General features: G+C 31.1%; 5 protein-coding genes across 5 annotated transcripts; all 5 read left to right on the forward strand.

The window, feature by feature from the left end:
* Nucleotides 1-3,376: 3,376 nt before the first annotated feature.
* LOC108475537 (magnesium dechelatase SGRL, chloroplastic) lies at nt 3,377-5,933 on the forward strand. The gene is made up of 5 exons (XM_017777511.2): nt 3,377-3,745; nt 4,286-4,462; nt 4,576-4,734; nt 4,867-5,013; nt 5,470-5,933. The coding sequence occupies exons 1-5, from the start codon at nt 3,593-3,595 to the stop codon at nt 5,590-5,592; spliced, it is 759 nt and encodes a 252-aa protein (XP_017633000.1). The 5' UTR covers nt 3,377-3,592; the 3' UTR covers nt 5,593-5,933.
* Nucleotides 5,934-37,559: 31,626 nt separating this feature from the next.
* Nucleotides 37,560-39,001, forward strand: LOC108474790 (uncharacterized). Its single transcript, XM_017776806.2, has 2 exons — nt 37,560-38,576; nt 38,753-39,001. The coding sequence occupies exons 1-2, from the start codon at nt 37,645-37,647 to the stop codon at nt 38,835-38,837; spliced, it is 1,017 nt and encodes a 338-aa protein (XP_017632295.1). The 5' UTR covers nt 37,560-37,644; the 3' UTR covers nt 38,838-39,001.
* A 125-nt stretch (nt 39,002-39,126) lies between these two features.
* On the forward strand, nt 39,127-42,235 carry LOC108475579 (putative pentatricopeptide repeat-containing protein At1g77010, mitochondrial). The gene is made up of 2 exons (XM_017777559.2): nt 39,127-41,673; nt 41,772-42,235. The coding sequence occupies exon 1, from the start codon at nt 39,513-39,515 to the stop codon at nt 41,544-41,546; it is 2,034 nt and encodes a 677-aa protein (XP_017633048.1). The 5' UTR covers nt 39,127-39,512; the 3' UTR covers nt 41,547-41,673; nt 41,772-42,235.
* A 1,530-nt stretch (nt 42,236-43,765) lies between these two features.
* LOC108475535 (pentatricopeptide repeat-containing protein At1g43980, mitochondrial) lies at nt 43,766-46,359 on the forward strand. Its single transcript, XM_053026371.1, has one exon. The coding sequence runs from the start codon at nt 43,888-43,890 to the stop codon at nt 45,805-45,807; it is 1,920 nt and encodes a 639-aa protein (XP_052882331.1). The 5' UTR covers nt 43,766-43,887; the 3' UTR covers nt 45,808-46,359.
* A 904-nt stretch (nt 46,360-47,263) lies between these two features.
* Nucleotides 47,264-54,910, forward strand: LOC108475429 (2-oxoisovalerate dehydrogenase subunit alpha 1, mitochondrial-like). Its single transcript, XM_017777390.2, has 8 exons — nt 47,264-47,727; nt 53,029-53,169; nt 53,284-53,624; nt 53,721-53,820; nt 53,900-54,011; nt 54,094-54,233; nt 54,304-54,489; nt 54,566-54,910. Exons 1-8 carry the CDS (start codon nt 47,476-47,478, stop codon nt 54,734-54,736), a joined length of 1,443 nt encoding a protein of 480 aa, XP_017632879.1. The 5' UTR covers nt 47,264-47,475; the 3' UTR covers nt 54,737-54,910.
* The last annotated feature ends 6,038 nt before the right edge of the window (nt 54,911-60,948 follow it).

Consider the following 60,948-nt stretch of genomic DNA (forward strand, 5'->3'; position numbering starts at 1 on the left):
TTTTAAATAAAATAAATATAATGAATTTATCTTAAAGGATATAACTGAAAATGAAAAATAAGCTAATTACTATACATGTAACATGATATTCAATAAATAATTGATTTTATTGTAAAAATTAAACCAAAACGAAATATATTCGAGTGTAAACGTGTTTGATACTATGAGTATTACCTGGTCAAGTAGAAGAGTAATGAATTCACGTCCAACACTCAATAATCGTGTGGAAGTTGATTTGATGGTTGTAAAGTAAACGTCAACCATCAAATTCACGTCGAATGCTCAATAATCGCGTGTAGTACATCAACTTGTGGAAGTTGATTTGATGGTTGTAAAGTTTCGGCCTTGGCTTTGGGTCACCTACAATTCAATGCTTCATAAATAATGAATAGGCCTGAAGTAAACGTCAACCCTCAAATTTTCTATCCGTCAATATCTTTTTTCTGAGTTGCAACTACTTATGTTGCTTTGCTTTTTGCTTCTTCTTTTTTTCTTTTTAATATTTATATCTATTTTTAAATTTAAATATGTAATATTCATGTTTAATATTTAGTTCTAGATTGAAGTAAAACTTTGATAACTCTCTAATGTTCTCAAGGAGTATGACTCGATTATTACAAAATAATTTTGTATACAATACCTCTATTTTATTTATAATTGAATTATGTTTAAGAAAATTATATAATATATTGTCGATGGGGTTTAAGAATTTTGCAGGTAATATTAAGAAGGTGAAATGTGATTACAATATACAGTAAAAAAATTAAATATATAAATTATATATGATAAATTTTAATTTTACTCGTGAGTTAAAAAAGTTTCAGAGTTAATATTTTAAATATTAATTCTTATATTTATTTAATTAGAACTTTGATATATAAAGCCTAAAATTATTCTTATCCTTCATCAACTCCTAAATAGGATGATAAATACATTTTTTAATACTTAAAATTTTATGTAACATTTGAAGACTGTGAATTTTAAAATATCTTAATTTTTCAATTTTATTTATGCAAAATGTTTTTTCAGCTAACATTGCTTATTTACGCAATCTGCAATAGAAAGCCAAAAGGCACTAAATATGTATATATATTTGATGGAAGCACTAAATATAATTTGACAGAATCAAAGTTCGCATTTCAATTCCAAGAAATTATGGACAGTCCAAAGTCACCGCGCGTTGTTCAACAGCGAAAGCCAAAGAACAGACAACACTGATATTCCCCACTCGTCTTTTGGGTCACTTACATCCTCCCTACTGTTAGTATTTAGTAAGGTCGAGGAAGCTTCCCTAACCTTTTCTATATGCTTCCAAATTTGTAAATTGAAGCATTGGTATCCCACAGTCTATAAAAAACAGCCATGGGTTCCATCAGATCACTAGTGCTTATGCAGCTGATTATCTAAACATAAAAAATATTTTCAAAAACATAACGGAGCCGGAAGATTTTAAGTATCACTAAAATTTTACTCTAAAAGCATAAAATTATTATTATATACTGATCCATATTTAATCTAATCTCTTACTCTAGTTAAATTATTTAAAATACAAATAATTAAAATATAAAAAAAATCAATAAACCTGTCTGTAGCCTTGGCATGAGTCCATGCTAGCTCATCCTTAACCACAATTTCCCATTATGGATTTATTTATTTTTTATATCTAACAATAATTTCGATTTTATTTTTATGAAGTACTTGGTAAACAAGTGGAACTAGATTCACAAGCAGGCCTCACCCTTAACTTTCCCAACTCAATGTTGAGTCAATTGGATCGGCTTGACCCAAACAATCTCGTTATTTATTACTCTCAATATACATTTTGTATGATTTTTCACTTTTAGATACACTACCATGGCTAATACAACTGTTATTATTATTTTATGCTTTGAACGTAGGGGTTGGCATTGGGTTTCTTGGTCTTCTCTTGGGGATAGTATTGTTGTGTTGGATGCTCAAGCAAAGGCAGATTTCTAAAATAACAGAAGTTAACTTTCAGCAAACTGGTGGCATTTTATTGCGGGAACAATTTTCAAGACGACAAGGGCACCGTGAAGATGTTAGAGTATTTACAGCTGAGGAACTCGAGAAGGCAACAAACAATTACCATGAAAGCAGAATTTTAGGAAAAGGAGGGCAAGGGACAGTGTACAAGAGAATATTGGCTGATAATCAAATAGTTGCCATTAAAAAATCAATAATTGGAGATCCTAGTCAAGTTGAACAGTTCACTAATAAAATAATGGTGCTCTACCAAATCAACCACAGGAATGTTGTCAAACTCCTAGGATGTTGTTTGAAGACACAAGTTTCACTGTTAGTTTATGATATTATTAAAATATTATTAAAAATTCAATATCTTATTAAAATATTATTTTATTAAGTTAAATTTTGAATTGAGCTTTAACTTTTATAAGTTGTATTTGGGTATTGATTTTCAATTTTTTTTTATTTTAGACTTGAGGTTTGGACTATAATGTTAATTAGTTTATTTTGAGTTTAGGTAATAATGAGTAAATTATTTGAGTTTTGGAATAAATATTTTAAAATATGAGTATTAGGTTCATAAATTTAATAAGAAAGATAAAAGTTATTCAGTTGTCAATATAATATAATAATCAAATATTTGCGTCAATTCATATAATATCATAGAATAATACATTTTACATACAATAAACACTTTAATTATTTTATATAAAAGAGCTCTATTAAATATATATATATATATATATAAAATTTATTCTTTTTACAAACAAATTTGAATTGCATTGCTATTGTATAAAAATAAAATAAATTATTATATTTAAAATTAAAATATTTATGACTTAGAATTAGAGCCCAATTCAAATCTAAAAAAATACAAATTAAAAAATTTAAACCCAAACTTATCCGAATTCAAAACATCATAATACTAAATAAACCGAATCCGAGAACCCCATTTGCAACCTCTAAAAGGTAGATACATAAAAATAAAAATGATATAATTATCTTTTATTATAATTTACTATGTAAATATATATCTGGAAAGTTTATAAGATGTTTTAAACTTAAAAGAAAGTGGGTTTTCTTAGAAATCATAAGGTGTAAATATAAATGTGTTTTACCTTTACAAAAATAGTAAAAGATTTTGTAAAATCAAACTGAAAAGTCAAAAAAAACTCTTTAGCTTTTCTCCACCAGAATTAGATTTTGAGCAGCTGAGTAGGCTATGCAAAATTGAATCAATGAACTAAGGCCACGTCATGACATTATCCAAAAGTTATCAAAATTTCTGGAAATGTTGATGACATGGCGCAATGTTCCAACTCCAACAGCCAATCACAATTCCCAGTAGGCAATGTTTTTTTAAAAAGCAATAAAACATATGTGTGGATGAAAGATAGCCTTGACAGATTTTTGACTAGTGGGGTCTTATGAATCACAAATCCACATGAACCCAAAGAACCAAATTCTCTGAACATCAATTCTCCACATTACCCCATCAATCATACCATTCATTTTCATTCTTTCTCTAAGAAACAAGCTCTCAGAGAAGACAATGGTGGGTTTTGAACAATGAAGAAGAAGAGAAAGTGTGGGTTATGCTTGTTCCATGGCCTGCCATTATGCTTACTATGCTTCCTTTTCACCTTCAGTAACATTGAGAGGCTTTGGTGCCAAGAACAGAGAATCCAGGCCTTTTCAAGTACATCTTTCTTCCATTAGCAGTCCTGCTAGAGCCTCCTACAATACCCTTGTCTCTGAGGTGTTCTTCTTTCCTTTTTCATCTAGAAACCCTTGTTTTGTAATGGCATTGCTATATAAATGTTAGATGGAGTTGTATATTTAGAATTTTGATAGTTTAGTCTAGCAACATAAGAATTATTTGGATTGTGACAACTAGTTTTTTCTTGACCTGCAATTTGCTTGTGAAAATGGCATTTTTGCAGTAGTTCTAAAATCTGCATAGAATTTGTTCATGAGCCTTTGGCTATCATTTGTTATATCAATTTGGGTTGCGGCTACTTTGCTTAGACTGTTAGTGAACAATACCCTTTCATCTCTGCCGGTATAGACATCCTTGTGAACATATAGGTTCTGTCTACAATGAGAAAACCATATCATATATTAGGCGATTCAGTGATGGCAAATATAAAATATCTGATTCAGTTCTTATGTGATTGTTCAACTTCATTGAATGTCTTCAAGAAGATGTAAACCATTCATTATGCTTACTCTGCTGCAAGTATTAGTAAAGGTCTTTAATTTCCCAAATGAGTAGCAATTTGACATTCTTAGTTTCCAGGCTGCAAGGCTTTTGGTTCCTACAGCAATTTTTGAAGCTTCAAAACTCAAAGTTGTCTTCATGGGAGAGGGGCTAAAAAGTTATTCTGCAATAATCCCAAGAACCTACATCCTCTCCCACTGTGACTTCACTGCTAACTTAACATTGACCATCTCAAATGTCATCAACCTTGATCAGGTTCGAATTCCATTTGTTTCTTAGTATGCAGTAACCTTTTTGTGAATATAAGAACTTTGATTTGGGACATCTAATCAGTGGTGCTTTTACAAATTGCATGCTTCCCATGGCAGTTGAAAGGGTGGTATAACAATGATGATGTGGTTGCTGAGTGGAAGAAAGTGAAAGAAACCATGTTTCTGAATGTGCATTGTTTTGTAAGCGGTCCAAATCTCTTGCTTGACGTTGCTGCTGAGTTTAGATACCACATTTTCTCCAAGGAATTACCTTTGGTAAGTTTTCCTCCCCATATGATTCAGGTGTCCGAACTCGGCTTCTATATTGTCAACTTTGACATCGCCTTTTCCGTCATCTAGCCATTTTGATGGTGGTAAATGGTAATGCTTGCTGAACTCTTGCTGCAGGTACTTAAAGCTGTGCTTCATGGAGATTCAGTCCTTTTCGCAGAACACCCTGAGCTAATGGATGCTTTAGTATGTGTTTACTTTCATTCCAGTTTGCCTAAGTACAATCGCATGGAATGTTGGGGACCGCTTAAGGATGCTGCTGAGGTAAAATCATATCCTTATTTTAATGGCTTCATAACTTATCACATATCCAGAAGATGTTCATCCGGCTCTCTGAGAATTACCAATATCAGTTTTCAAGTCTCATTAACTGAGCCAAGTTTTTTTCTTTTCTTTTTGACTAGAATAATTTATTTAAATCCACCATAGCAGCATTTTGTTCATGCAGCCACCCTAAAGAGGTGGTATTTAGTAGGTTTTGAGTTCGAGTACTAGCATTATTTGTTAGTTGAAACCTCTTCCCTTGTCCCGAGCTATATCTGATAATTCAACCACTAGCATCATCTATTACTACTAATATTCCTAGTTAAGTTGGTGTTACAAATTCATCCGATACTAATTAAATTGGCAAAAAAAAAAAGAAAACTAAAACCACTAGAATTCTTTTTCTTCACCTGCAATATGGGTGTCGCATGATCTAGTACTTTTTATGTTGATCAGGGGAAGCTGGGAGATCAAGTTAAAGGTTTGTTGACTGCAGATAAAGAAAGTTCATCTTCACCGTCAAAATGGGGAATAAGTCCAAAATCCATCTTTCAAGCTTTATTTACCTTCCTTCTTTGATTTGTTTACTGGTCGACATGCTGGTTTCTTGGTCTCATATAACTGCAACAAAAACCAGCCAAAGACAAGTAAAGTGGATAAACAATACAATAAAAAAAAAGGGTTCAATTTCGAGACTCAAAAAGCCAAGGAATCCATTTCATGAGAGAGGGTTTTTATTTTCTTCTGATTCTTTGCATGTGATTGAAGCATTTATTGAAAGTCTAAATTGCACAATTCTTCTGCAACTGAGGCCATTTGTTCATTCATTAACTAATGGCTATTTTCTTTGTTGCTTTGTAAATCAACATTAATGCTGTTATTACACTTTTATTATAAGCTTTTCAGATCTGACTTATTTATTTGCTATCCAGTAGGTGGACAAGGTCTGTGTATATATAGCCTAAACTTGATAAAAGTTGAGTCGAGAGATGTGCATGGCCGGGTCGTGTCCGGGCCGAGTTCAATTAAAAATTTAGGCCTGTTTGTTAGGCCCAAGTTTTGGGCCTTAGCCTGAAAAATAGGCCTAAAATTTTGCCCAAGCCCAACTCGGCCTGTTCATATTAGTTTTTATATTATTTGTTATATAATTTTAAAATATATATAATATATTAAAAATATTAAAATAAATATCTTTCAACAAATTAAAATAAATATTAAAAAATATGTATATTTAAATAACACTAAGATAGATGCAACTTAACAAGCAAATGTCTCTTCTAAAATAATAACAAAATTAACAAATGTCTTTAAAATAATAACAAAATTAACAATAAAATAAGTTTTATACAATATCCCAACAATAATAATAAAATAGTAGCAACATAATAATAAAATGGTAGAAAACTAATGAGAAAATAATATTAAAAAAAAGATTTTTTGTCATTTAGTGAATTCGGGCAAGGTCGAGCAGGGGCTCGGGCTCGGGCCAAAAATACCTTACCCGAGGCCCATTTTTTAGGTTCAAGTTCAGTTCATTTCAAAAAATGAGCCTAAAATTTTGTTCAAGTTCGGTCCAAATTAAAAATGCTAAATTCAAACTTGAATCGACACGCTCGTATTAATTTTTTTAGATTATTTTTTAAATAAAATAAATTTAGAAATATAATACATCAAATACATTTACAATATTAAAATAAATATTTTCCAACAAATTGAAAATACATTAAAAAAGTCTTTATACCTAAATAACACTATTGCAACTTAGCAAGTGAATGCTTCTAAAATAATATCAAAATTAACAATAAAACAAGAGTTATATAATATTCAAACAATAACAATAAAATAGTAGCAATATAATAGCAAAATGACAGTAATATAGCAACAAAATGATAGCGAAAGAACAAAACAAGTAATTCGGGTCAGACTCGAGCCAAAAAATCCTACCCATGGCTTGACCCGTTTAGAATACAAACTTTATCTTTTGTTCAAACCCATTTTTCGAGTCTATATATTTACCCTAACCTTTTCGCTTTTTGAATAGGCTTTCGGGCCTGAACGGGTGACCCATTCTATTATTAGTTCTAAGTACAATACAAAACACTATTATTATTTAAAATCTTTTATACTATGTTAGAAACATATTTATTTTTTTAATAATAATGTTTAAAAATTCAAAACTAAAAATAAAAATTTGAAAATGTTTTCAAAATTAAAATAGTTTAAAATAAAAAACAAAAGTTTAAATGGTAAACATTGCTAATTTTAAAACATAATAAAAAACAAATATATTTCCTATTAAATTTAAACTGTTTAACATAGAGATAGAAAGATTGTTAAACATGATTAATTTTTAATGTAATTATTTATTTTTAGATTTTATTATCAATTTTTTTAATTTCAAAATTATATTAACTATAAATCTATTCAATATTAAAAATATGGTTTTGTTAAATATATTTTCGATATTAAATACAACAAACTCACAAGATGGGATGCAAACTAGTTATAAGATATAAAATAGGGTAAATTACACCAACAGTCACTCAACTTTGAGGTAGCTGACAAAATAGTCGCATTGGTTTCATTTCAGTTATTCAACTTTAGAAAAATGACAAAACAATCACTAACGTTATCAAAAAGTGACAAAACAATAACTTATTAACATTTTTCGTTAGTGTCTTAATGAGACCGCTGATGTGGCAAGACATTGGTGAAGCAGCTGAAGTGTCAAGGTTTAGGGTGGGTTTAGGGAAAAAACTGAGGTTATGTTGGTTTAGGGCAAAAAAATAGAAACTGACTGTAATTAAGGGGAGGAGAAAAAGAAAATCGATTTGGGAAAAAAAATGATTGTGATTTGGGTTGGTTTGGGTTTGAAATTGATTCCGGAATCGATTAACAAGGTTGGTTTAGGGTTAGAATATCGATTCGATAAATCAATTAATAGGGTCTAGGGTTAGAAATTTCTTGGTTTTTTTTATTTGGGGAGAAAAGAAGACAAAACCAGAAACCTATCAGTGTTTTTGGTTCTCAACGACAGTGATCAATAAAAGAGAAGCTGCCAATGTTGTTACATCCACTGTAATGGGTAAGTTTCTATATTTAGTTTTTTTATTTTTTAGATTTAGGGTTATTTCGATTTAGGTTCATTTTGGGTTATTTTGATTTTGGTTTCATTTGTTATTAATGTGCATGACAGATTTTGATTTCATTTTTTATTCACATAGGGTTTAGGGTCTGGTTATTAAAGTGAATGGTAGATACTATGTATGGTATGTCATGTGCATAATGTTTATTGTTTGTATTTGTCATTATCTATATCCTAGCTGTTATATTGTATGCATGACAGTATCAAATTTGTTATTTACCTTATATTGTATTGGTTATTGTCTATCATTACCTAGGTTTAGGGCTAAAGTGTTTGGTTATTGTCTGTCATGTGCATGACAGAAATGGTTGTGTTTGTATTAAATTGATTTTTGTATTGGTTATTTTCTGAAAGAAATGGTTAAAGTGTTTGCCTTTGTTGTATTAAATAAATGGTTTGGTTGTTGTCTGCATTTATTATTGAGAAATTTGTTTGGCAAGTTTAATTTATGACAATTTTAATGAGAGTGAAGAAGAAGTGTCCGATTTTGACGTGTCTAGTAGTAATGTGTCTGTCAGTGATGTATCTAAAAGTGATGTGTCTAATAGGATAAAGGTTAATTTAGATGGTTTAAACATGGATGATATAGAAGTAGGTGAACTATATATAGTGATGATTATGGGAGGTTAGATAGTCCACATGAATCTGACTCAGATGGCCAAAATTGGCTTGAGTGCAACCCAGACAATGACATGAGTAATCCTAAACTTAAGGTTGGAATGTTATTTAAGTCCAAAGATAGTCTAAAAGAAGCTGCCAAGCATTATGGTAGGTTGAATTGTTATTTTATTAAGTTTCCCAAAAATGATCTAAAAAGGTTAAAGGCAGTCTGTAGTGAAAAATGTTCTTGGTTCATATAGGCCTCTAGACTAAACCTTAATGACCTTACTGACTAGACTTGGCAAATTAGGAGTTCAAACCCTAACCATACTTGCTCTAAAGTCTATAAAAATAAGAATGTAACTTCAGCTTGGATAGGTCAACATTATAAAGAAAAATTCATTGTTGATTCTGATTATTCTCTGAAATCATTGCAATAAGATGTCCAAAAAGGTTTCTATTGCCTAGTCTCATTAACCAATGTAGGAGGGCTAAACTTAGAGCATTGAAATTAATTGAAGGAGCTCATAAGGCTCAATATGAGAAGATTTATGAGTATTTGTTTGAGGTTATGAGCCAAAATAAGGGAACAACAACAATCTATTATCTAGATAACAGGTTGTTTCAAAGGATATATATCTATCTGCAGGCATGTAAAGATGGCTATAAGGTTGGTTGTAAAAGGATAATATGTTTAGATAGATGTTTCTTAAAGAGCTACTATGGTGGCTACTTACTTGCAGCTGTTGCGATAGATACAAATAATGGCAACTATCCTATTGTATATGATGCTGTCAAAAATGAAAACCAAGTATCACGGCTCTGGTTCTTGGAGCTGCTCATACTAGACTTGAAAATTATAAGCTCATAGTAGATATCTTTCATGTCTGACAAACAAAAGGTAAAACTCCATTTATTTATTTTATTTTATGTTGTTTTTATTTAGGGTTTAAGATTTGTCAAAAAATTAAACTATATTTGTTCTATTTATAGGGACTTTTAAAAGCAATATATATGTTGTTTCCTAATGTAGAAACAAGATATTGTGTTAGACACTTATATGCCAATTTTAAAAAGGTTAGTTTCCAAATAAAGGAATTGAAAGATTTGCTTTGGAAAACTGCCAAAGTAAGTACTCTAAGGGATTTTGAAGATGTCATAGCTGAACTGAAGAACATCAATCAACATGCTTATGATTGGTTGAAGGAAAAAAAACCCTACTCATCGGTCAAGGTCCCACTTCTCAATTAGGAGCCAGTCTGACATGTTGGTGAATAAAATTTCTAAATGATTTAACAAGGTAAACTCCTACATGCTGCCAATACTGCCTCCTATACTAAGAATGCCACCTGGCAAACCTACTAAGGTAAGAAGGAAAGAACCTAATGAACCACAAACAACTGGAAGGATGAGCAAGAGAGAGGTGGACATAAGGTGTAGTAAATGCAACAAAATAGGCCACAATAAGAGGAGTTGTGAAAGGGAAATTGGCCAAACCATTCCAATAAGTCACCTGCCTTTTCTTATTATATGTATTTGTTTGATGGATTTTACTTATTCTTGTAGGTCAAAAGATACAAAGTTTGTGTTCATAACCAAGTGGTTGCCCCAACTCAGCAACAGGCTACTCAAAATCAACAAGAGAGTACCCCAACTGAATAGGAGGCTGCTCCAACTCATTAACAATCTACCCCAACTCACCAAAAAGATGTTACCCCAAGAGAAAAACTCCTATTGAAGAGGAAACCAACCACTGTTAGATAGATGCCTTCTACTCAAGAGTCATATTATAATGCCCAAAAATATTTTTTTATGTTTCTGTTATTGTTTGACACAACTGTGTAACTGCTTTAGTGGTTAAGTGTTTTGGGTGTGTGTGTGTGAGGTTCCAAGTTTAAGCCTTATCTTTAGTAAATTTTGTTATTTTTGGAATTAAGCTTTATCACTATTCAGTGAGCTTATATTTAATTGCCTATAACTTCATAGCAGAATGAGCCTGCTAGTTCTAGTGGTAATGGAGTCTATGTGTTGTGTGGAGGTCATGTGTTCTAATCCCTGCACAAACATGGGTATTTATTTTTGTTCGATTCTGTGCAAGTGTCTCAGTGCAGTTGGAATTCTAAATAGTGGGTTAGTGGAGATAATAAGGGATTATGGGATATTCTCGTTATTTTATTTTATTTCTATTTTCTCTTCTAAAATCCCTTTTTCCTTTTTACGTTGTTTTCCCCATCTCCTTTAATTAAAATTTTCTTCTTTTTCCTACCTTTTTCGATTTTTCTAATTCGTTTCTTTTGTGTAATCCTAGCCGTGTTCGTTGGGTAATTTTCGTTTTGCTTAATTTTAACGATTTTCACCCAAGTATTGATAAAGGGTTGGTTTGTTATTCTCGATTAGGTGGAGAACAAAAATTTGTTGGTGCTTCTGCAGGGATTTAAGCATTAGGGATTCCTTTTCGTTACTGGTAAGTATGTGGTTGCGTTGTTAAATGCTGTGAGATTTCGTTTGAGGAATTTTTTTCCGTTAGAATTTCGAAGGTGTTACTGAAATTGAGCGTTAGTTTGTTGATTTTTAGGTTCTGGAGGGCTCGTGTTTGCATTAACATCAAAATCAAATCAGATGTGTACCTGAAACGCAGAAAAACAGGTTCAACAAAAGCTAAAAAACACCACTATCAACACCATACGGCCGTGTGGTAAGCCATGTGCGATGACACAGCTGTGTAATAGCCGGAGTGTGGCTGTGTGAGCTGCACAGACTAGGCCAAATTGGGTGTGTGGGCCTACACGGGTATGCCACACAGGCGTGTGGTATCTGGGCCAGGCCGTGTAATCCACACAGACAAGGCCAATCTAGATGTGTGGACCACAGAACGTGTGGGCCCATACGGATAACCCACATGAGCGTGTGGGCCCATTTAACTGAATTTTCCCTTAGGATTGCATGAGTCGTCCCAAACGACTGTGGGCCTACTGTAGGGTCGATAAGGGATGACAAACCTTAAACTGTATGATCTGTTTGACTGATACCCTATACTGAGCATGATAGAATTGTGCATGTGTGGTTATTGATTTGTATGACTATCTGTGATCTAATTGATAGCATGTTGAGCATGTTAAATTGCATAACTGTTTTTGTTTCTAATATTGTTATTGGGGTGGGATGATGTTTATTAGAGGAAGTGTTCTGAAAGGCAGTTTATGCCAGCATAGCTGCATTATATCCATTATGTGCCGCATTGGTATAACATGGTGTGTAGGGCTGGGTGGGTGTTTTAAACCCCACATGGTGTGTAGGGATGGTTGGAGATAGTGTGTAGAGGATGAGGGTAGGACATCTGATTTTTGATTCTGATTTGTAAATCTGTATCTGTATCTGAGATGGGCTTAGGCACGAATCTGCATCTACATCTGTAATGGGCTTATGCCCAATGTGTATCTATATGATGTTTGATAATCAGTATGTTTGCATGCCTAATTCTGCTGGGTTACACACTGAGTTTACGTAAACTCACCCATTTTCTGTTTGTTCTGTATAGGTAACCCACAGAGTTAGGCGGATCGGTGCAGCGGAAGACTCGACAGTGACCACCCGCTTTACTGTTTAATTTTGTTTTATGGTTTATTTAAGTTTTGGCATTGAGATTGGAGAGTTGTATTTTCTAGGACTCTCTGAAATTTTTTAAACTGATTGGCGTTGGTTTTAGGTTTTTGGTTTTAACTTGCTTATAACTATGATGGTTTAACCTAAAACTTAATTTTCTTGAATTACGAACTGTTTTCCTTAAACACGAGGATTTTTCCTAAGCTTCTGCTAAAATGATACGTTTTAAGGTAAGTTGACTAAATGAATACACGTTTCGAAATAAATGGAAGTAATTAAGGGTTTAAGCTTAAGGTTTTTATCGAGTTAGCTCCGTTTTCAAAATCCCTTCCTTGAGACATCGCCGGATTCGGCCATAATGTCTAGTCGGGTTTGGGGTGTTACACATATGTGACAGACCAATGATGACATTGTGAACAGGACTTTATTTTGTTAACTTTTTGAAATTGTGTAAATTTGCCTATACATGCTACTGATTTATTAACTTAAGTAGATTATTTTTTGTAAATTTTCCTATGATTGCTACTGTTATCTAAACTTAAGCATATAGTCACTGAATTTTTTTTATAAATTTTCCTACAATTTACATCTATTCAATTGTATTGAATTGTAGGCAAAGTTGGCAATAGTTTGCCCTTCTTTCCTTTTGTAAACAATTTGGCTTTGGCCTTAATATATGAGCATTAATCCATGCAATTTGGCAATAAAATCAAATGTGTGAGAATTGAGAAATACAAATGTTTCTATTTTTTTCATCTGTTTTATCTCTTCTAACATATGAGCATTGAGAAATAAAAATGAAATGAAGATTAAACATTCTTTCAAGTCTTTCAACTTAGAAATGGAATCAAATGTGTGAGAATACCAGACCATTACAATAACCACATATTCTCCCATTACAATTTGTAAGCAACAACAATATTACAAAACATGAACAACAATATTACAATTTGTAAGCAACAACCACATATTCTCCATTTCAAGTCTTTCAACTTTGAAGTTTGTAAGCAACAACACATGAGCCGGCTAACCATGTATACCAGTAGTATACCAGCAGCCATGAATGAATAACAAAACATTATATTAGCAACAATATTACAAAACATAAGCTGGTTTTCAGTGCTAACAATAACAACATAAGCTGATTTAGGGTTTAAAAAATAGCAACACAATTCAAATACAAGCACCAAAAACCATGTTTTTTCTTCCCATTTTCCTTGCATCCTCCAAGGTCCTCATTTTTTCAGAAGACCCAACAACACAATTTGTGAACAGGGCGTCAATATCGGATCAAACCAAATGAAAAACGACATGGTTTTCGAAACCCACTCCCAAATTTCTTACACCCAAAAAACCTTCTAGCTGGGTTTTCATTGCACCAAGACGTGTTTAATTTGGTTGGGTTTCCACAATAGCACACCAGAATCACTCTAGGCATCTTCAGTTTTTTCTCTTCTCCTCTTCTTCTTTTTCTCTTCTTATTCTGCTACATAAATCCTAAATGGTTGTTGATACGGTTGTTTAAATTGGTGCTAACCGGCTAGCTGGACGGTTAATGACACCAAGCAAGCCGTCATCTGCCATGTCACTTTACCGTTACGTTTGTAACTGAAAACGGCAAAAAGGACTATTTTGTCATTTTTCTAAAATTGAGTGACTAAAATGAAACCAATGTGACTGTTTTGTCAGCTACCCAAAATTGAGTGATCAGTAGGTATAATTTATCCTATAAAATATAACTTGATTAAAAATAAATAATATAATAATTAAGATTTTAAAATATATAATTACCTAATATATTTACAGAAAATACATTATATTTCATAAGTTGGAAATATATTATATATAGATATAAATTACTAGTTGGATTTGTTAACCTAATTCCTAAAACACTTTTTAAAGTTGGCAATTGGCATATATAATAAATTTTATTTAATTAAATATATGAAAAATGATGAATTTTTATCCATTATTACATTTAATAATTAATATAATGTTTTTATGGTAATATATTTAATATAATGTTATTACTATACATACAGTTTATTTATTTATTTTGGAAATAACTATACATACCATTTATTACAAGTATGTATTCAGCACTCCAAATAAGTGTCTCCTTTTAGGGTTTCCATTTGCATGTATGTTTAATCAGTGTTTGAATGATTATAGTTTCAAATATTTTTATTTTTAAGAATAAAGTAAAGTTAATTTCAAAGTTTAATATCTTAAAAGAATTCTCATGTCCACCGTCACTTGTATACGTATATTTTTATTTAGTATTAAAATATATATAATTATAAATTTAGACCTCAATAGATATAACTTTTGTTAATTTGATCATTATTTTTTTGATAAATTTGACCATTAATTTTAAAAAGAGTTAAAGCCTTTTTTTAAATAAAATATTGATTAAAACATTAATTCTTTGTAATGATGTTGGCGTGCCAATCATGTGATTGTCCACGCATATTTCATATTGACATAAAATTATTTGTCCTACACATCATATCAATTAATAATTTAAATTCTATAAAAATAAATTTAAAAATATAAGATTAATAAAAATTTAAAAAAATAGTATGAAATATGCATGGATTGTCCTGTAGACTACCATATTTAAAAATTAAACGTTTCAATTAATATTTCATTGAAAATAATAATTTTACTCATTTTAAAATAATTATGATAAAATTCGATTTTTTAAAAATTAATAACTAAATTCATAAAAGATATAGATGTTAAGAGTAAATTTATCATTTGTTAATAAAATTAATATTTTTAATGGTCTAGCCTAAAATATAAATGTTGGTGTGAGTGAGAAATTAATCTTGGTGAGAAATCATTTTTTAATACGCGTCAAAGCCAGCTAATAAATAAATAAATAAATAAATAAGATGGTTAAAATGAAATGGTCATTTTCATTGCAAGCGCCAAATAAAGTGGCAGAACCAAGATTTTGCTGCCGGCCTGGATGTCCCACCTTATTTATTTGCTTAATTAAAATATATATATTTTGGTGCCTATTGTTTAATTGAGTTAATTTGATAAAATTTATAGTTACTTAATAACTTTAGTAATTAATTTTATTGAATTAATCTTGAAACTCAATTTAAATCATATTTATCGGATTATATTTGATAAATTAAACATAAAATTAAATAATATTAAACCATAAAATTATACAAAATTATTTAATTCTTTTTAATAATATAGAAATTAAATTGATCCATTTATTGATAAATGTATTAATTTTATCTAGTCTCTATAATATAAGGACATTTCAAATACTTTAACCACCAATAATTATATTTTAACCTATCATCATTATACCAGCGAACTTTAATCAACCAAATACTCATTTCCAAATCTCAAATGGCATCCTCCTCATCTCAAACTCTAATCTTGCAATCACCACCATAATGCTTTATTATGACAAAATCTTCTGATAACAGTTTTTAATAAATTAGATAGCATACTTGACTTGATAAATTGACTTGATAAATTTTGTATACGCTACAGCTCAAAGAAACAAAACTAAAAATATCCCCACATATATATTAAAAACAAAAATAAATAAATAAAAACAATATTAAACTCTTGGTTAACCTTCTATATTAATGCATACTTATATAATATAATATAATGTGTAGATGAAATGGTCAGGAAATTACTTAAAAACTCTTATTTAATAAATAATTGAATTAATATAATTTTTTTTTTTGTATTTATATTAATTTTATATAAAGTGCTTAAATAAAACAACTAAAAATACAATATGTAAGTATTGAACCAATGCTTAGATAATACTTAAGTGCAAGTATTTTACCACTCCACCTATGTATCAATTGTTAAATATTTTTCTCAAACTATACATATAACAAAACCTAGTGTGTGAGACAAAATTTAGTCATCTACTTTACGATTTGAGTATAGTTTACGATTTGAGTATAGTTTTGGTCATCTACTTTACGATTTGAGTATAGTTTTGTTCGGGTTGAGATAATATTTAGGTAAAACTCTTTTAATAATGTTGACTTCAAAACTCGAACTTAATTTAAATATTTAGGAAACAAGTCCACTTCCACTTATGATTTAGAATGCTAAACTTCTTCAAAAAGTTAATGTATGGATTTATCTAATTGTAGCCTTCGATAGTTAACAAGGGAGTGCATTAATTCGATGTTTACAATAATACATCTATTGACTGAAATTAAAAAGAAGTTGCCTCTTCTACCTGTTTTGATGATGAGTGATTGGCATGGCTTTGACAAAGACGTTCATTCCTTATCTTATATCATATATATAAAATAAAGAATTACGTATACTTTATTCATCAAACTCTCCAACTAAATAAATATATATAACTAATTCTCTCATTTATTAATTATTATGTATATAAATAGTGAATCTCATGCAAACGTAATCAGTGGCAAAGATGGAGAAGAAATGCAATGCTCCCCCTGTAAGAGGCGACGTAAAACGTCGGATCTTCCGTAGTTTCTTTCGACTTCTCAAAGTCTCCGTTCGAAAGATCGCTCATCGTAGTCGAGAAGGTTAGCCTGCGAGCTTCATGAAGCGTTAAAGAATCATAATTCATACGTACATACATTGTGATATTCATATTTCATGCATGTTCTTACCGTACATACCTATTAAGCATACCATTCTACTGTGATGTTTGTTTTAAGCTCCGCGTAAATATATGCCTTATCATCCGATCCGATTTTGGTTAGATTGGTAGGTCTGCTACATTATCCCATTCAATTCGTGTTGATTCCAAATATTTAAATTTATATTTTATAATATAAAATCAATCACAAAGAGTACAGCCGGGAGTGAAAGATTCCAAAAGCAAAGTCCTTATCAAATAAATTCCAATATTAAATGAAAATTAAGAAATATAAGTGTCGTTTGCAAGGGAATTTTGAGAGCAATTTTCAGTTTTGTTGTCTTGGATACGGATAGTTTGCCGAAGCACAAACTACTTCAATTAGTTTTACGTGCAAACATTGATTTTGATTACCGACAAAGTTAATTAAAGTATTTGTGGAAGGTTCCTTTAATCCAAGGAAAGATTCTGATAGCTTTGTACATTGATCAAGTTTCGATTATGATTTTTAAATCAATTTAAATTTTTATTTAATTAAATTATTTAAATGCGATATTTAATGTGTTTGTATAGATAGGAATAGTAAGGAGGCTAGGTGAGAGTAAATATTATTAAATCAATGAGCGCTCCATAATAGATATGTTCTATCTTGCTATTTGTATTGTCTATAGATGTATAATATTTAAAATCATTATCACCCCTAATTTATTTTTTTAATGAAAAATAATAAACAATTTTATTGTACTACAAATACATTATTTATTATCAAAATGATGCAATTGTTCACGTAGAGCAATGCAAGAATTATTGGAACTTACTCTATACCCACTTGAAGTGAAATAATTCAAAATTATGAGAGAATTCGATTTTGGTAACTTTAAATATGATTCGAGAAAAATAAAAACTAATGTTTTTAGTACTAGCAAGTTTTTGTACCCACAAAATTTATCAAACAAAGTTTAAATAGCTAAAATGTTAAAACTTGTTAAAGTGGAGTAATTTTTTTGTATATCTCATTAAAGGAAACGTCTGGATATTTATACATATTATCACTGTTCATGGACTTGACCCTACTATTCATAAGACTGACATTCTGAGCAAGCCTCGGGCATGTTGAACACGTGTATTGTTCTGGGTTGCCTCTTAGGCCTCGCTGTCCCCTGCATGCGAATTCTTTGGGTATATGCGAGCTAATATCACAAACTCCCCTAATTGTCCCCTCACTGTATGCATCGCACATATCCATCTGGTGAGGCCTGGCTGGATCACGGGTAAAAGACTCGGATCTTATCTGAGTTTTTGGTTGGTTATCATTTATGTATAATAACTTTAATGGATTATTGTTTGGTAGGTTGAAAATAAAGATTTTACAAATAAGATTAAAAAAACTACAACATATCTTTAATTGGTATTTAAAATATTAAAACCAACATAACACAAACTGAATCGTTCTAAAATTTAAGCCCAACATGAAGAGAACCCATTGTTCTTAAGTCCTCAGGCTTTCTAAATTTATAGAGTAGGACCCTGGTCCATGTTTAGCTTGGGCCACTTGGCCTCCAAACTCAACAAAACATATAAGAAATATGACTTTGAAGTTGAAATTAAAATTAAAATAATTTAAGAGTCAAATAATAAAATATCTGGAATGATGGCTCAAACATATTGAAATTTGGTAATAATTGAACCGTGTTCCACAGATATAATTTTTAAATATCTTATAACTAAAGCTATACGTAAGACATGACAACTTGATGGTCATTATTATTGAATTGAATGATTCAACAAATCCAGTTTATGAGTGGGATTCAAGAAAGAATCCTTAAATCTGACTAAAAGAAATCTTATTTAAGAAACACATACTGTGCATTAACCCATTCATTATATGTAATGATGACAAATATGTGTATGTGATTATTGCTAATTCATACCATCAAAGCTGTGTGTCATGTCCCTTTCCTTTCTAGAAAAGTATTAGCCTTATCAAAAAGACAACACAACCATTCCCATCACACTCACACCTTAAATTCTGCATTTTTATTCTTTTTCTTTACCAATCTTATAAACAAATTCAAAATTGATGGTTAATTAAACTTTTATTCTACAAAACTTAAACTCTCACCGCCATTATTACATCTTTTATGATAGTAAATAAAAATTTTTAATTGGGTTTTAAATTTGTATTTTGTATTAATATTATTAGTTTATGTTGACGTGATATTACTAGTCAATTTAATTGTACTATGTGATAATCTCTTAAAATACCACGTGATATCGCCGGATTAACTAATTATGTCACATCAGCACAAATTAACAATATTAGTGTGGAGTATCAACCTAATTGACGTAATATAAATTTATAGACTAATTAAATACATATAAACAAATTTAAAAACTAAATTACGTATTATCCCATTTTTAAAATATAGCATAATCTAATTTCTTATATAATAAAATGTTAAGAAAATGATGTAAACTTGAATTTGATTATGTAAAAGAAAGGAAAGAAATTTTTGTTTTTAGTGTGGGACAGATGATTTGCAAGAAATATTAAATCATAAAGTGACAAAATGAAAGAGTGAATGGCTCCTTTTCCCTTCATTAAATTAACATAACATAAAAATATAATTTTTTTCTTAAAATATCTTCCTTTTTTAACTAATCGATTTGTGAGTTAGAATTGTGCGTTCGTTTTCCAGCGGGTCCGCTTAATTTAAAATTTTAGATTTAATTTTAATTTGATAAAAAAATAAGTTTAAAATTTTGTTTAGATTTAGTTTAAATAAAAAAAATATTAAATTCGAGTTTAGCTCGACTTACTAGTATTAAAAATTTTATATAAAAATAAATTTAAAAATATAATGTATCAAATACATTGAGAATATTAAAGTAAATATTTTTAATAAATTGAATATACATTTAAAAACACTAAGATAATTGTAATTTAGTAAGCAAATATCTTTAAAATAGTAGTAAAATTAACAATAAAATATGAATAATATAATAACAAAATAGTAGCAAAACAACATCAAAATGACAACAAATAATAACAAAAATAATAGTGAAAATTTTAGGTAAATTTGGGCCGGGTTAAGCCCGGGTCAAGAAAGTTTACTTGAGGCCTAGCCTATTTAGAAAACGAGTATTTTTTTTTAAGCTAATTTTTTGAGTCTATATTTTTACTCAAATCATTTCACTTTTTAAACGGGCTTGAACAATTAATCTATAAAATCGTGAAAAATTAATTTAAAATTTATTTTTCGAGTCTTATGATAATTTTGAATAGAATTGGATGTTTTTAAAAGCTTTAATCTGAAAACAAAATTAGGGAAGTTGTTGATCATAAATTAATTCAACGATATTGGAATTTCTAGAATAGGTGTGGAGGCAGAGTCTTATAAAATTATAGTGTGTGAAGCAAATTAAAGTGCCCCTCACCTCCACCCCACGTGTGTTGTGCGACAGCTTTGACACGTAAACTGTTTCAGTATTTTCTTCTTTTATCTTGTTCTCCACATTTTCCAAGTTCTCGTTTTCAACAGAGCAGTGTGAATTTGTAATGGAATGCTTTATGTTATATATATAATAGTTAAATTAATTCACACATAATTTTTATAAGATATTCAAGATCTTTAACATAATCAAAGCTTCATTAGCTTATGTCATGATAGATATATTTAATTAATGTTTACATATCCAATTTTGATTTTGATTTTATTATTAATTTTTTTAAATTTTAAATGAATTTTATTTAAAAATTTATAAATTTATTATTAAATACACTAACGGTGAATTTTTAAAGGATTAAAAATTATTCGCTATCTTTTAATATCAAGACATGTGATAACTTCTCAACACACTTTATGAAGTAAACAAACTTTATTGAATGTGTATCAAATAATTATTATATAGAATTTAAATATTATTATAATTTAAAATGTCTAAATAAATTAACACAGTTTTTAAAAATAAATATACATATTTTTATTTTAAATAATTATAATTTTTATGTACTAAGTAAGTAGCCTCAAATTATGGATACATAAGTAATGGAATTTTGTAGTATAATAAAAATTAAATCAAACTAATTTTTATATGTAGGCTTAACTTAATAATTTTATTTTTAAAATTAAGGTATCTTTCTCATTTATTTTACATATTAAATTAAAATTTTTCATCATATAATATATTAAATCAAAATCTATATATAATTTAATGAGAAAAATAAACAGATAAAAATGAAATAAAGGGAAAAAATCAAAATTAAAGATGTCTTATAGTGGTAAACTTGTTTAACGCTATGTCATATATGTCAATACTTGACAATTTCTTGTAGGGATTGCCTTTCTATAGTCTTTTGAACCACTAGTTTTTTTGTTTTATTTTTGGTCCACTAAATTCTTTTTCTTTTAAATTTTGAATTTATATTTATGGCGACGAGTTATAAAGACACATCAACCTAAAATGGCCAGCATTAATACAGCAAATTTACAAAGATGGGTCAATATAAAAAAAAAAAAGAAAAAAGCTTAATATGTTCAATAATACAAAAATAATGCGATTAATATGATAGGGTTTATTTTTGTTATAGAATATATCACAATTCAGCCTGAGATTCAATCTATCTTGGTGATTTGGAGTCCGACCCAATCAAGAAAAGATGACATCATCACCTTCCAGCTCGTTAGTCACTCTGCAGCTCGTCGTCTCCCAGCTTATTACCTTGTAACTTATTAATCATGAATGGTTAAAAAGAGGCAAAGAGTTATTCAACCTAGAGAACCTTAATTTCTTTAATATGATGTAAAACAAACTTCAATTCAAACACAAATAAAATCCTTTTATCTTTTATTTAAATGTTAAATTCTACTATTAGTCTTTATACTTTGCAAAGCTTGTAGATTTAGTCCCTATACTTTTATTTTAATTTCAAGATCTATACCTTTCACACCTTTAAACTAAGTGGTGTTGTACTTCCGTAACTTTTTAATTGGAACTTTTCGAGTTCTGGTTGAGGAAGCATATTGGGGTGCAACACGGACAACCCTTTGTAGAACATTCGTTATAGTGCGTAAGAGTGCCTCATCTCATTGACCTTTATGTCGGGGTTTCGTATTCCTAGTCACACATCTTGCCCCATTTTTATTTTCATTTCATTATGTTCATATTTGTCTCATTTATTAACTCGAGAAGCTTTCAGCTCAAGCTCATCATTTACCTCATTTTCTAAGTCATTAGGCATCTTTTAACTATATCAAAACAAACATTAACAGTTTTAGCATCCAAACTCTATTGGCAATGCAAAAGAAAAAGGGAAATAAAAGGTTTTCTTGCACAATGAAAAATTAAAAATTTGAAAATCGACCCGATTTATGATATTTATAGCAATAAACCCTAATTGAATTCATACCTGTGTTTCTGGCTTAGTGTATGTTCGTTGTTCCCAACTTTCAACTAAATGATCTTCTCCACTATTCTTATATCACGAACTACTTCGAGTGTGGGCTCGAACCAATTGAACCGAAACACAAAACTAGAAAAAATTTTCTCTCTTTTATTTGGAGAGAAAACAAAAATTTTCTCTTCTTAATAGAAATTGGTAGAATTGTTATTCTGGAAAAACATATTTGATAGTTGAGAATAAATTCTTTCTATTTTTCAGTAGAGTAACAATATATTAAAGTTGTCTTAATAGCTCTACTAGTGCCATCAATTTATAGGAAAAGACTTGTTGAGTTGCAGTGGTTTATTTCAAATAGAAAAACAACTTCCTATTTAGAGCAGGAGTGGGGTAGGGGACACATCCTAGTATTCCTAGTAGGGTTTTCACCCCTTCATGTTATATAAGGGGTTTTGGGCCTCTCTCACATCAGGTCCAATTACGAGTACTTATTGGGCCTTTTAACCTAGTACTCTGTAATGTGATCCAACATGATTCAGTTTTTATATTTTCCAAAATAAAATTTAATATTCTATATTAAACAAATTTCTAATATCTATTTGACCTCTAGTAAAATTTTAACAATTTTACCCTTTGTAAATTTTTTGACGATTTTAACTGTGGTAAAATTTTGAGAAAATATGTTCAATATTTCATAACTTAACATGTTCACTGTGACCAAATGATTTATTTTCATTTTTGGGCTTCAAAACAGCTCAAAAACATAAACTCATTCTTCTAATCATTTTTAAGTAATCCATATAGAATTGCAAATAAATCATTTCCATTTCCAATTTTGGAAACCTACATTCATTTCCAAATGATTCCATTTTTCCATTTCGGAAAAAACCATAATTATTCCTAAATGTTTTCCATTTCTCTTTTCCTATTCATTCTGTTCATTTCTATTTAAACTTACAATTAATTTATGTTTTCAACGAGCTAACAGAGGGACCGATTGGACATATGTAATTAGGGCTCAAATGATTTATAATTAAGTTCCTGATTTTCGCCTATTAATTATAAACTCATTTAGTCACGAAGTCATTCCACGACTCGTGACTAAGCTTTTCCCAATGACATATTATTACCAAAGCAACTATTCAGTGCTCGTCCAATGACCTTGTCATAAGTGTGCAACCCTATTAAGGATATCTTTGATCTCTTTGGGAAAAAAATCATTCTCCCAATATGATCCTATTTTATCTTATGGTAACTATTACATCTTCCTTCATAAAAAGTCAATTACTATCGAATAGTAATTAAGTCATTCATCACAAAGACGAAAGATCCATGGTCATGTTTACTTTTCATCAACTATGTAATGCCAATGAGAGGATATCATTTACTCATGTCTCGGGCTATGAATTCTACTGTTGTGAATGATGCTACATATTGTAAAAGTTGTACACCCAATGCACCAGTTTTCAGTTTGTTATCTATTCAAACTCAGGCTTTTATTTACATAAAAATGTACGAGTCACGCATACATAGTCCATCATCCACTCAGGATTTAGGTATGCCACAATATGAACGTCACAAGTGAATAAATTCATAAACAGATTAAGGATCTATTCTGCTTGGGTCACATCTACATCTCTATCTTCTGGGAGTCATCCGCTTTGATGCCTAAGATAATGCATCCCCTCAATTGGACTTAATAGATGACATATTAGTCTTTCAATTGGTTTGCTTACTTTCGACTAGGCTAAGGACATGTTTAGGTTCATCTACTAATACAAGCTATCTTTTTGTATTACGATCCGGCCACGTTATACCGCTTACTATTAGTTAAACATTGACAACTAATGAGCAACATTTGCTTCTATTTTGCTTTGTGTGCAAAAACTATTTGAGAACAATAATTCAATGTATATTAATTGTAATTTATAAATAGTTTTATTAACCAATCTATTAAAAAAATTACAAGTGTACTTATATGAAAATATTGCACTTAGGTCACCAGATCCAACAAATCTAACATTGGTTGGGAAAAAGCTTCTAAGAGGGTTTATATATAACCTTGCTTCTTACCCTCTTTGAGTAATTAGAGCTAAAAGCTTAACACGTGCGCCGTCGTCGTTTGGCCCTATCCGTGTCCGTGTTAACATGTACTGCGCTTGTTGTCTTTTGGATAAAACTTTTGTATTATTTTTCAAAAAATAAATTTGTTTCCTATTCGAAATCTGTTGAAAAAAATCTAATTTTTTTCTGTTGCAGAATTTTAAGAAACTGTCTCTGCTAGTTTTACCTTTTTGCACTTGCGTTTTTTAATACTTTGCCCTTCAAAAAATTGTATAAATAGGTCATTTCTCTCACTTTTTCACAACACAACAAACAAGCAAACAACTTCTCCCATTCTTGCTCTCTAAAAATTCTAGTGTTTTACTAAATTACATTAGAGTAATATTTTGTCTAGGAGATTAGGTTTTAAGCGGAACCGTCTATGGCCCCTCCAATCTTTTTTGGGAATTGAACCTAGTATGGCTGATTCAGGTTTCTTCCAGTTTATTTCCCGGTCTTATTTCTCGATTCCTTTTGAGAAGGGCAATACCAATTTTGTTCCACCTTCTTTATTCGGGTGTATAAATATAGAAGTATTGTGTTAACCTTGGGGGCGACATCCATTACTCGACTACATCAATTAGGGCAAATTCACTTTTAAGGCAGTTGTTCTTCCATGACATAGTGATTACTTCATTAGTTATTTACGCTCATTATTTGTTTACCTTCTTTATTCAGTTGTACAGATATAGAAGTATTGTGTTAACCTTGGGGGCGACGTCTATTACTCGACTACACCAATCAGGGCGAATTCACTTTTAAGGCAGTTGTTCTTCCACGACACAGTGGTTACTTCATTATTTATTTTTCCAACAAATTAGAAGCAAATTTTATACTACTAGTTAAACATGACAATGATAACAAGATGGTAAGAGGTCACATGTTAAGCTACATGGATAACAAGCTCTTAGACTTGTTTGTCAAAGATAAGTCAGCTAAGTCCATTTGGGATACCTTGGAGAAGAAGTACGAAGCTGATGATATTGAAATCAAGAAGTATGTTGTTGAAGAGTGGCTCAAATTCCAGATGGTTGATGACAAACCCATAATGGAACAAGTAAATGACTGCGAGAAATTAGTTTCTAACATCCTAACTGAAGAGATGAAGATGTGTGAAATCCTCCAAGAAAACATCCTAATTGAGAAGTTTCCAAAGTCCTATTCCGACTATCGCAATCTCTTGAGACATAAGAAGCGGGACATTTCTCTGGAGGAACTAATTTGCCACATGAAGATAGAGGAGGCCAACTGTCTTAAAGATAAGGCTCTAGTTATTTCAAATGAATTTTCCTTAAAATCTAATATTGTGGAATTTGGCTCTGGTCCCAAGTTTAACAAGTTTTAAAAATACTGAAAACTCAAAGAAGATGGCGAAACCCCTGAACAAGAAGGCTGTCAGCTTCAGGAAACCGAGAAATAATAAAAAGTCCAACAATTTGGTGAGTTTCTACGTATGTGGCATGCTATATTAGGTCATGTGAATATTTAATAAATGAATCTGCTCCCTAATCTAGATAATAGTAACTTTAATAAATGTGAAATTTGTGTTGAATCCAAGTATGTTAGACCTTCTTTAAAAGCTCTCACTGGTAGAAAGACTAAACTTTTGGAGTTTGTTCATACTAATCTAACATACTTCAAAAACACAGAAAATAAGAGTGAAAAATGCTACTATATCACCTTTGTAGATAACTACTCTAGATATACAAAGGTTTATCTCTTAAGATCGAAATATGAAACTGATAATTTTTTTCTTTTTTATAAAGCAAAATTAGAAAACCAGCTTGATAGGATAATAAAACGTCTTAGATGTGATAGAGGTGGTGAATATGACACTAATTTTCTTAAAGAGGATTGTGAGAAAGATGAAATTATACACGAATTTTCTACTCCTTATGTCCCACAATGAAATGATAGAGTTAAAGGAAAAACCTAACTCTAAAAGAAATGATGAATGTTTTACTAATAAGTTCTGGTTTACCTGACAGTATGTGGGGGGAGGTTGTACTTTCTGCAAACCATATTCTTAATAGAGTGCCTCATAAAAAATTAGATTGTACCCTATATGAATTGTGGAAAGGTTATGCCCCCAATATGCAATACTTGAAAATGTAGGGGTGTTTAGCAAAAGTATGCTTGCTTACTTTTAACAAGAGCATAATCGGGTCTAAAACTGTTGATGTTGTATTTGTTGTGTATGCTCTTAGTAGTGCTGCATTTATGTCTTTTCATGATCATTCTATATGTGAATCTAGAGATGTTTTCTTTGAGAATGTTTTTCCATTAAAGAAATCTAGCATAAGTATTGATATATAGTTAGTGAATATGTTTTTTTTTCTAATGCACTTAATAGAGATATTCCAAATGATGATACTGAACCTAAGAGGAGTAAAAGACAAAGGACTGCCACTAGTTTTACCACGAATTTCTTTACTTCTTTTGTAACTGGAATTAGAGATTTAGACTTAATAAGTGATTTTATTGCTCACACATTTTTAATAGATAAGGATCCAAAAACTTATAATGAAGCCATAAAATCAATATATACTAGTTTTTGGAGATATACCATAAATAATGAGCTAGAGTCTATTATGTTTAATCACACTTGGTAACTAGTAGACTTGCCCAGAGGTTTTAGACCTATTAGTAATAAATGTGTCTTTAGAAATAAACTTTGTAACAACTCGGTTTTAGCTAAATCGGAACAGTGGTTTTGGAACCACAAATTCGAGGTTGTAAAATTATTTTAATATTATTTTTGGTGTTTACAACATGTTATTTGATATGTGTGAAAATTTCGTGATTTAATTTTATCGATTGGTTGTTTAATTTGATAAAAGGACTTAATCGCGTAAAATGTAAAAGTAGCATGCTATAAGTTAAAGTGCCTAGTTGCTTTGATTAATTAAATGTGAGGTCCTTATGTTGTGATTTGACCATTGAATAATTGAGTGAACAAAGATGGACAACCATTATGTGTTTTGTTATTTAATTTTTAAGGTTAATAAGGTAATTATGTTAATAAGCTTAATAAAATAAAACAAAGCATAAAAATTTAGTCCATTATCATCTTTATTGCCGAAATTGAAGAAGAAAGAAAAGCATCCATGGCTATTTAGGGTTCGACTACTATCAAGCTCAATTGTAAGTTCATTTTCATTTGGTTTTTGATGATTTTTATATTTTTGAGATCGTTGCTTCATATTCTAGCTAGCCCATACTTTAATTTTCAAATTTGATGATGAATTTGTGATTTACCATTGTTGATAGCTTGATGTTTTGTTGTTTGATGATAAAAAAATAAATATTTGTTGTTAGATTATCATAGCTTATTAAGTGATTTTTGATAAAAATGCTTATTAAGGATTAAATTGTAAAATTTGTAAATTGAGGGGTCAAATGTGAAATAAATAAAATTAATGGGCTGCTAGGGACCTAGGGAGAATTCAGCCTAACATGAGTTTATTGAAAATTTGTGTATTTTGTGTTGTTTTGAAATAGGGACTAAATTGAAAAAATGTGAAATATTAGGGGCTAAAGTGAAAAATTCCCATTTATGTGTTCTGAATGAAAATATAATGAATATATAATTAAATAAGTTAAATTTGTATTAATTTAGATCAAGAAAGGAAGAAATCGAATTTGGATCGGGAGAAGTCGAAAATTGTTGAATAGTCGTTCCGGTCCGTTCATTCCGTACGAGGTAAGTTCATAAGTAAATAAATGTTGTTAAATTCGAATATATATGTATTATATGTGCCGAATTGAATTGTAATTAAATATATGTATGTGCTGAATTGAATTAAGCATTGGAGAACTTGTTACGAGCTTGAATTGATTGAATTACGATGTCTAAAAGCCTTGTACGAACCATAGGAATAGTATAGGATACGTATATCATGACATTAGGACTTTCGATGTGGGAAACATGTAAGACCATGTCTGGGACATTGGCATCATATATGATTCGTGTAAGACCCTGTCTAGGAAAGTGTCATCGATATGTGATAGCATGTAAGACCATTATCCGGGATATGGCATTGTACGAGCTTATATGATTTCTGTGTATCCTTGTCAATTTTGAAAGGTTCAACGGGCAATGTCGAGTCGAGATCGGATGTGTAATTAAGCTAAATGATTCAGGTGTGTGTGAAGTTTATATATTCATGAAAGATTAAGGTAAGTATAGTACTTGATGTGGTAATATGAATTTTACATGATAAAAGGTGATTATATATGTATGTGATATTGGTTATATTCAGCCAACTAGAATTAAAATGTAAATGTTCTTTTGATGATTTATTTGCTTATGGCTTACAAAGCTTTTCAAGTTTACTTTGTGTGTTTACTCGATGTTTTATAGATTTTGGAAGCTATCTACTAGCTTGGGGATCGTCTTGGAACATCGTCACACTATCGATCGCTATTGCGGTACTTTGAAAGCTTGTACTTTTGACAAATGGCATGTATAGGCTTGTTTGGATATGGTTGGTTTTGAAATTTTATATATATAGCCATGCGAAAATGGCTTGATCATGATGTTAATGTTTGTGTATATTCGATCATGTTATAAGCTTATTTTGGAAGTATGTTTCATGGTATATATGTATGATGTATTGGTTATACAATTCGGTTATGTGATGTTAATGTGGTGATGGATATGTTTTGATTATGATAAGGTTATATTAACTAAGTTATAAAAATATTATTGATTGTATATTGGTTGATTAGGTACATTTTTAAATGGAAAATGATGAATATGTTTTAGGTATGTTTGTTTGTCTTTTAGGTAGTTAATAAGTAATATGTTTATTTAATTATTTGATTATAAGGTGATAGCTTGGAATTGAGTTGTGAAATTGATTGGATTTTTGTGGCTAATTTGATAGCCGAATAGATGATAAATGAATTGATATGATATTAGCATATGGAATAGGTTTGTTTTAGTTTAGCATTTGTGTTCAAAAGAAAATGGTTATGAGTGCTATATTGAAATGCGTATAATTTGGTAATAATGATATTTAGTAATGTTTGTCTTTGAATTATGTATGTATGTTTAATAAACCGTGTGGGATAGCTTAACTTAGATTAATGTACGATTGTGCATGATATATGTGAGTTGGTATGTTTATTAAATAGCTAATGGAATTAGATAGCTACGGTTTGATATTTGTGTTTAGAAATGGTTTAGTTTTTTTTTTAGGATGATATGCGCCTAATATGTTAGCATTAAAAGTATGTTCGGCCATGCTGTAATGTTACAAATGTCGCATATGTGAATGGACATTAAGCAGTGTAATATGGTTTAATTTGTTTTAATATGCGCATGTGCAGAAGTTATGAAATGATATGTTTGATATATATCTAATGAAATAGATGTATTGACATGTATTCGATATATGAAATGTAATGATATATGCTTGAATATATTTTAAGTATGCGAATGCCATTAATGTTAAAGTCATATGGTTCGAATATTATATTTATTAAGTACAAATAACATGACTTTGATGCATGTTAGTTGATTTTAATATGTGATTAAATAGATGATATTAATATGTTTGAACTTTGGAGCATAGTTTGTATATGTAACATGATGAATATAGCATGTTTGATTTTAATTGACTATATATTAAAAATTGTGTGAACTTGGCTTGATGTATGAAAATTTGGTTCGAATATTTGTAAAGAAATTTATGTCTTTGAACATGAAATGAATTATATGAGCAAGCTGCATTGTGTTTCATCAGGTAATGCCCCGTAATCCTAACCCGACGACGGATACGGGTTAGAGGTGTTACAAACTTAGACTAGATGGGTCAATACAGAGGTATAACGCAAGACTAATTGTAAAAAGATTCCCTTAAAAAATTGGAATAAATTATTTTGATACAGACTCTTCTGTAACTAAGATCTCAATCATTTGTGTTTCGTTTGCTTTAGCTTCCATTCACAATTTGTTGGTATATTAGATGGATGTGAGAACAATGTTCTTGAATGGTGATTTGGATGAGGAGATCTATATGGAGCAACCTCTAGGTTTTGTGGCACCTAGCATGGAAGATAAAGTTTGCAGATTCAAAAAATCTTTCTATTGTCTCAAACAAGCTCCAAAGCAACGGTATGAGAAATTTCAAAAGATTATTCTTAGTTTTGGTTTTATCGTTAATGGTGCAAATACCTATATATATCTAAGATGTTTGGTTATAATTGTGTCATCATAAGCCTTTATGTGGATGTCATGTTAATTTTCATTACCAACATTGAAGTCATTAATAAAACCAAAAATTTCTTATCTATCGAGTTTGATTGATTGATGTGGGAGAGGTAGATGTAATCTTCGGAGTTAAGGTTACTAAATCAGAAAAGGGATTTGCTTTAAACCAATCTCATTATACAGAAAAAATGCTAAAGAAGTTTAGTAACTTTTATGTAATCCTTGTGAAAAATCCTTTTAATTCTAGCATACAATTGATAAAGAATAAATGAAATAGTGTTTCCCAAATAGAGTATGCTAAATTTATTGGAATTCTTATGTTCTTGATGAACTATACTCGACCTAGTATTGCTTATGCAATCAATAGACTAAGTAGATATTCCCATAATCCTAGCAATGAGCACTAGAATGCTCTAAAGCGTTTGCTTAAATACCTTAAAGGTACTATAACTTGGGAGTTGGAAATTTTCAAATACTTTACAATCCTAGAGGGATTTGTGATGCAAATTAAGTAACTAGTAATGATAAAGTTAGCTTTACAAGTGAGTATGTTATTACTTTGGGTGGAGCAACTATTTCTTGAAAATATATTAAACAGACTTGTATTGCACGCTCCACGATGGAGTCATAGTTTATAACTCTTAACTTAACTGTGCAAGAGACTGAGTGGCTTAGGAATTCACTTGCAGAGATTCTTTTATGGGAAAAATCGGCACCTCCTGTATCTCTATTATGTGACTTATAAGCCGCAATTTGCGTTGCTAAGAGCCAATCTTGCAATGGTAAAAAAAGCATATTCAAATAAGACATGAATCTGTGAGACATTTAATAAAGAATTGAATACTTGCTTTAAAGTACGTGATGTCTGAAAGGAGCCTAGTTGATCCACTAACCAAAGGGTTAAGTAGGAAAATGGTTTTTAATTCGTTGAAGGGGATGTGTCTTAAACCCAGTGGCTGAAGAATTCATGACGGATGCCTAACTTAGTTTTCTAAGTTCAATGTGGTCAAACGAAACCATGGAAATACTCACAGTGTGCATTGTACCTATCCCTATGGCAAATGATGTACATGCATAAAGTTGAGTTCTTACTCTTAATGAATTCATATCCTAGAGTTTGGGTGGTCCTATTGAGACGAACTTGATGAATTCACTAACATGTGAGGTTGAGTTTCTTACTCTTAATAAGTTAATATCCCAAAGTTTGGGTGGTCCTATTGAGACTGACTTGATGAATTCACCGAACTTAAATTTGAGAGGATGAGCTTAATAAAATTCTCTTAATGATTTCATAGTCCTTATTCGGGTGGTCTATATTGAGATAGACATGATGAAATCACCTACATAAGTGTGAAAAACTAGCCATCTTCTATGAAAGACATTGGGCAATCTTTCTAGAGCACTTATCAACATCCCAAGGTATAGTGGCTAAAACTTGTTGATCTATCGCGGAACATCAATTGGTTCTGAGATTAGTCGTGTGTCATGAGTTAACCTTTATCATAACAAGTTCAAGATTTGCTCACTTGTTAAAGAGAAGAATCATTTATTTCACTATGTGCTAGTTCAAATCCACAAGATATTAATGCTTAAGCGGCTAAGTTCGCTGTTGTTCTTCTCATGTTTTACCTTTTTTCTCATGTTTACAAAAAAAATTCTAATTTTTTTGCACTAGTGGGGGAATGTTGGTAATGCAAAAGAAAAGGGCAATCTCACATTGGTTGGGAAAAGGCTTCTAAGAGGGTTTAAATATAATCTTGCTTCTTACCCTCTTTGAGTAATTGGAGCTAAAAGGCTAACATGTGTGTGTTGCTACCGCCTGGCTTAGTCTGTGTCCGTGTTAACACGTCCATCACCTAGCCTGATCCATTTTCATGTTAACACGTGTCTACGACACGTACCGCACGTGTTTTCTTTTCGATAAAAATTCTGTATTATTTTTTAGAAAATTATATTTGTATCCTATCCAAAGATCTGTCGCAGAAAAATCTAGTCAACAGAAAATATTTTTTTACTGTTACGGTATTTTAGGACATTTTCTCTACCAATTTTACCTTTTTTCCCTGCATTTTTACTACTTTGCCCTTCAGAAAACTGTATAAATAGGAGATCATTTCTCTCACCTTTTCACAACATAGTAAACAAGCAAACAACTTCTCTCATTTTTGCTCTCTAAAAATTCCAATATTTTACTAAATTACATTAGAGCGATACTCTGCATAAGAGATTAGATTTTAAGTGAGACCATTTATGACCCTTCCAATCTTTTCTGGGAATTGAACCTAGTGTGATTTATCCGGGTTTCTTCCAATTTATTTCTTGTTCTTATTTCCTGATTCATTTTGAGAAGAACAATAACAATTTTGTTTCACCTTTTTTATTCGGGTGTACGAATATAGAAGTACTATGTTAACCTTAGAGGGTAACGTCCATTACTTGATTATATCGATCGAGGTAAATTTACTTTTAAGGCAATGGTTTTTCCACGACACAATGATTACTTCATTATTTATTTACGCTCAATTTATTTTATCTAGTCAGTGCTAACTAGTTTGTTTTGCAGTAATTTTTTCCAATAAAATCAACTCAGAATTAACACTAATCATGGCATGTACCTTTAAACCCAATCTCAGGGCTCGGTTTAGTCCAAGAATCGGCTAAACTCTAGCTTTAATACCATTAAATGTAACACCCCACACCCGACCTGGTCATCGAATCTGAATGTGTGATGTCATGTTACGCTTTCAAAGCAACTTAAGCTATTTCATGACATAATCATAAAATTTAAATCATAATTATCATTCATAGTGTTTAGGATTCAATTCATCATGTTACAAGTTATGCAAGGTTAAATTTAGAGTTTGGCCTCAAATCCAAACTCAATTGTCAAATTTCAAAGTTATGTCTTGAGATAGAGGACTTATTGTCTCGAGATAGGCCTAATTTTATTTTAGGTATTTTTGTTTCGATGTTAACATGTCTTGAGACACTAGAGGCGGTGTCTCAAGGCAAGGTTCTTTATGTCTCGAGACCAACCTCCTCTGTTTCCTTAATTTTGCTTCGATGTTTAAATGTCTCGAAGCAAGGGGTTCTTGTCTTAAGACCCATAGCAGTGCAAAACTAATTTAGCTTCGAAGTTTATTTATCTCAAGACAAAGGCCACTTGTCTCAAAGCTTAAATAGGATTGTCTCGAGACTAGCTTGCCAAGTTTCGAGACACTAAGTATATAGATCAAAATATAAGGTAAATTTTGCTCTTATAGTCTCGAAACATGTTCATTCTATATTGAGACTCAATAATAAAATAGCTCTAGATGCACATTTTCAAGTGTCCAAACCATACCAAATGGTATCTTAAATATACCTAAAGTTTACACCAAATTAAGACCAGAAATTAAACACATGTAAACACAACCAAATATCATCAAATTATAACCATCAATGCAACATCATTCAACCAACTAATTTACATAAACAATCTTATATAAACTAGAATAATTATCTACTAATTTACGATTAAAATTCAACTTATGAGACCTTATAAGCCAATATACCAAATATATTAAAATGACCACTTAAGCAACATGCCCAAAACAACCTATTTACATGCCATTCCAACTCAAACACATATATAAACACAAAAGATATAGCAAAATGATTCCCGAGTTGAGTTGTTGAGAATGGATGCTTTGACACTTCCAACCTATGGAAATCCTCGTTTGGGACTTGCGCACGAAAATAAACAAATCATGCACTGAGTATCAAATACTCAGTAGTGCTAATATAATTTAAATTTATTTTATTAAAATAAACTAAAGTAAATATTTACATATATATATGTATAACAAGTATCAATTACATTAATATTTACTACTTTAACTCATCATATCATTTTTCCTACTTTCTTATTAATTTCACATTTCAATATCAATTCCATTGCTTATTCATTTTGGCTCTTATTATCCGATTATAGACATAAGAATGAATATTCAAATATATATATCGAGTAAGTCCATGATCTTCTGGTAATTAGGACTATTTTATTTTTTCATCCCAGGTTGCTTGACAATGATGACTTTTAATATTTGTTATATTCTACTATCACGGGTTGCTCAACAATGATGGTTTTAAGTAATTGTCTATACTGTTTATTCAACCATCCCAGATTGTGCGGCAATTATGGCTAGTAAATCACTATATCAGTGATCCTATAATATATGCCGACTATACCCGGACTATGTCTAATATTGATTAATGAGGCCTAATCATTTTTATCACCATTATCACAAAATTCAATATAGTATCAATTTCTCGATATTATATATACATTTATATCAAACATAAACATTCACACACACATATAAATCACAATTCAAGTATTCATACTTGAACCAACAACCATGATATCAAAAGTCATCATTTCATAGTTTTTTTTTTTAGAAAGATACGATTACCTCAACATTTGTTTCGTATTCAATTATAACAACTAATTAGTCTATGAACAAGTTATTAAAAGTGAATTATAGAAACAAAAACTGCAGTAATTATTCGATGTTTGCCTTTTTCTTCCCATTCATCTTTGACGTTTCAGCATTGTCTTTCACTACATTTGATAATATGGTTTCAAAACAATATCAGTTTCTCAATCAAATTCACATATTAATAGTAACTAAACATGACTATATTTTATTCATTTTAATCATTATAATTCCTATTAACCGAAATGCTCATAACTTTCAATTTTCCTGATTGAATTTAAAATCGACTTCATAAATATGACACAGGGACCTCCTATCATCATTATTTATTATAAGTCTTCAAAGCTTCCATCCTTTACAATTCAGTCCTTAACAATACATAATTAAGCAAATCATCTAAATTTAATTCAAACTCTATTTCATAATTTTTTATCATATTAGTAACTTATTTGAGCCATAAACTAACTAATTTCTAATCTCTTAACATTCAAATTCCTAAAACTCCAAACGATGGGAATTGAACCATAATTCCATTAATTCAATTATCAAACAAATGGGCATTAAGGATTTGGCATTAACAATTAAAAGTTTATCATTAATTCACGAAAAAAACTTATCAATTGTCTTAATTATGGATTTGCAATGGTAGGAAGCTTGAAAAAATGTTATTTCTTTTTGTTTTGATGGTTTAACCGAATAAGGAAAAAGAAAAAAAATAGTTTTTCTTTTTCATCCCACCATCTTCCATATATAGATTTACATGATTAACATGGTGTTTAGTTTAATTAACTTAGATAATTAACTAATTGAAAGTTTAGTAGACTTTAATATTGGTTAGTGTTAAATGATTATATGACTCTCACTTTAATATTACCATAAATTCACAATGATTTTGTGAAATTGTCATCTAAGACCTTGCTAAATTATAAATTATTTACACTTATTTCGCCATATAACAATTTACTCTTGTGCTATTTTTAATAACCGATTTATTTTATTCACATTCACTAATTCGACCCTTCAATTGCACATCCTACACTTATTTATTCCATTATAAGTTATTTAGTAATTGGATTCATTAAATTCAGTACAATATTGAATTTTCTGACACTGCTAAAAACTGGATCGTTACAATTTGAATCCAGATTTAATACCACCCATCATAATAATTTAGTTAAGACATGATTTAGCACCTAATCTATTCTCATTTATTTTACTTTGGTACTTAAAGCTTTTTTCCCCCTAATACTTAATTATAATTTTTGTCCCGATTTACCTTAAAATAAGTTGTCAATAAGAACATGACATGTCACATATTCTTATTGAATGCGGATAACATTTGAAATAAAATGAGATGAAAATAATAGTTTAAGAACATAAAATGTTTAAATACAAAAATAAAAAGGATATAATTTAAAAGTCCAATCATAACTTATGCCATAGTAATTATAAGGGTGATGTCACATTTGTTACCTGTGCTTTCACAAAATGTATAATGTAATACTTGTATTTTAAAAATATTCAGTGTGATACTTGAACTATTAAATGTGTTTTATTATGATACCAAGTGTTAACAACATTAGTAAATTACTAAATTAGGCAATAAAATTTCATACGTAGAATTGTTTTTCCGAATCATCTAGTCCAATTGGATAATACAACATTATGTGAAAGTTAAAAAAAAAGTATTTATTTATTTTATTAGCTATATGTTTAGTTATTTGTTTTTTAATTTAATCTAATTTTTATTTAATTTTTAAATAATATTATATTATCCATGTGGACTTAATGATTTAAAAAAATTCTGCGTGTCAAATTTTCATTAGCTGGTTTAGCAATTTACTAATAGTGCTAACATTAGGTACTATAATAAAATATATATTAATAATTCAAGTACCAGATTAAAAATTTTTAAAGCAGATGTGCCACATTCGTTATTTTATGAAAGTACGTATATTGTAATAAAACATATTGATAGTTTAGACATTGTAAAATAGAGGTGCCACATTAAATAATTTGAAAAATATGATACGAAATGTGTTATTATCCCATAAAGATATTAACTAACCAATGAAATCCAAAATTTAATTATTCAAATAGTGAACTTGTTAAATACATTCCCACGAGAGAGAGGTAAAAAGTCAAAGCATTAAAAGCAGGGGGAGACAAGGGATTTTTTTAAATCCACATAAAAACTAAAATAAAACAAAACAAAATCCAAAATCAAATCACCAAAAAAAAAAAAAAAATGAAGAAAGGGATGTCCCTCTAGAATTTCTTGACTTTAATCAGCCAAAACTCCCCCATTAGAGCCAAATCCAATCCAAGGGATTTTCTTCATAATTTCATTTTATTAAAAGAAAAATTAAGATAACGTAACATATCTTACTTTATAATCTCGGTAATCGTCACCATTAAAACCAAGTTTTGTTTAGAAAATCACAAAGTGACTCAAAGGGTCGGTGAAAGATAATGGCTCCACACCCACCTTTTAAACCATCTTCAATTGCTCCCCTGCCTCTTTCTTCTCCTTTCACCCAATTTTCTTACCAACCAAACATGTTTGATCCTACCAAAGAACTGCCCAAATCTTATGTCAGTTTATCGGATCACTTAACTGGAGGATTCAGTGATTGTAATGACAGTTATGATCGTGCCATGAACTACGGTCCCAAAGTGCAAAAAACTGCTCAAAACTACGCAAATTACAGCAGTTGGAACACCTTGGAAGGGAGGTTCGAAGTTGAAACATTGATGGCGGACGATGAGTCCGGAATTTCCAGTCCTCCTTTATGGAAATCTAGTCCTCAACATGAAAACAACGTTAATTACCGGTGTCTATCGCCATCGTCGAGAGCTCAAGCCATAGCTAGAGGCCAAAAGGAGCTTATGGAAATGGTTAGTAAAATGCCCGAGTCTTGTTACGAACTTTCGTTGAAAGATCTCGTGGAACATCAGCCTGTCGTTGTTGTGGAACCGAAGCAGGAGAGTTTCGCCCAAGGGAGAGGTTCAAATTCGATCGATGAACGCAAGTACAAGAACGAGAAGCAGAACAGTCAGAAACAGCAACTTAGTAGGAGTGGGAGCTTAGTAGATAATGGAGGGTTTCTTCTAAAAATGGTGTTTCCAGTTTCGTTAGGGTCTAAGAAAAAGAAGAAGATGAAGAAGAATAAGAGTAAGAAGAATGATCCTAACACGAATAGTAATTCAAAAGTTTCTCCAAAGCCGACTGTAGCAGATGCATCTGGTAAGACTGTAGATAAAGAATGGTGGAAGAAGAGATCGGGGTCGAGCGAGAGCGACAGCAGCGGATCGACTATAAAGAGTGGCAGCACCAAAAGCATCCGTAGCAGCAGCAGTGGCAGCGGCAGAAGCTACCGGAGCATCAGCACTACCAGCCGCAGGTATGTTACAACTTATTGCTCAATTCAAATGATCCTAAGTTTGCATATTAAATTTGTTAAACATTAGGGGAAGATCTAGGAATCAATAATCTCTGTATGTGTCACTGGCCTTCGTTGCTCACAGGCAGATTCCTATGTCTAAAATTGAAATGATTGTTCTTTTTTGTGCAATGCAGGCATAGGAGAAGTGGTTGCTTGGCTTTTATCTTCCCTAACAAAACCAAAGCATTGCGGTCAAAAGAGGCCAATCCTCAGAGTTGAGCCATCTTTAAAAGTGGCGTTCAACATGTAATTATCTTTTTCAAATAATGTTAAATGTTTAGGGTTCAGTTCATACAGGAGATTTGTTAAAGCAGAGAAATGCAGCTAAGACTGTATAATATTCAGAGATGCTAATTAAAGTGCTTTCTTTCTTTCCCTTTAAATTGAAGATGGATCAATGATTTTGCTTCCCCGAGATGCTGCATTTAATTATGAGGTTTGCTTGCAATGAGCACAACAACAAAAAGAAAATGATTAAAACAGCAGTACCAATGAAGTTTCATACCAAATTGGTGTCTCACACATTCTCAGATGAAAATATGATTTGTTTTGAAAATTCTCCAAATACATGAATAAAATTTATAAAAATATATATATATGACTGCAAAAAGGTATTGCTAATGGAATTTCTTGATGCAATTGGGGCTTATCCATATTCGAACTTCAATATATAAACACATGAAGCTTTGGCCAATAATCTAAAAGAGTAAGTGATTAAAGCTGAATGTTGGAGCTTTGGGCAAAAAGCATTAACATCCATTTACATTCTCAACCAAGAAGTTATATATATTAGTTTTTACAGTTTCGTAAAGCACAATTTTTGGTCTTTTTCTTTGTGTGATGACCGTAACACATTGATAAAATCATCTACCAAAGACCACATAGCTAGTTCCCATGACCATGGAGCTTGATCACCAATATTATGGTCATTTGCTTCAATCTTGTACAACCCGCAACTCCATTCTCCTAGGGAAACAGCTCCACCTCTTTTTCCTCAAAAAGGGTATCCTTGGTTCCACTATTACAGTAGGAAATCGCCTCCTCCAAATGTATGCGCGGTGCGGTACTATGGCTGAGACTTGGAAACTGTTTGATGAAATGCCGCAGAGAAATTGTTTTTCTTGGAATACACTGATTGAAGGGTACATGAAATCTGGAAATAAAGAGAAGTCATTGGAGTTGTTCCAGTTGATGCCGCATAAAAATGATTTCTCCTGGAACTTAGTCATTTCCGGGTTTGCCAAAGCTGGCGAGTTAGAAGTTGCAGGGGCTTTGTTTGATGACATGCCTAGGAAAAATGGGTTTGCTTGCTATTCGATGATTCACGGTTACGCTCGGAATGGGGAAGCAAAAAAGGCTATTGAGCTGTTTACAGAATCGGGATCTTCGGGTGATGCATTTGTGTTGGCAACTGTTATTGGGGCATGCGTTGATTTGGGAGCTATAGAATATGGGAAGCAGATTCATGCACATATGTTGGTTGCGGGAATAGAGCTTGATCCAGTGTTGTGCAGTTCTCTGATAAACTTATATGGGAAATGTGGTGACTTGGATGGTGCAAGTCGTGTTTTGAATTTGATGACAGAACCGGATGATTTTTCTTTGTCTGCATTAATTTCTGGTTATGCAACCTGTGGCAGAATGACTGATGCAAGAAGAATATTTGATAGAAAAAGTGATCCATCTGTTGTTTTATGGAATTCTTTGATCTCAGGACATGTTTTGAACAATGAGGAAATTAAAGCATTAGCTGTCTTTAATAGGATGCGGGAAAAAGGGGTTCGGCAAGACTTTTCTTCGATTGCAGTTATTCTGAGGGCCTGCAGTAGTTTATACATTTTGGAACATGTCAAACAGATGCATGGTCATGCTCATAAAGTTGGTGCGATCTCTGATGTTATCGTAGCCAGCACTCTGATTGATTCTTACTCCAAGTTTGGATGGCCTAATGATGCTTGCAAGTTGTTTAGTGAGCTCGAAGCCTATGATACAATCTTGCTTAACTCTATGATCGCTGTGTATTCCAGCTGTGGAAGAATTGAAGATGCAAAGCAGATTTTCATGACAATGCCAAATAAAAGCCTGATATCATGGAATTCAATGATAGTAGGTCTGAGTCAAAATGGTTGTCCAGTTGAGGCATTAGATCTATTCTTCAAGATGAATAAATTAAACCTGAGAATCGACAAGTTTACTTTGGCTAGTGCCATCAGTGCCTGTGCTAGCATCTCCAGCATTGAACTTGGTGAACAAGTATTTGCTAAAGCTACTCACATTGGACTTGAATCTGATCAAATAATATCTACCTCCCTTGTTGATTTCTACTGCAAATGTGGTTTAGTTGAATATGGGCGAAAAATATTTGACACAATGACAAAATCAGATGAAATCTCTTGGAATTCCATGCTTATGGGTTATGCTACCAATGGTCATGGGTTTGAAGCATTGTTGTTGTTCAATGAAATGATAAATGCTGGTGTAGGGCCAACTAACGTAACATTTATAGCAGTCCTGTCTGCCTGTGATCATTGTGGACTTCTAGAGGAGGGACGAAAGTGGTTTAACTCAATGAAAAGGGACTATCATTATGATCCGGGGATAGAGCACTACTCTTGCATGGTTGATCTTTTTGCCCGTGTTGGTTGCCTTGAGGAAGCAATGAATCTCATAGGAGAAATGCCTTTTAAGGCGGATGCAAGTTTGTGGTTATCTGTTTTGAGAGGCTGTGTTGCGCATGGAGACAAAACTCTTGGAAAGGAGGTGGCAGAGCGGATTATCGAGCTTGATCCTGGAAACTCCAGTGCTTACGTACAGTTATCCAGCTTATTTGCTACCTCTGGTGAATGGGAAACATCAGCTATTGTTAGAAAGATAATGAGAGAAAAGCAAATTCAGAAGAATCCTGGTTTCAGTTGCGCTGACAGTTGAACAAGCATCTTCGTAGTGGCAACTGGCAACGGTTGTGTCGGGCTAGCTTCTTATACTTGCTTCACTCATCAAGTTCCACGGGGAGATAAAAGGTTTTTCTGTGATATTGTACTTGACTTGCTTGTAGGTATGTGTTCTGACAGGTTTTACTTAAGATTTGATTGTAATTGCTTTGATTTTTATCTCATTGCAATGAGCTGGTTTATAACTTTGGTTTCACTGCAGAATGCTGCATTCCCTTCTCCAGATAATCTCTAGTCCTCCATGATATACAATTGGATTAAAGAAAGCTCTTTTTGGGAATCCATTTTTCCTCTTAAGTGAAGATAAAAAAAGAAAGTAGTGAAGATATCTGAGTGTTAACTTCACAGATGCAGATTTTAACATGATTTGTCACCACTGGTGCCTGTTAGCAATATAGTTTCAGAGGTTAGTTCCCTTCATCTCTGCCTGGATGACCAAACTAAAACTCTTGGTTCATTTTGTTCCAGAACAGAGATTGGACCAAGCTACTAGTTTGGACTGAATTGGCTGTCCTGCACCAAGGTGGCTACAAACCCTAATCTTCCTCTATAGAAGTTGAGATTTAAGTATTTGAGTGTTTAGCATTGCTGTCAAAAAATACTTTTGAAAAATAAAATGTCCATTTTAAAATATTATTATTAAATAACAAATATGCATTTAAATAATATTTAAATTAGTTAATATTATTATATTTTAGTAAGAATATAAAATATTATTATAACTTCTTGTTAATATTTTAATATATAAAATATAAATTTTAAATATTTTAAGCGATAAATATTAATTATTTGTAAAATTTAATTAGAGTATATAAACTATATTTTAAATATTTAAATATAATTATTAAATATTTGTAATTAGTATTTTAAAATATTTTTTATTTTTAATTAATAATTTAAACACATTTGTAATTAAGTACTAAGAAAAAAAAGGGAAAGTACTATATTATTGGAGGGGTGAAAAAGTAATTAAGCACTAAAAATGCTTTTGGGGAGGAAAAGCTAAAAATTTTAGCTTCTTCTTTCCAGAAGTGCTTTTCAAAAGCACTTTTGAAAAGCTAAAAATTTCAGCCAAAAGCAGTTTGTTCTGCATAATTTTTCTTCCAGAAGTGCTTTTGAAACTAGAAGTGCTTTTGAAAAGCAATGCAGAACTGGCCCTTAGTCCTTATACTTTAAAAGTTAAAAATTCAATTCCCTTATTTTTTCAATTTAAAAATTCTAGTCCAATCATTATTACGATTGGTAGTTTCTATTTAAATTTGTCAACTTAAAATGTATATTCTCCATCAATCATAAGATAAGTTACACAAGAGCAGCTTAATCATTATCTCAAATTGACAAATTTTGATAAAAATGCTTACGAATTTAATAATAGACAGAGATTTTAAAATCAAAATAGTTGGAGGACTTAATTTCTAACTTTTTAAGTATAGGGACTAAATTTTGAATTTTTTTCAAAGTATAGGGACTAGCAACATATTTTAACTAAAAATAAACATGTGGCATTATAAATAATTCATAATAAGAATATTAAAATTTTCGGGGAAAAAAATTAGAGGTGTGCATGGGCCGGGCCGGGCCCAACTAAAAATTTAGGCCTGTTTGTCCAGTCCGGCCCGAAAAATAGGCCCAAAATTTTGTCCAAGCCCGACCCGAATAAAAATGTTAAAACTCGAGCTCAACTCGGCTGCCCATATTAATTTTTATATTAATTTTTCTATAATTTTAAAATATATATAAACCATCAAAATACTAAAACATCAAATTAATATTTCTCAATAAATTGAAAATAAATTTTAAAAATATGTATACTTAAATAACACTAAAATAAATACAACTTAACAAGTAAATGTTTCTAAAATAATAACAAAATTAACAAATGTCTTTAAAATAAAAAATTAACAATAAAATATGTTTTATACAATATCCAAACAATAACAATAAAATAGTAGTAACATTATAGTAAAATAATAGCAAAATAAGGAGAAAACAATAAGAAAATAATATTTAAAAAGATTTTTATTATGTAGTGAAATTAAATTGGACCGAGCCCCGGCCAAAAATGCCTTACTCGAGGCCCGGCTAATTTTTTAAACGGGTCTTATTTTTTTACTCAAACCCAATTTTCGAGTCTATACTTTTTACTCAAATCTTCTCACATTTTGGGTAAGTCTTTGGGCCTGTCCAGATGGCCCGCTCATGCACACCTCTAGAAAAAAATAAAAATATTAAAAATAACAGTAAACATTTATCAGTTTCTCAGCTTCTTTTGTAACACTTCGAAGCTTGCTTCGTATAAAGAAACATTTGCTCCATGCATGCGCCCTTTCCTAAAACCAATTTATTGGTCTCAGAAACCCACGCTTTCACATTGCAACAACCTTATAAACCATTGTTTATCCTTCAACTCCATTAAGTTTGCCCAAACTATCCATGCTCAGTTGATTAAATTCGGATTCAGTGGCACAACTTTTTTGGGTAATCGCTTTGTGGACCTTTACCTCAAAGTTGGCTCTTTTCATGATGTTTCCAAAGTGTTTGAGGAGATAAACGACAAAAATGTCATATCTTGGAACATTAGGTTGAATGGGTTGTTAAAGTTTGGTCATTTTAAGAAAGCATGTTCATTGTTTGACGAAATGCCCGAGAAAGATGTTGTTAGTTGGAACTCGATGATTTCGGGTTGTGGGTTGTTGGGATTTTGGGATCATGGCTTGGAAGTGTTTAAGCAAATGCAGAACTTTGGTGTTAGACCGAGTAAGTTCACGTTTTCAATTCTGACAACATTAGTGTCTTGTGCTAGACAAGGCAAGGAAATTCATTGTAACATGATTACGAGTGGTGTTTGTTTGTCCAATTTAGTGATCGGCAATTCGTTGATTGATATGTATGGTAAGCTTGGATTGGTACAGTATGCTTTTGGTGTGTTGTTAAGTATGGAAGAGGTGGATGTTGTGTCTTGGAATTCATTGATTTCGGGTTGTTGTAAGTCAGGTCATGAAGACTTGGCATTGAAACAGTTTGATCAAATGAGATTGTCTGGTTATTCCCCAGATGAATATACAATGTCCAAAGCGATTGCTATTTGTACTAATTTGAGAAATTTGGATAAGGGTAACCAAATATTTGCTCTATGTATCAAGATGGGGTTCATCTCGAATCCCATTGTTTCGAGTGCCATTATTGACCTTTTCTCGAAATGCAATGTATTGAAGGACTCGGTTAAGCATTTTGAAGAAGTGCAACGTTGGGATTCTCTGGTTTGCAATTCTATGATCTCAGGTTATGCTAGGCATGGCTTACAGGATGATGTTTTCTTACTTTTTTTGCTTGCTTTTAGGGAGGATTGTAGGCCTACTGAGTTCACTCTAAGTAGTATTCTAAGCTGTATAAATTTTCTTTCAGTTGAGCAAGGACCTCAAATCCATTCTTTGGTGATAAAATCTGGTTTTTTGTCGGAATTAATTGTTGCAACTTCACTTGTTGATATGTATACTAATATTGGATTAATTGACTCAGCAATGCAGGTTTTCTCTGAAATGCATGTAAAAGATCTAATATCTTGGAATACTTTAATTATGGGTTTGGCTCACAACGGCAGAGCTGTTGAGACATTGGAACTATTTAAAGAACTACTCAGAGAAGGTTTGGCACTGGATCGAATAACACTTTCTGGAATTCTATTAGCTTGCAGGTGTGGCGGTTTTGTTGATGTAGGAATGAGTATCTTTTCTTCAATGGAGGAAGAATTCGGAGTTACACCTCGTGATGAGCACTATGCATGTGTAATTGATATGCTCTGCCATGCTGGTAAATTCAAAGAAGCATTTGATACTTTAGAAACAATGCCTTTTGAACCTAGCTTTTTAGTTTGGAAATCACTAGCACTTGCTACTATGACTTACACCAGCCTGAACATCACTGAAACAATAGCCAAGAAGATGATAGAACAGAAACCACAGTCATCTTTACCCTATTCGGTGTTGAATCATGCATACGAGATGAGTGGTAAATGGGAAGGTATAATTCGAGTGAAGAAGGCCATGAAGCAGAGGTTGAAGAAAACCGTTGGATGCAGTTGGATTGGAACAAAAAAACATGTATTCATGTTCGAAGCTGATAGGTTACAGCACAAGGGAGGAAAAGATATATATTTAATATTGGAACTATTAACTTGGGAGTTGGAAGAAAATAGCAGTATTCATGTAGAGCTTGAGATAGAGGGTGCTGAGGGGTAAATTGGATAACCGAAGACTGTCTCTATTGTTCTTCAATTAACAGGTTAAAGAAGCACCCTTTGTATGATTATGGTTGTTTCATGCTTTTAACCCATTGAAGGATTTGTATATGTTTCTGTTTTGAACTTTTGATACAAGGTGATGAATAGCTATTATACAAGGAATAATCATACCATCAAATTGTTTACTTCATAGGATGTGCGATGGTGTGTTTCTTTTGAGCCTGTGTTGGTCATTTGGATGATGAGTTGCTGTCAGAAGATTAAAACATATTTGTCTTAATAAGGTGGTGAAAATCAAGTTTTTGTTTTGAAGAGCCACGAGTGTAGAATCTAGAATGGCAGGTGGATGATGATGAACCGTTGGTTTTGGGGGATGGAAAATGATATGAATGAGATGACTGTTCAACTTCAATTTAGCTTGAAACCCCCCCAACAACGGCGGAGCCCATTTGGATTCCCTTTCTATCTCCTTTCTGTTTGATTCACTTCTTGCATTTGGATTCTCTTTCTTTTAGTATTCCCATGATGGTGCCTTTCACTTGCAAACAAATTGTTAAACAACTCTCTTTTCATCCATGTCTATATTTAAAGGATTTTATTAGTTATCAATTGATTTGTTTACATTTAATGATCAATAATCCCAATGCTAAAAATGGGTCTAGCCAAAAACAAGCCAACGTTTTAATGAATCTGTTTGCAAGCTCTAAAAAGAAGAATTATTAAAATGATGAAATAAAAATAATGAGAACTCAGTCATATTATGAAAATTAAGTTGGTATATGGAATTCTCTCATTTATTTGAGTCTTGAATTTGTTAGTTGATGTGTGTGCCTTGTAAAGCAATTAGGTCGGCTGCCGGTACGGCGGTGGGGAAAGTTAAGCCAATTTTCATTCCAAGATCATCATTTCCTAATCTAAGCTGTGTGACAATATAGAAGCTTAGGTACTGTAGCTCATAATCGTTTAGAATTGATTGAACTGAGATAAGTACAGTTAATTAGAACCAACTTAATTGAATGAGTTAAAATCGTTATCCCATAATCCTTGAATTTAGGGGTGTTTTTAGTTTCTTAGAGTCCAAACCATCTTGAAATCCTATGTGCTGTTTTAATAATTAAATTAAAAATAAACTTGTTAGTATTCAATATGAATTAAAATAGTTACAGATTGCTACTAGCTGTAAAGAAATATTGGGAGGATGAAAGGAGGAATGTGAGGGTTTGTGAGGCCAAAATCTATAAATTGAAATTACCCCTTCCACAAACATAACCCCAAATTGTGCTGAGACTATAACTAGTTAATTAATTATACAATAACGAAGGACCAAAAAGAGTTAATTAGGTAACCTTCTCTATCAATGAAAACTACCACACTAGTCCCCCCAAAAAACTAGTTACCTTATTAATTGCGAGTTAATTCAGAAAATTGGAAAATCCCTTGTAATTTTGTATAAATATTTAATTTACTTGCATTTAAACATGTGGTGTTGGTATTGTATTTTTATGGCTACCTAAAGGAGGGAGGTCTACATTACACAAATTTTTGCTTTCACTCATTTCTAAATTTATCCATCTCTCTCTAACCACCATTTTTCTTTCAGATTAGCCCTTAAACATATAAAATTATAACAGAAAAGAAAGAAAAAGAAGAGCTTGTTGGAATTAGTATGGCGAGTTGGGGAAGAAGATCAAGTGGCATGGTTCATCATATCAAGGCACTTTCAAAGGTGGAACTGAGGGGCAAAGCAGGTGAAATGAAAGGAGGGTGGTGGAGATATCCCTTACAACCTGGAGTTGCTTCAGCTTTAGTCCCACGTTCATGGCCATGCGTTAATACTATGGCTTCCCTTTTCTTGGTTCAGCGTTTCAAATCCTCCCTACCTCAAAAACAAGTCGAAGACGACGACGACGACGATCAGGTACCTACTTACTATTTTTATTTTTATGCCCAAACTCATACTTTTATTAATCCCAACCTTAACTGTCTCATCCATTCATTAGATTTTCCGAATATGATTTTATAATGTATTTTTTGAATTTTGGCTGGCGAATTAACCAAAATAATTTTATACTTACGTATGATTAATAAATAAATTTAACTAAACTCAATTTTGAATAGTTTGATTACATCTCATGAATTCAGAATTAAAAATAAAAATTCGATCCAGTATTGAACTCTGAATCTCTCGTCGGTATTCAAGCTTACACACTACTGTAATTTGATTTAAGGGTTGGTTTGGTTTCTTCATTCTTTAATCACTGAGAGAGCGAGTTCGGACTTTGCACCTGAAAAAACTTTCGTAGAGCTGAACTACTTTTTTCCCCAATATGTAATGCCCGAATTCAATTTAAGTTATATTAAATTTTGGTTAAAATATGTTAATAGGTTCCTATATTTTTCATAATTTTGAAATTCATTTTATGTATTTTTATTTTAAAAAATTTAGTTATTTTATTTTTAAAATTTAAAATTCAGTTTCATGTTAATACAATTATTTTTTTTGTTAAATTTATTGGTGTGATTAAGGGCGTAGCCGAAGAGGGCTGACAGAGGTCCTGCCTCCTAAAATGGAAAATTTCTCATTTAGGTTCTTTAAATTTTTTAAAATTTTAAATTAGTAAAGGTAAAATTATACTTTGGCTCCCTAAAAATTATAAAATTTTGATTTAATCCTTTAAAAAATTATAAAGATATAAGCTATTCAAATGGTGAACTTGCATTTTCACTATCTTAAAAATTAAAATTTAATCTCGGCTCCCCCTAAAAACCATTTCTACCTTCGCCCCTAGGTGTAACATTTTAAAATAAAAGAAACACTCATATGATAACAATGTAACTAAAAAATAATGTTATAATGAAACAGAATTTAATAAAATAATTTTATTAGTGTTAACAATTGGACCTAAATATTTAGATTTGAAAAGTAAAGAGACTAAAATATTAGAAATAAAAGTACGACTAAACTCTAAATTTATAAAAAGTACGATAACTTATAGCATATTTTAATCTTAATTTTTATAATGTAATTTATACATTAAAAATTAAATATATAACATTAGATTATAGACATTAAAATATAAAATTAATAAAGAATAGATAAAATAATATATTTTTAAGCTTTTCTAAAATTGGCATTATACTTTCAACTACGTCAACTACCTCTACTTATATCCTTTTCAATGATAGTGACAAAATGCTGATGTTAAAATCAGGATCGTTGTTGATATGTTTGGGCCTTACGTTAAATAATAAATCGGATCCTTTTAAAAGTTTATAAAATGTAATATGATAAAATAATATGATATACTAGTAATTTCATTAAAATAATATATTTTATGACATTAAGGAATTATATATTTTCTAACAAAAAAATTTCATTCAATTTACTCTTATGTCATCAACTACAAAAATACAAAAATCATAAAATGGGTTCTACAAACATTTTGAGATGCAAAATCATTAATGATAACATCAACATCAATGTTTTTGAAAAATCCTTCTCTATTTTTTATTTTAAAATTAGTTACTACTAATAAAAAAGATAAAACTCAAAATTACATAAGAATTTTGGTCTAATGTGTAATGTTATACATGACAATTAATTGAGTATCTTTTTATTTTAAAATATCATACAAGTGAACTTATTACGAAAATTGGACGGAGTTAACAACTGAACTTGACTTTTAAAACATGAATATACAAAAAGTATAAGGATTTAAAAGTATAAGGATTAAATTTTAAATATACAAAAAGTATAAGGATTCAAATATACAAAAACCAATTATAAGTGGATATGGCGTGATGGTTATCACAATAAACCATAATTTTCGATTTTAATGTGTCAAAAATACAAATTTTATATTCAAGTAAGAAAAAAATATCTATTCATATTATTATTATTTAAGAATTTTACTTAACTATATGATGAATTAATCCAACCTCAATTTAATTGTGAACTTATCAAAAGATAATTATTTTATATATTGTTACTGGAGTAAAAAATTCTGTCTAGATTGATGTCATTTATTTTTAGAGTATAATAAAATAATAATTAAAAACATTTGACATTAGCTTAGATCTATTTGTTGAGTTTTTACTCCATTAATATTGGTCGGATAATTACCTGCTAAAACCTATTATTTATACCAAACAACAAATAATATTTAAGAATCTTTTTATTTAAAATAAATATTATTTTAAAGATATTTTATCTTTTAAGCCATTTTTTATTAATGAAATAAATATTTTTGATCTCCTTTTGTCTTTGGACCCTAGGGGCTACACCTCAAAACAGCCCTCAAAGCCGGCCTGGTTAAAATCCAACATAAACATTATATATATATATATATATATATATATATATATTAAAAGTTGAATTTGATGCTAACTTAATTTTTAGAATTCCTTAGTCTATATCTATAACTTTATATAAAAATTTTGATTAAATTTGATGTGAATTTGATGTCATGATTCAATCGAGTAAAAAATTCAAATCAAAACTTATTTTTCTTTAAAAAAAATCTAAAAATAACCTCATTTAGTAAAACCATTCAATTAGAAAAACTTCTTTATTCTTTTACTATTTTTAAAAATTATTATTTAAAAATATTTTTAATCAAATCAAATAACTATAAAATATAAAAAATTTGTTACTGTTTAGTGGATGGTAATTAATACTAAAAATTATATCACACAGTATATGAAAACTATACATTTAGAATATAGATTTGTGTTTCAAAATAAGATATAATAAATAATGAAATATATGATTTGAAGAAATCAATCAATAATAACAACGCATAAAATATGTAGGATATTAAAATGAAAAATTAGATTAAATTGTTTATCGTTGTATTGTCATCAATCTTGAGCCGATAGAGTTAACTTGTAACACCAATTCAGTCAAATATATTATTAATATGACTCGTGACATCAATTCATCAAGAGCTTAAATAATAGTAAGTATAGATATACAATTGATGGAGGTAATAAAGTGTGCATAATAAAATTAAAATGTATAAAAATATCAAAATAAAACTTTAATTGAGTGGTAAATTAAAATTTAATTAATACAATTGATGATGTGGGTTCAAATCCCAACATATGTATATTTTTATTAATTTTTAAAATAAAAATAAAATATTCTCAAATAATATAATTTAATTATTTTAATTACGAAAGAATATTTTTATAATTTTATTAACCATATTTTTATAATTTTATTAACCGAATTAGTACCCGATGACTTAACCAAGAGATTAAATAATAATATATATAGATTTTTAGATACACCAAAAGAAAGGGGTAGTGTATAGTAGCGTCTCCACACTAATAAATCAGTCAGAAAGAATGAACCAGATTGGAGCTAGAAACAGCAGGTATGGCCAAGTTAGTAGCTACCCTACACCATAGGCTAAAAATGGACCAAACTGCATAATAACGGATCCAAGCCATGTCACTTTTTGGAATTTTTCGTATTAAAACCAACATCATCCCTTCTTGATTCGCAATTATGCAGTTTGGAGACATTATCACTTCCACCACGCAAGAGAATTTCTTTTGTAGGACATTTTCCTCTCTACATATCTAGGAACAAAACCCTCCTTGTGAGCCCACCCTAGTTTAGGATTAGGATTAGAATTAGGGGCTGCATCTGCATGCAGACCTCCCCTACAGTCACAGCCTTCTCAACCTGTAAACTCTATCCATCCATCTGGACTTGAGTATTGGGTGAGTGAGTTCATCTATATCCAAGACCAGAGTTTGATATGCAGATTTAGTAATACTGTGTTGTGGTGAAGTGTCAGGGCGGAAAAATTGAAGTTTTCATAACAAGGTTTTGATAAATCAATTACGATGAGCGGGAAGAAGAGGTGAGCATTATGTTGATTTTTGGAGTTGATCGGACGCCGTCAAGCAGTGCTCAATGGTGGCGGTTGATGTTGAAACTATAGATAACCATTAAATTTTGGATTTGGATAATCTATGGTTTTGGTAATTTTTAATGCAAAGAGTAGAGAGACCAAGGTTTTACTAGAAAATGGGGGAGAAACCAAGAAAAGTATATGTTTTTATATAAATCTATGTGATTGAGAATGCCACATCAATATAAATTTATATAATTTAGATTAGATTCGATTACGCATTATTTATTCGATCAACTCAAAATTCATTCAAAATTGATAAGGTATAGAAAAATATTTTTTTAAAAACATAAAAATTAATTTTAAAAAATAGACTTATTTAAAATATGAGTCAAACTTAAGATTTATTATTCAAAGCCCTTGGTCTTGTCATCTTTTAAGTTTATGATATATATATTTTTTATTTTATATATTATGTAATTTATATCATAAGAAAATTAAATATATTATACTATAATGTAAATATTAAAAGATATGTTAAGTTGTGATTATTTAGTTTAATAAAGAAAAAATATCATTACTAACTATTAAATAAAAATAATTATATATGTTAAAATAAAATAATATAAGAAAGTTTAAATATGTTTGAATTAATCATATTTAAATACTAACAAATTTTGACAAAATTTAATATACTTATTTTGGATGACCTAGACTTAGACAACTATAAATAGCATTAATATATTGCACGTGATAAACGCGAATCTAGTTCAACTTAACTTATAAATAACTTTAATCTAGATTTATAAATGTAAGGTTACACGTATATTAAAATTTACCAACTCAATAGAACTTAATAAATGACGTTTTTATTTATTATGAAAATATATGAAATAATACCTTTAAAACAGAAATTTACTTTTTCGATAATTGTTTCAATCCAAATAAGTTGGTAGTTAATTAAAAAAAGTTCCAACACTCCATGAATTGCAAAAGTTTGGTAATGCCTTACACATAGAGGCAAATCCTTACGGGGACTCGCCCCAAAATTTTGAAAAATATTGATTTTTTTTGAAAATTTTAAATATTTTTAACTAAGCCTCAAAATTTTGAAAATTTTTATTATATTTTTTCATTTTGAAAATTTTAATTAATCTAAAATTTTTTAATCAAACCTTAATTTATTTCAAAATTTCTAATTAAACTCCTAAAATTTTTAAAATTTAGTAAGTTTTCCAAAACTTAATTCCAAAATTTGCCACTGTATGATTATTGAATTGTTGTTTAAGAGTTTTTTAAATATATATATAGTTACATTTACTTTAAGCAATTCTTGTTATCTTAAACTTGGGCAGGATTTAGATTTTCCAGGAGGAAAAGTTGCATGTACTTCAGAAATGAAGTTCATTTCAGGGTCTTATGATAAAAGAATACCTTGCTATCGAGTTCTTGGTGATGATGGAGAGCTAATCAAAGATGGTAGTGATTTTGAAAAGGTAAACCCAATTAACCCAATTAACACGATATGTTTAGTACACTTATTATAATTGCGTTCAAGATTTCTGACAAATTCAATATTTATTAAATTGATGTGAAAATGAAATGGATAGGTTAACAAAGAATTGGCAGTGAAAATGTACAGAGACATGGTTTGTCTGCAAATTATGGATACTTTCTTATATGAAGCACAAAGGCAAGGGCGAATATCGTTCTATATGACATCATTTGGTGAAGAAGCGGCTACCATATCATCCGCTGCTGCACTTACCAAAGATGATATTATCTTGCCTCAGTATCGGGAACAAGGAGTTCTTTTGTGGCGTGGTTTCACATTGCAAGAAATTGTCAACCAATGCTTTGGGAACAAGGATGATGGTGGGAAAGGTAGGCAGATGCCGGTTCATTACGGCTCAAGCAAGCACAACTTCGTCACTGTTTCATCCCCGATTGCGTAAGATTGCTCGGTTTTCGAACTACGAATCAATACAATGAAATTTCCACCATTGGTTTTCATGTCTGAGTGTTTGGTTGGATTTGTGGTTGACAGAACTCAGCTTCCTCAAGCTGCAGGCATGGCGTACTCTCTTAAGATGGATAAGAAAGACGCTTGCGTTGTCGCCTTTATCGGTGATGGCGGTACCAGCGAGGTTTTAAGGCTTGATCTTGTTGGTTATTTATTATTTTCTCACAATTGTTATTAATTATGAACTGCCCTTTTTTCTTCAGGGAGATTTTCATGCTGGTTTGAACTTTGCAGCAGTTATGGAAGCCCCGGTTATTTTTGTTTGTCGCAACAATGGCTGGGCCATTAGTACACCAACATCAGATCAATTTCGAAGTACGTTTCCATCAATTGTTTTAACTTAAAACACAACTTGAACCGTAGACTTGACGGAACGAAATCGGTCCTGTTTTGGCAGGCGACGGTGTTGTTGTTAAGGGCCAAGCTTATGGAATCCCAAGCATTCGAGTCGACGGTACTGATGCACTTGCTGTTTATAGCGCCATTCGTGCGGCTCGTAATATGGCTATAAATGAGCAACGACCGGTCCTAGTTGAGGTAACTTCATATCTGGTTAAATGAATGTCCGTCGATGTATCAAATAATAAATTTTTAATAACTGTTGCAGTCTCTTGCATATAGAGTTGGACACCATTCCACATCCGACGATTCCACCAAATATCGTTCTCTCAGTGAAATCGAGCACTGGAAAACGGGTCGAGACCCGGTAAATAGATTTAGAAAATGGGTTGAACTCAATGGTTGGTGGAGTGAAAGAGATGAAGCTGATCTCCGAAGTAGCATAAAGAAACAGGCAAGTATATACATATATGTTGAGAAGAAAATGGTGTATGCAAATGTAAATAATTCGAGCAATTTTTTCAATGCAGCTATTGAAAGCGATTCAAGTGGCGGAGGGAACGGAGAAACCACCGCTTACGGAGTTGTTCACGGATGTTTACGATCTTCCTCCATCTAACCTTGTCGAGCAAGAGAAACTACTGAGACAAACTGTCAATAAATATCCACACGATTTCCCGTCTGATGTTTCTCTCCACTAGATTAATGAAAACGTTAGCTGTTTAGACGCATAACTTATATATATATATATCCTGTTTAGAATTAAAATAAAGAAAATATGGATTCTGAATTATTATTTTCTTAAGGATTTATATCTTTCTTACTTCATTCTCTTTTAATTTATATCAGTAGCTTAGGTAGTCAAGTATTTGAAACAGGCATTTTAATATGAGTTTATCTTCAAAATAATTTTGTTATAACGATATTGTGTATTTATAATTATAGAGGTTGTAAAAAAAAAAAAAAAACTAGCGTAGTGGAAGCATAATCGAAGTTGAATAATGGATTATATGATTAAGTAATTAGTAAACTAGTAGGAAGGGAGAGTTGTAACGTCCCAAAAATTAGGGGTTATAATTCTTAAAGTTGTTAAAAATTGAAACATAGCATTATTGGTTAGAAGCTTATTAGAAAGTTATGAGAATTTAGGTTCAAATCTTATAAATTTGATTTCATCTTTTTATTTTTCTACACATATAGAACCTAGGTATCATGGTTTATATATTTATTTGTGTGTGTTTTGAGAATGAATGTGGGCATTAGCCAATGGTTAAGGTTGTTCCAATTTTCCCTTGATAATCCAAGGTTCCATCCATGCCACTCTCTCTTATTTTTGATAATTTTTAGACCAATGGGCTATTTGCCTATAAGCCCTCAAACCCTTCTCCAACTCAACTCTTTAAGTCCTTTTCCAATTTAACTAAAATTCCCTAATTGTTATTTTATCAAATTAAAACCCTAACTCTCTCTCTTTATACCTTAGCTTTCTCTTAAAATTCTCTAGTTCAAAACTCTTGTAAGCCCTTAAGCTTTGCTGAAAAATACTTTTAAAATTTTTGAAAAATTCAATCAAGTCTTCATCAACTGTTCTTCTCCAAATTGATGAAATCTGAGTCATTAGACCGTTGAATCTTTATCAAGATTGTTAAGTATCTCATCTCCTGTCAATTAGGACCTTTCAATTCTAGAAGATATCACGTTTTGATAAATCCTTCAATTCGATTATAAATCTTTAAATTTTTTGACGAAAACCTCCACAAATATTGAAAATTTGTTTTTGATTCTTGAATTTTGTCAATTGAAAGACCTTTGTAGGTGATTGGATCAAACTTGAGCGTGGGGTACTCGCCTGAGGTCTCGAGAAAGTCAGGTGTATTTCTTTTTACAAAAAATGGGGTCAAAATTCGAAACTACCCAGGTACACACGATCTACCACACTGGCGTGTGGCCCAGCAGCATGGGACACACAGTCTCTCACACGATTATGTCCCCTTGTTTCCTGTTGTAGGCCAATTTTGGGCCTTTTACAAATACCCTAAACTAACCTACCCTAATCAAAAACCCCTAACCCAATAAGCCCACTAAGCCTAAACAACTACCCCAACCCAACAACCTAAACCCAGCACTCAGAAACCCTAATCCCACTAACCCTAGCCACCTACCCCCCACTTGCCCACTTGCGCCGAACCCCACTCACCCACCACGCCCCATGCCGTCTGACCGGCGACGAACCCCACTAGCACGCCCGACCTCGGCCATCACGCCCCATACCCTGCAAAAACAACAGAAGCAAAGCAGAAGCATAGAATAGCAAAAAAGAATAATAATTGTGTAACCAAATGGGCTATAAAGAAGCCGAACAAAACACTGTAAAGGGGGGGTTTTTTTTTTTCACAAACGAGGAATAATACAGATAACATATCTTCAAATACAAAAATAGTGATTCTAGATCGGACAGGACAAAAAAATATAGCAGAGAATCAAAAGCAAGAACAATACAAGGTGATTTCCATCATTTTTCTTTTTTCTTCTTTTGAAATCTTCTATTTCTTTCTTTTTCCGTTCTTTCATTTTACTTCTCCTCTCTTTTTATACACATATATATATATCTATATTTATATTATAAAAAAAAAGGGGGTTACCTCTTGAACTTCCGGCCACACACATGCAAGTGGCAACAATGGCAACGCATGCAGAGAGGCAGCACCAAGCTCACCGGAAACCCTAGGACGGAGGGAGGTTGAGAGAGAGAGAGCTTTTTTCGAAACAAGAAGAAAATGAAGTTTTTTGGATTTTTTACTTTTATAGACAAAGGAAGCAGTAGCCGTTTTGATGTGTGGGTTCGAGAGGCCAAAACGCACGTCGTTTGGCCTCGACCCGAGACCCGACCAAAGGAAGCCGAGGATCCGTGTTTTGGACCAAGGGTCTATTTGCGCCCTTGGTCCCTCCGCTTTTCTGAGACTTTACAATTAAATATTTTATGTTTCGTAATTTGACCCCATCATTTGCAGTGACTTCCAATTTAGTCCCTAGCAATGCGCATTATTTTAAAAGACTGGGATTATTACACTTTTGCCCCCCGAGGCTACATGCGTGTTCAAACTGATCCTTTTGTTTACCTTTATTTTAATTTTGACTCTAAAACTTTGCTATTGATTCTATTTAGTCCTTTTATTTATTTTCGCTTCTTCATTAAATATTAGTATTATTTTATCACTATTATTATTATTTTACATATTAATGTATATCGTCTTTATGTATGTATGCATGTATATCTATATAATGCTAATTTTAGTCATTTAAAATTTCATGTTATTATTATTATTATTATAATATCATATTATTAATAGTGATGCATGTTTTAGTGTACAAGTATGCACGTTCTTTTTATATATATATATATATATATATATATATATATATATATATAGTATGATCGTACCTATTATTATTCTTTTTATCATTTTCATTATTATAATAGTGTATATTTTGGGTATATATATGTATTATAGTATTTTTGTTATGATATAATGCTTTCGTGTTTTAACATCATTACTATTATAATCATTAACCTAGTATATGTTTTATTACGTGCATATGTACAATATGTATTTTATATATCCCGTATGTTATTTTTCTTTTTACACATTCCGTATGTATTAAAATATCCTATTACCCATGTATATGTTATTATTACGTTTATTTATTCTTATTATATTTATTATTAGTATGTATATTTTATTCTACATATATATCCTTATACATAATATTATTTTCACATATTGTTATGTTTACTATTATATCTATTATTTTTATTATTATTACTCGTCATTTATTTTAATATTATTAGGCGATATATACTTTTGACATTGTATTTTCATCTATATTTTGTATATACTTGAACATTATATAGTATATTTTCCAATACTATCGTTATTTATATATATATATATATATATATATATATATATTTTACATATATACTCTTAATTATCCGTATACATTATATTCGTTATATTCTCATTGTATTCTTGTGTATGATACTATTGTTACATTTAATATCACGCATTGTCATTTTCTTAAATATCATTGTTGTATGTATTATGTGTTGTGATGTGTTCCCAACTATTATCTTTCGTTTTCCGTCCGTACTTGTATTTTTTCGTTGTTCATTATTTTAAAATATTTATTCGTGTTTTTTAACTTCAATAATCAAGGCAATATGCCGATTTAACATTAAGTCATCGAGTTCATCGCTATGTTGGGTGAACGTCAATGGGCTCGTGTTAAAGCGATATACCCTTCTCAAAAATCGGAATAAACCCAAATTTCTCGTCTTTTTTAATCTGATTACGATTAAATTTTAATATTGAACTCGTATTTTTGAAAATCAAGACAACACGTGTTTATGAGATACCAATTTTTGGGCGTTGCGAGGGTGCTAATACCTTCCTCGTGCGTAACCGACTCCCGAACCCTAATTTTTCTCTGGATTTTAACGTAGACCCAAACTCACCCTTTTATCTTGTTTAATAAGAAATCTAATAGGTGTCCGATCACACCTAGGAAAAGGATCGGTGGCGACTCCCTATTTATGCCAAAATCAAATTTCAACTTCCCAATTTTTAATCGCCACAATTAGTAACTAAGCCAAAACATATTTTTACGTCGCTACATTTCCCTTTGCATTCGTGCTTTACACAGGGCTTGGAGACTCGCACATGGCTTGGATACACGACCGTGTGGCTCCTGCAACTCATTCCTTTCGCTTAGCATACAGTCTAAGGCCCCGCACACGGCCGAACCCATGGTCGCGTGGATCCATCGCACAAGGCCTGGGGCTTCACACATGGCTTGGACATACAGTTGTGTGTCTCTTGCACTTTCACCCCTACGTTTTGTACACAACCTAGAGTTTCACACATGGACTGGTCACAAGACCGTGTGGCCCCTGAATATAAAAAATTTCAGTTTTTCCTTAACTTTTGTTATTTTATGCAAATCAATCCCTGAGTAGGTTTTTAATAGCATCTAAAGAGCTAGATTACACAATTAGGTCCTGGACTAGAATTAGAATGATTGAAAATATGAATGAATAAATTTATGATTTTAATGACTTTTGATTGATTACTTGATCCAAAATTATTTTACGTTTATCATTGTTATAAATGCCGAATAAACGTCTCGTGTGCCTAAATGATTGAACTATAGATTGATGGAAAAAATCGTGAATATCGTTATTATGGAATGAAATAGAATGTTGAAAATATAAATGAATAAATGCTTTAAGGAATGATTGCATTGTATATGCATGTAGGGGGATGATATGAAATGAGGAAGAATGGCAACTCATATTGACTACATATATGAATGTTTGACTGTGTACCCACAGAACGATAGATTCTAACTGCAATCTCACTGTGTTGCACGATCCTTTTGACAGCTATTATCTACGAGCGATCGTGACTCCACAGTTAAACAAATGTTCGTTGTGTATTCACAGTCATAGCAGATTCCAACTGTGACAGTATTACTGTGTACCCATAATTACAGTAGATCCTAATTGCACGTTTTTGCACTGTTTTCTCACGGTCCCTCCAACAGCTTTCTACTAGGAGCAGCTGTGTTTCCGCGATTACCAATAACTTTTATCTGCAATTACCAAATCTGAACGAATGTTGTGGTATTAAGCCCACAATTTGGTGTGTTTAGAGGAGAGGTTTTGGGGAACTCTCTATTTTGGTGTGATTTAGTGCTCGAGGGTAGGATTATCGACTGTTAAACGAAATGTTAAACGACCATTACATGACACATTGTGTATACTCATGAAAGGTACATATCGAAACGGTTGAACTATTAAATGTGCATATGGTTATTGTGAAAGGTATAATGATTTGATAACTGAATTTGTCCGGTTGATTCTGATTGAATGTTGATGTTCGCTTGCTTAAGTAACAAACCCGAATTACCGTATTGAATTGACTTATAAGTGAAATTGATTGCTATTTGTAATGTTTATGATTGAAAATTGAATTGGTTATTGTAGAGGGACTCACATTGAGCTTCTATATCTCACTCCCCTCATTTTCTAGCATTTTAGATAACCCAATAGACTAGGATGCGGACTCGACATGCAGAGGGTCTCGGCTTATTCTCACCAATGATTTAATATTATTACAATTATTGTTTTATTTTATTAAAAACTGTGGTATAGGGCAATTACTTTTAATCACATTAATTAGGATGTATGTTATTAATAGATATTTATACAGATGGAACGGTTCATACTTAATATTACTTGTTGATTATGATTTTAGAATGTTTGTTAATTTATTAAGTGGTTTACACAAGTTGATTTATTATACAAAGATTATTGATTTATTTTCCACTGCTAAGTTAATGGTAGTTTTTAATTGATTAATATAAAGTAATCATTATTATTGAACAAGTTTAGAATTAAGAATAGATTTAAAAAAACAAACAAGATCACTTCGATGATTAATGTGATCTCTTCAGCTTGGGTGTATCGTCTAGGCCGAGTTGGGTTGGTTATAAAATTGAATCTGAATTTTAAAATTTGAAAAGTAGAAAAATTAAAACTTAGTTTTGTTTCTAAAAATGTCTTTTTTTTAATTGAAAAACATATTTGATAAATAAAATAAAGATTCAATTTAGAAATAAAACATGAAAAAATGTTTCTTACCTTTTTTTTTTCCTGTAATAGAAACATGAAAAAAAAAAGAAAAGCATTAAAAAAACCTCCTACATTTATGTAGATTTGAACCAAGGTAATATGTTTAATATCTAAAAATTGTTTGTGTTTATATAAATTTAAACTAGCGCTAATACATTTAAAGTTTTAAAAAGAAATCATTGGTTCAAGGCGGTGCCCCCCAAACATCGTCAATTTACT

The sequence above is a fragment of the Gossypium arboreum genome, chromosome 3, assembly GCF_025698485.1.
Source record: "Gossypium arboreum isolate Shixiya-1 chromosome 3, ASM2569848v2, whole genome shotgun sequence".
In the NCBI taxonomy this organism is placed as follows: domain Eukaryota; kingdom Viridiplantae; phylum Streptophyta; class Magnoliopsida; order Malvales; family Malvaceae; genus Gossypium; species Gossypium arboreum.

What these genes read in the sequence shown, in the direction of transcription:
- LOC108475579 (XM_017777559.2), top strand. Translation starts at nt 39,513, where the DNA reads ATGACCATGGAGCTTGATCACCAATATTATGGTCATTTGCTTCAATCT.
- LOC108475537 (XM_017777511.2), top strand. Translation starts at nt 3,593, where the DNA reads ATGGCCTGCCATTATGCTTACTATGCTTCCTTTTCACCTTCAGTAACA. An exon ending in ACAATACCCTTGTCTCTGAG is followed by an intron (nt 3,746 to 4,285) that starts GTGTTCTTCTTT and finishes CTTAGTTTCCAG; the next exon opens with GCTGCAAGGCTTTTGGTTCC. An exon ending in ATGTCATCAACCTTGATCAG is followed by an intron (nt 4,463 to 4,575) that starts GTTCGAATTCCA and finishes TTCCCATGGCAG; the next exon opens with TTGAAAGGGTGGTATAACAA.
- LOC108475535 (XM_053026371.1), top strand. Translation starts at nt 43,888, where the DNA reads ATGCGCCCTTTCCTAAAACCAATTTATTGGTCTCAGAAACCCACGCTT.
- LOC108474790 (XM_017776806.2), top strand. Translation starts at nt 37,645, where the DNA reads ATGGCTCCACACCCACCTTTTAAACCATCTTCAATTGCTCCCCTGCCT. An exon ending in ATCAGCACTACCAGCCGCAG is followed by an intron (nt 38,577 to 38,752) that starts GTATGTTACAAC and finishes TGTGCAATGCAG; the next exon opens with GCATAGGAGAAGTGGTTGCT.
- LOC108475429 (XM_017777390.2), top strand. Translation starts at nt 47,476, where the DNA reads ATGGCGAGTTGGGGAAGAAGATCAAGTGGCATGGTTCATCATATCAAG. An exon ending in ACGACGACGACGACGATCAG is followed by an intron (nt 47,728 to 53,028) that starts GTACCTACTTAC and finishes AAACTTGGGCAG; the next exon opens with GATTTAGATTTTCCAGGAGG. An exon ending in GAAGTAGCATAAAGAAACAG is followed by an intron (nt 54,490 to 54,565) that starts GCAAGTATATAC and finishes TTTTCAATGCAG; the next exon opens with CTATTGAAAGCGATTCAAGT.